Source organism: Aulostomus chinensis, chromosome 22, assembly GCF_037954235.1.
Source record: "Aulostomus chinensis isolate RoL2024-O1b breed Wild chromosome 22, RoL_Achi_v1.0, whole genome shotgun sequence".
Classification (NCBI taxonomy): Eukaryota; Metazoa; Chordata; class Actinopteri; order Syngnathiformes; family Aulostomidae; genus Aulostomus; species Aulostomus chinensis.
Genome location: NC_141341.1, coordinates 14916700 through 14979561, shown reverse-complemented (window position 1 = coordinate 14979561; position 62862 = coordinate 14916700). Strand labels below are relative to the sequence as shown.

The window sequence follows — 62862 nt, the reverse complement described above, 5'->3', positions numbered from 1 at the left end:
TATTGACAACTCACTTCACATTATACAGTAACTTGACTGGGTTATAACGGGAAATGATCCAATATAACATTGATTAAAATCAATCAACACCTCTGTCATACAGATTTGGTAAAAATAAATAAATAATCAAAATTTGAGAAAAAAAAACCATTTGTGCATCATAAAAAGGGGGCTTGTCTGTGAGTGTGAATGGTTGTTTGTCTGTATGTGTTGGCCCTGTGACGAATTGTCGATCTTTCAGGGCTGAACCCCGCCTCACGCCCGAAGTCAGCTGGGATAGGCTCCGGGCCCCCCCCCCCCCCCCCCCCCCCCCCGGATGGACGGATGGAAAAGAGAGTTTGTTACAGGGAGGTTTTAATATGGATCACTGCGCTATTTTTATCGGTACATATATTTGAGGTGTATCTTAACGTTTTCCAAATGGTGTCCAACTGCACATATGTCCTAGTCAAGTTCCTCCTTCAAATGCTTTGCTCGAGTTTCCGAGTTTACTAAGACCTCAAATGTGTCACGAAGGGTCTGGCGTCAGTTCGACGTCAGAAGAATCCGGGTCCATGATGACAGCTCACCATATGACGACAGTTCCAGAAAAGAACTGCACAGTATTAACCTGTGCATGTGAGTTGTTTAGAAACATGTATTGTGCCAAAGCCTTACTGTTAAACTTTAAGTAGCTTATCTAAGAAATAGCTTCAAGAGTTGTATACATTTCAGACAACAGGATAATCTACAGTCATATCAAATTGGGTTGATTTTTTGCGCCTTGCTGTTCATCAATCATTGTTATATTTTCTATGTGCCTGTGTTTGTGACAATTAAACGGATGCAACTGTCCCTGAAAAACATTAATGTACCTCCTCATTTGAAGTAGTTTAGGAACAAATGTATCCCTAACACACCACAACCTAATACAGTGAGAAAGAAAATAAAATCTAGCTGGGGGAGAAAAAAAAGTCTGGTATTGATTAACACACACACAAACACGAAAAAAAAAACACGTCTGAAATGTTCCTAAACGGATTTTTCGTTAATTTGAGTGAAAGTCTCCTAGGAGTTTATCTACTCAGCAAAGGCAGACGTTCCATGTTTTAATTTACTTTGATTTTTATGTCGACTCTTATAATGTAATCCGTGATGAATTAGAAATAAATGACAGGCACACTTTTATTATTCAACTGATCTCCACTATCAAGTAAAATCAATAACTGGTTGATCAGAGGAAGAATTTTATTCCAAGATTGACCTCGAATCCTGACTGTAATTATATATCTCCCTCTAGTGTTCAACCCTTGACTTGCAACAAGACTCTTAAATCCGACGTGCCACATTTACATTGCTATGGAGAAGTTATGCTACAAATGATTAAAAAAAATACCAGTAGACATTTTTAGAAGTGACCTAGCTTTCCTAATGTCTTGATTATATCCACACACACACATAGAGTGAAGCCTGACACACACATACAAGAAGGTTTTTATTGATGTGGTATCAATACAATCAAGTACTGTAGATTTTGTATAAGCAGACAAACATTTTCAATCAAACAGAGTGCATTTGTATACCCAAATTCTATTGCATAGAGTGCACGCAATAGCCTTGTATGACAAAAATCCTATAAGTAGATACATTGTACATAACACAAATAGAAAATAACACTCCACAAATAATCCTTCACAAACAACTCTAGAATACTAACTACATGTTGTAAATGCTCTTAACTCATCAATGCTGTTAAATACATTTTATACGTTCTAGGCTTCGGTGGTCGGTTTTGACATCCCCATTAAATTATCATAAATGTATAAATACATCTTCATTAATTTCATGTGCAAATGGGAATGGCCGTTTGTATTTATTGAGACTAAAACAAACAAATATCCCTTAAGAACCGAAGCAAGGCTTTTCAAAAAATCTTTTGTTGTTTTTAAAATGAAAAACAAAGAAAGAAACACAAAAAGCAAAAAAAAAAAAAAAAATTACTTCGAAAACAAGTTGAAGCAATTTATGATTGTAATGGATCTTACTGACACTTGTCAAACTCTACAAACAAGTGACATTGTCTATGAAAGCATACGGACAGAGAATAATAGCCACATGTCTCTCTACTTCATATGTCCAAAAATAGAAAGAGGGGGGAACAAAAGGCAACATACAGTACATAACGAGCCTTGGACTGTGTTGTAGACTCATGTTGGGATAATGATACATAGCAGTTGTAGGTGTGGTGATGTTGCAGAGACAAACAGGGCAGGAACAAATGTACTGTTTGCATTACAGAGATGTTAAATACTGATTAGGCCTGATCCGAGTACAGAGAAACTTGAAGAGTTACTGATACGGGTAGATGATTTTATTAAAAAAAAAAAAAAAAAAAACACTTGTAAATGAGTCAAAGAATACGTATTCATTCCAACTGCAGAGTTCAAAATTTTGGCACAGTCTTCCTGTACATCCTCCATCAAGCTGTAAGGCACAATTCAGTGTAATGATAATATTTGGGCAGCATTTAAATTACATTGGAATCCTTTCAGAGCATTTAAAGGCACAGAGAGGATAGCACCAGCTTTTCATCTTGAAATAACATCCAGCAATTGTTCTCCATTTTCTCTTCAATAACTGCAACCATTGATAATATAAGATTTTCACAGAACGCTTTTTTTTTTTCTTCTTCTTCTTTTGTTCACGACATAGAATTATTACATGCTCTTCTTTTTGGTGTTACCAGTACATGTCTTATCTGTTACGTCACGTAATTCATTTATTATATTCATCAATTCTATCTTTCATAAATTGTTCCCTTACTTTGCAAATGCACCACATTGTGAAGTAGGATTTTTCTTTCTCCGACTTCTCATGGAACATTGACAGAACTGTGAGTTTTTCCGGTTTTGTAACGTTTGTTGAGTTTATCATTATCTTTGATGAAGTTGTTCATGACCTGAACGCTGGCAGGACAATGTCACACACACACACACACACACACACACACACACACACACACACACACACACACACACACACACACACGGTCACACACATATTGACACAGTGACAGGCAGGAAGGTACACAAACACCCACCCACCCCCCACACAACTACCCACCCCCCACCCCACACAACCACACAGTAAGTATCTTTAATGCTTCGTCCAACAGAAATGACTCAATACGCAGCTCCCTCCCCTGGCCTACCACCTCTCCAAGAAATCTGGCATGGGCTTGTTAAATGTTACACAACCTGTATTTCACAACCTGTGGGGCTGAGTCCGTCCCTTTACTTATTCACAGAGTAAATGCAGATCGATTCTCATTTCCAGCTTTGACAACATGCGGTTCTGAAACTTCCTGTGATTGTAGCCAGAAATCTTAAGATTAACTATGTTTGACGCAGTGGTTTGGGGAATAATGGAAAGTCTTTGAAAACTACAAATGGTGCCGAACTGCTCTCATTTGGCTATCAAGTGACACCTCCTTGTTTCACAAAGTTTACAGCACCGTCACAGAGTTTGTGGTTCTTATAGTGTGGTGGTAGCACAGGTTGATTACTTTGTTAATGATGCGTAACAGTGATTAATTAATAGGTAGTATACCATTACAATAGTGTTGTCATGGTGAGAGTATGGGAAGATGACTGCAACATGGTGAGCAGATTTGAAGTGCAAATAGGAAAAATGGGAGGGGGGGGCATCAGATTGCCATTATCATTGTTTGAAGTATAGTTGTGACTATGGATGCACCAGTTTTTAAATTATGGGCCAATATAGATGTTAAAAAAATCATAATTCAGCCAACTGCTTGTATTTTATGTTTGTTAACTTTGTTTTTGTCTATCTTTATGGCCCATTCTTGTGCCAAGGAAATAAAAACAGAATTAATTTTAAAGTCTTTCAGTCCTTTAACACAATATCTTTGAATGAGGACCACTTCAGTCCCACACATGAAAAAATCACAACTTTTCATCAACAGATAAGCATTGGCCACTGCCATCTGTGAATAAATTCTTACTTTCCGATGGCTCAGTGGTCATCAACCAGGTAAATGTTGGTTGATACCAATATACAACCAATTAATCAGCGCATCCCTATTGGTGACCTTACTGTGCATCTGCTGTTGGTCTCAGTATCTACTCTATAACACGGACTAAATGCATACATGTCATCCTTGATCAATTTGGTCCCATTTAAAAGATGATGTTTATATGCTTTTAAAAAGCCAAATCCAAATATGATTAGTCTGATATTGTGAGGTCACTATAATTAAATTGAATCTCTTATTTGCTTTTTCTTGATATCTGAATAAATTACAGATAACATGAACACACGTCATTGTAAATGATCAGCTACTAAATTTAGACAAAGCAGACTAAATGTCATATATATATATATATATATATATATATATATATATATATATATATATATATACTCTAAAAATAAAAACTGATTCCCATTAATAGTGATGCAACTGTTTACTGTGTACCAAAATGGCCAAACAAGTGATAGTAAGGGTGTTCTAGCACCAAATGCCTTGTTTTGCATTGCTATCTTGTCTATTTTGTGTTGTTGCTAATTATGTCAGTATCGTCATTCATGGTTGAACTAAGAACATAAATGGGACTTGACACTGCAGCCAGAGGAACCAATCACCCCTCCCCCCCTCCCCCAGGGTCTTTTTGGTATTGCCCCTGTGATGTCAGAGCATGTGGGCAGGATGTGCAGTCACATGGGAAGGTCTGTTACTAAGGTCTGTTACTTGCACATTACAAAGGCACTCAATTGTCTGAATCCACTAAACCACAACAACAATGACAAAAAAGACCAAATAATAACAATAAAACTATTACAATAATTAAAATAATAAAGGCTTAAAAACATCAAATAAAACCCCAAAACACACATTTGAAGGACATTGGAACAACAAACACAGTATGAGATTCCTTCTCCTGCCATTTAAATCTTTTTAATATTTCATTCAAAATATATTTTTCTTTCACTGATGCTGCTGGGGTGAGAAAGATAAAGATGATGGAGACAATATTGATAATTTCATGGGTTTGGGGTATCTATGATGGCTGCAGGTATTTTAGTTTTGGGGCTGCTCTGAGGTGCCAATACAGGGATATGTTTGAAAGAATGGACAGGGTTATGTGGGACAGAGCAGAAATCCTGAGAAGGAAGAGTGAATGTACTCGGTGGAATAGAGGCCATTTGCCTGATCTGAGGGCATCTGGACCCATACCTGGTCACCTTCCTTCAGCTCTAGGACAGCACTACCAGAAGCCTGGTCCATGTAGCCTTTCTTGTATTCATCATAGGTGTAAGTGGCTGGTACATTGTTCTTGTACAGTGCCACCCACAGGCTAGTTCCCTTTACATGCATGTGGTAAGCAAAGTAGTAGACACCAGATAATGGAGCAGTGAACATGCCAGTAGCAGTGCTGTAGGCATTTTGCCCATTGTACAGGGTCCTGTCAAATTTGATTGGCATGCCAGAGGGAGGGAAAGGTGTGATGAGGATGGCTGTGAATGCTGGTGCTACAGAGGCAGAGAGTGGAACTTGACTGTATGCTGGTCCCTTCCTGTCCCTTGGTATTTCATCCCCTTCCAACTCTGAATCTGTTGGACCTGCAACAACTGTTTGGCCATTTCCTGGAGGACCTGGGGGCCCTGGAGGCCCAGGAGGGCCAGGGTTACCATTAAGCCCAGCAGGGCCTGGTTTCCCTGGAGGACCTTGAGGACCTATAGTTCCCTTCTCTCCCAACTTACCCAGCCCTGGAGGCCCTGGAAGTCCAGGTTCACCCTTTGGGCCTGGCCCCCCCTGTGGGCCCATGGGACCCATGGGCCCCTGAAGACCAGGAATTCCTGATTGGCCCCTGGGGCCTGGTGTACCCATAAATCCTGGCTCACCTTTAGGCCCTGGACCACCTGTCAGCCCAGGATTACCAGGTAGGCCAATATGCCCTGCTTCACCTTTGGGTCCAGGTTTTCCAATAGGACCATTAGGCCCAGGGATGCCCTTTTCCCCAGCAATACCAGGTTTACCAGGGACCCCATTTGGGCCTTGGTCACCTCTGAGGCCAGGCAGCCCTGGGGGTCCCTGGGGTCCTAGCTCTCCCTTTTGTCCTGGCATACCATGTTTTCCTGGGAGTCCCATAGGCCCTTGAAGTCCTGGTGCTCCTGGTTGTCCATCAAGGCCTTGCTCACCAATTGGGCCTACGTTTCCTTGGTCTCCTTTGTCCCCTGGGAGACCAGGCAACCCACTATGGCCTTTTTCTCCTTTTGGCCCACTTAGACCAGGTTTTCCATAGCCTGGAGAGCCAGGAAATCCTGGATTACCCTTGGGCCCTGGCTCACCTTTTTGACCTAGCGGACCTGGTGCCCCCGGCACTCCATCTATCCCAGGCTTCCCTAACCCAGGTGGTCCTGGCAGTCCTTGAAGACCTGGAGCCCCACCCTCTCCTGGTTCACCTCGATCCCCTGGGAGTCCTTGATCACCTTTAAGACCAGGCAGTCCTGGCAAGCCTTTTGGTCCTGGTTTCCCTATTCCTAGAATACCAGGTTGTCCTGTACTGCCTTTCTGTCCAGGAGGACCTCTTATACCAGGAGGCCCTGGCTTTCCATTTCCATTCTCACCCTTAAATCCACGCTCACCTGGAGCGCCTGCAAGTCCTTTTAGTCCTGGTTCTCCTCGAATTCCAGGAGGGCCTCTGTTACCTGGAAGCCCAGGTTTCCCATTTAGAGACAGACCAGCTGGGCCAGGGAGGCCAGGCTGCCCTGGAGGCCCTCTAGGACCTGGTTCACCACGAGGACCAAGCTCTCCATTAACCCCTGGCATCCCCTTTGGCCCAATCTTTCCTGGTAGACCTGGAAGTCCAGGCTTACCAATTCCTGGAAAGCCAGAAGGCCCCTGTGGGCCTGGTTGGCCATTGAGGCCTGGTTTCCCCAGTCCAGGTTTTCCTGGAGGTCCTCCTGGCCCAGGGGGACCTCTTGGTCCAGGTTTCCCTGGGGGACCTGGCTCTCCCTTCACTTCCATAAGTGGTGGCATGTCTAAATAAAAAAAAAAAAAGACATAATGTCATTTGTGTCAGAAAGATATAATGTTGTTAGAATCATAATGTTGGCTTTTAAAATGTTCTGTAGATGTTCTGTATTTTGAAGATAAAAGATTATTCCTTACTCATGTTCACACATAGCAACATTTAGGATACATTCAGAAAAAAAACCCACCCATTTCTACTTAGAAGGTCAGAGAGCCACTGCAATCAACTATGAAATTAAAGATGGTTGAATGCTGGTCACTAAACTTTAATGACACAGCCAGGTTTTAAAATCACCAATTCAAAAGGAGGGGGACTGAAATGTTCCTTGATTGCAAACATTTTTGTAGAAGTCATGAGTGCATATGATACAATGAAACTTCCTTGGCTCCCTGCTAGCAGTATGGTGTCATAGCTGCTGATTCAGACTTCTCATAATCAGATTTATACACATTTCAATTTCAAGATGAATAATTGTACGTAGAAGTTATGTATGTAATTTCCAGCTTTATTTTGACCAACATTTTACCTTGTGGTGTACCTTATATTTTCTTGCCGCCCGTTACTTGTCACGAGCCACCAATCTGCATTACCCAAGGGCACTGATCATCCCAAAGTCAGTGGTGCAACACCAGGTATTTGGCAACTTGATGACATTCTGCACAGCTGTAATGATTCAGGCCATTCATCTTTATGGACCTACGCGTGTTTTTGCTGATGCTACATAAACATCCTCCTTGCTGCTTGCAGTGCCACCAACATTACCTTCCTGCTCCATTTGTATTTAGTAGCCTACTGGTTGTATTTGAGGCTTTATTGTGTCATTTTCTGACCCGCACTTTCCCTCCGTTACAATCTGGATTATGAATCTGTGTAAAGGACTGTGTCTTGGTCAACCAATTTATCAGCTCCTAAAATTCCATTACTTGGTGCTCGTCTCAGCAATTTTGTTAGCATCGCTTACTATAAAATTAAGAATCTCTATCCTTCTATCTTTCTGAGTCCACTTATCCCAGTGCCGGGTGGCCAAATCCTTATGACATTGCGAATGGCTACAGAGAATTATTACACACAGAGAGGGATGTGTGATTTTATCAGTCAGTAATTTTATATAAACACAAATCGGCCTGCCATTTTCTTTTCCTGGTTTAAAAAATCAGCTCCACTCTGCCATCATATCCCACATTGCGGTTGAAGGTGGAAGTGATTTGCATCAACACAATGTCGACATGTTATCCACAGTGGTTACAAATCAATATCACGTTCAAGTAGCAATCACAATGCTACAGAATGCTTTTGGTCATCCACCAACACATCATGGATATGACAGAAGCTCGGGTTGACGTCACGTCTAAGTACATACATGTTTTTAAAAAGGAACATTTAAATAAGTCACACATTGATACAGACGGACAGTTTCTTCATGTCTTATTACTCCTTCTGTTCCATGTCACATCCTCAAGTATTTGTTTTTTGGATGTCCTTACTCAATGCTTGTAATTCTTTGAACAATTTGCTGCGCTAACATTTTCTTTGGACGCAATAAAACATGCTAGCTCTTCCATTACAAAAACATTCATAGGTTAAAACTGGTGAGACAAAGGCTTCAAAGAACCCTAGAGCTTCCTACAATGACTCACATTCCAGTGCGTGACTCTTACTGTATACTGCTTATTTGCATTTTTGCTAAAGTCTACTAATATAGGTCTGTGGTCTGTAAGGTAACAACAAGCACATTTCCTCAACCCTGCATTAAACTGTGACGCACATAATCCCAGGTATGGACTATGACATTGCTTGAAATTTGGGATTAACCATTTGAGTACTGGAAGAAAACTTTCAGCGCATACCTCCACCAAGGAAATATGACATCATTTGGCCTGGATGCAATGTTGGATCGACTCCAAAATCAGTAGATCGTTCCTCTACTCAAGTTCTATAATTCTGTCATTACATAATCAAAGCCCATCCTTAACTTTGAGCTAGCAGACAGACAGACTGATCAGTGATCACATTGCCTCCTTGGCAGAGGTAATAAAAAGAGATATTTAGGGTCCAAAGGTAGAAGTAAAATAATAATTATAATAAAAGTAAAATGAATAAATATATCTTTTGATGTCAACAGCACGGTGGTGCAGTGGTCAGCACTGTCACCTCACAGCAAGAAGGTTTGAGTCTTTGAGTCCTGGCTCCATCACGGGATCTTTCTGTGTGGAGTCTCCATGTTCTCCTGTTCCTGTGTGGGTTCTCTCTGGTACTCCAGCTTCCTCCCACAGTCCAAAGACATCAAGAGGGGACGAGGCTGATTGATACTCTAAATTGACTGTAAGTGTGACTATGAGTGTGAATGGTTGTCTGTCTCTATGTGTTGGTCCTGCGATGGACTGGTGACCTGTCCAGGGTGAACCCCGCCTCTCACCTGAAGGCTGCTGGGATAGGCTCCACCCCCTCCCCCCCCACAACCCTTAACATGATAAGTGGAAGAAAATGGATGGGTTGATGGATGGATGGATGGATGGATGGATCTTTTGGTGTCTGAGTACATGTACGCTATAAATTTAAAACCCCTATGATGGACAGGAGAAATGTGAAGACATAGATTTACGTCATGATTTATTTTAGTAAAGATTATGAAACATTTTGTATGACAATTACATCGTCCAAAAATTAACATTCAAACTATTGCATAAAACAAAACTAGAACATGTGTTCGCATTTGAAAACACAACATCAGCAGAGACTGAGCGAGATGGAAATCAAAAACGGAAGTAGAAAAGGGACATTGTGAATCTTCTCATGCAGTACTGAGGTAGTATCTGCAGTACTGCAGTAATGGTCTTTTCCAGACTCAGGTGAATTCACTTCTCAGCAATATCTTTCCAAGACCTGATGAACTTTCCTGTAACAGTCCTATGGTGTCTTTTCTTCCTTCATCCATCGATCTGTCTGTCTCTTAGTCTGCTCAAGGCAACGTGGAGCTAAAGCTTTCCTCAGCATGTACCGAGAGAAAAGCAGTGTACATTGGGCACAGGTCACCATCCATATATGATCCTGAGTAGAGTGGTCGTTACATAACAGTAGAATTGGACAGGCGTTACTTTTTCTGTCGTCCAACTTACTGACTAAGGAGTCTAACTGAGTTTGAAACTTTAACATGCAAACGTTTTGATTTTGGAACAAAGAGAAAGCAGCCTGAAGACGCCACGTGTCCTAAACTCCTTCACTATTCATTCCTTAAACACTGCAGCAGAGCACAACCATGCCAAAAGGAGCAGAGACACAAGCTCGAACTGCAGTACACTACAATCATAACTTGCTTGATTCGTTGGCTAACAGTAGTAGTAGAGAGTAGTAGAGACACAGCCTTTTTCTCTTCATAGCTGGTCCAATGCATGCTTGCTGTGTGTATTGCTTGTAAAAAAGAACAGAAATGTCAGTTTTCCATATATCAAAGAGCGTAGCACCTGTTTGGATCCCTTTTAAGGAAAATATAGTTTATTATTGAACAATTACTACTTAAACTGGCGTTTCCTAAAGAGTTTAATTTGGAGGTAATTTAATCAGGTTTATTCTGTCGGTTTTGCTGATAACTCCAAACGTAATTCAAATAAATCACATAAAGTGTAATGTGAAAGTGTCTTATGAGAATCTTCACAGGAATAAATGTGGAAACTCTCGTCCTCAACAATCCTCTGAGGAAGTGCAGGCTACAGGAATGATCCTTGACATTGAGAAGGCAACCAGCTCCCCCTACTGGCACTTAAGGAGACATGCAGCTTTTTCAAAGTCATTTCAATTAATCCTTTTTGAAAAGATCCAAGAAATATAATTTTCTTTGAAATGCCGAACCTCTGAATGGTTTCAAATATGGTTAATGTTCATGTGAACTGGAGGTTCCAGGATTCTCCACCATACGAGTACACGATAATTGTACACAATGACTCAGAGTGAGTGTTACCAAACACATTTGGATATGTGTGTGGCATCAAAGGGGCCTTAATGATGCAAAACCACAACTCCCTGGTGGCACTTTATAGAATTAATATCATGAACACATTCCACATTTTGAAATATGGAATGATATTGTGGATTTTGCCAAATTCATTATATGTGCATAAAAACCCTAATACCACTGGAGTGCTTTTTCCATTCAAGTACGGGTGTAACCCTCGAGGTAAACCCTATTATTTTTTTGGTAGCGCAATTTAATCCGAGAGTAGCAAGCTGTTTATTTAATGGTGCACAGTTTCAGAGGTGTAATCCTGTCTCCTGACCTTTCAATATCACCCAGAGACGAGTAAAAAAAAAAAAATATATATATATAAATCTTCTCAAAGAGTTGAGCAGGCTCCTTGTTTGCTGTTGTAATAACACAGAGGATTAAAATATTCCCAACCACTTCCATTCACTTTCTAGATTTCTGAAAACGATAATTAACTCCTTTGAAAAAGCTGAACAGGAATAGCATGAAGATTCATGCAAGAATATGGTTCTTTCAAATCTGGTTATACTAAAGGTTGGACTAAGGAGGTGAGCTGCTGTTGCTAAAAAAAAAAAAAAAAAGCTATATGCTGCTATACGATGCAATGTGAACATGTAGCCACTGAGCGGCAGTAACAGCACGCTGCTATAGGGAGCCTCAAGCAGCAGTTCTAGCTTCCAAATCTTGTTTCTGTCATCCTTCGATTGTGTACATTTCCCGTACAAATCTTTGATATATCTGTGAGTGATTTCAATAATACACTTTAACCATTCATTTCCGCTGTATCCAACTTCTGCAGTCCTTCTTTGTCAAACATAATTTTATGGTACTGAAATGAAAATGTGCACCTAATTTGCTTTGAAGAAGGGGCCTCTGATAATAAAAGGCAGATTCCATATTTCCAGAGCTTGTAGTTGGAGTCAAATTTGATAATGATGCCAACGAGAGCATGCCCAATTTCTCTGGGTGATTATCACACCCTCCAAATGCCTGAGCCTGTATTTCCTCTATTTTTATTTCTTTCACACTCTCTCCTCCATCCCACAACTGAGGAAGAAGTGGTAAACAGAGGGGTAACAGCATCCAGATGGTGAGAGGAACAACTACCCCAGTAGAGCTCTGTAAACAGTGAGCAATCAGGCCTCCATTAGGCCCCAACTGAGGACCTGCCAAATGCCAAATTTCACAGGGCAAAGAGACACTCTCCACTCCAGTGAGTCCTTAACTCCAGTGACTGCTGAAAGACAACCATCAGTCTGCTTAACAATGACACACTGGACGGGGAAGTTAGGATCATTACTTTCTGACCATATTGTTTTTCTATGTATGTCTCCCTCCTTTACAGTATTTGTGTTTCCATTTGTCGAGCAAACTGTGGAAGTGTCACGAAACGTAGACGCAAATTAGACGCATTTTAATCAACTCTCTCTGCCAGAGGATGGTGGGATAGGCAGTGCCATAACAAACAGTAGAAGAAGAAAAGGTCATCTTGGCCATCAGCAGCCAAAATTATTTTCAGATGGGCAAGTTTTAATTGTTTTCGTACATCATCTTGTATCAGCCATGTTGCATGCTGCCTGGAGACAGAGACACATTTTTGGTAATATCTGGAGGTTCACTACTTAAGTAATTCCAAAACCCCATTTGGTGCATTTAATCCCTTTTGAGGAGACAAAAAAAAAAAACCTAGCATAAAAATGTGTTTTTCACGATAGTTTTTACTGCATTTTGCCATTTCATCGACCTCATACTTCAGAATGTGTGTCAAATTACACATACGGTGTAATTTTGGACTCAGTTTGATTATGATCCTTGTTGTAATAACTACCTGATTCACATGTTTGGAGTAAGAGCCCTTAATATCCCTATTGCAAAAAACTTGATGCAATCCTCAAGAAATAACCGTTTTGGTGAGTAGGAATTGACTTAAAAGCTTGCAGAGATGATTGACACCTTAGCAGAGCAACATGAGATTTGAGGTGACACACATGCCTGACGCCCACACACACATTACTCACCAACATAATGTCCCTTGCCCTCCCGAAACGGCGGCCCAATAGGCCCTTTCATCATTGGCTGCATGTACTTCATGTGAGGTATGGGGGGATAGCCTCCAGCGAGAGCACGCCCCCCCAGCATCAGTAGCACACAGACAGGGGCCAACAGCATGGTCAACGGCATCCCAGGCATCAGATGTCACACACAGAACTGGAGGAGTAAACAGAAGAAGGTGATTGGTTGAGGAAGACGCACGATGAGCTGTTTGGATCGAGTTTTCTGCAATCAGTGATAAGCGGCACGAGTTTAGTGAGACAAAAGAGATGTTTTATTATTCCATCTCATAATGATGTTAAGTTACAGAGCCATACTGAAATTGCACTTCATCCAAAAAACACTCTGTACCCTTCATCTGAGGGGAAACGCTTCAATCCGGAGACTTTCATGGAATGTGAAAAATGCTTTTACTGTTTATTTGCAAAATTTATTAAATCACTCTACAAGCATTTTGAACAGCTGCACTGATAATAAATCCATTATTCTATGATGGAAATTTGACTTTGTATTGTCTCTCCCTTCTACAAGACATAGTATTTCCTATCCAAACCAGCCACAGAATGGCCAAAGGAAACCAAGGAAGCCAAGGAGACATGTTTCTTGCATGAAAGCATGGAAAGCAGAAGATATTCACGTCCACATATAAGTGGACGAAAGATTGGCTGACATCTATTTAAGCATGCATTACGTCCAGCTATGCACACAATCTGTAGACCTCACGAAGGATAAGCAGAACGGTTCCCTGAAGTTTGTGCAAACCTGAGGTGCAAACACGTACAAGCATAACTTGGAAGCACATATGCATGTCGCTGCCATCTGCTGCTGTACAGATATTGCATGTGGTAAGTACTTGGCAAGGTTAATGTTTGGCCTAGGTGGCCCTGAAGCAGGCAGATGTGTTGACTTTAATTTACTTCAGGAAGAAATGACCACATCGTCCACTGCTAAATATTTTCACAACTGTGGTCAGGTGCGAACAGGAAAACCACCAGAGGATAGTTAGTATGAGTGTGCAACCGTAGGTGTCCAGGACCGGCTTTAACTTGTGAAATGATGTGTGAAAATGGCGTCAATTTCCACTTCGGCATTCCACTGAACTGTTTTCGTCAGCCTTTTGGACTGATAATGTGCAGTCTCAGCTTGCTGCCCTCTCAGCGCCAACAATGTCACGCTTCTATTGAGCTTGAAATTGTGCAAGGACCAAAGAAAAGGGTTCATTGCTGTAAAAGAAATGTATTCTGTACATTCATCTCCAACATAAGTACTGAGATACAGAACTGTGCGTGGAATATGAAGCACTCTGTGAGACCATAAAGTTAAGAAGAGAGATTATAAAGTAGGCAAACCATATGAGCCACCAGAGATACCCCCACTTTGACCTCACGCTTATTGCGGGCCATTAATAACGAGCGGCAGTGAGTCTTTCAATCAAGCTGCAAATGGAGAAGAGGACGCTCAAGAAATGTGGTTCTACTTCAGACATACCACTATGGGTTTCTAGATCCAGGGACGAGATTCACAAAACTATCTGAAAAAAAAAGCCAATCTTTTAGGGAATATGCATATTTGCTATCATACATTACATGCATACATGCATTAAGGGAGCTGGGACCCACAGATATCTGCTCGCTTCTGGTTAGCCTAGCACAATGAATGGTAGTGGATAGCCCATGTAGCATGATAGAAATAAAGCATATTTCCCCAAAAGTGTTCCTTCAAAAGCGTTACTTCACTCAAAATGTTTAACTTAGCTTTCAAGTGAGTGAGTCCTTGGTGACTCCACAATGCAGCAAACACCAGCCTTATATATATTTAGCTTGAAGCTAAAGGAGACTGGCTGCTATCAACATTAAAAGTGTCCAAACATTTATTTATTTTTATTAATTATGCCCCTGAAATGTATCTGTATTCCATGTCTGCTCACCAGAAAGGCTTGTTAGCATTTTTCTCCTGCTACAGCCATGTTGTGAGTGACAGGCTTTTAGAGATGGACGATGTTCAAGGGTTATCATGAGGTTCAGGAGCTTGACAACATGATTCTAATGAGTGAATTGTATCAATGTACGCACTCAATAACAAGTTCCATACAGCTGCATAAATCATCTGTTGCTACACTGATGTGACTCATTTGTAGCATGGTATCATATCTGCTGCTCCCTCCACCTCCATATACAGATTTTTCTTAACTTGTGGTTAAAATTACTACGGCCGAGAGATGGCGTCAGTCACTTGTACAGGTTTATAGGTCATTTTCACCACTTGTATCTTCAAACTATCTGCTCTTCTTCTGGGGGGCAGACTGTTCACATTGTAATTAATTGGAAGTGTGTGTGCGTGCATAGGTGTGTGCGTGTTTATATTGCCACTAACTGTGCTGAGATCAGGTCTGTCTTAAAGCTTTACATTTACCGTCGTTTGTGATTACAAGCGACCACAATGCTAGGCAGTCAAATTCTTGATTTACAGCCTTTCACCATAGTGTTTGTCTAAGTTCCTGAACAACTCTTTTAGTCATAAGAGGGTGTCTGTGGTTTCTTCTTGCCAACAAGAATCGTTTCGAAAATGTTCACACTATATCGAAACCAAAAACTTATTCTATGAAAAATGAGGACGATTTTAAGAGAAATAAACAGGAGAAACAGAGAAAGCTGCACTGGTGAGGCAGTGTTTGGTGGTTGGCCGACTTGCTGGCTGGCTGGCAGCGAAGCTTGTCTGGTATGGGGGTCTGTGGTTTTGGTGCAGATGTAATTTAACAGGCAACAACTCTGGGTGCCCACTATTCTGCAGGCTTCTTCGAAGAACCACAGCGGCGCACAACATAGAAGCTGCACATGAATAAGTATCAGATGGACGGCTCACAGACCTCATTGAATGTCTTCGGTGAAAAAGCTTTACGCTGTTCAAAATGTCACAAAATCCTTTTTGGCTGGCCACCATGAGCTACTCCTGGACTCATGCATGCTGTCACACACAAAACACACACGCATGTCATAAAATATTCAGATGTCTTCGCCCCCAGCCATTTTCACCAAACTTTAGCGCACTCAAAAGGAATAATATCTGAGTGAGGGAGGAGCTAATAGTGAGTCAGGCATTCAGTTTAAACGATACACAAATTTACACTGAAAAAGCCTCGTCTGGCAATTTGAGCAACATTTTAAACACATCATATCATTTATTACATAACAGATCTAAAACTACAAAAAGAATCAGCAGAGCAGTTTTAACAGAAAGGATGCAGTGATTGGGCTCGAAAACGGCACCGTCAACACCATCGTGTCGTTCTTATGTTCACAAATTTGCTCTTTCTACTTCCAGACAGCTGTCAAATCTTATGAAATTTAACACAAAGACAGACGTTGGCACACACAGTAACGAACGTCCCACTTTCTCACACACCTGACAGATCTGCCTCCAAACCACCTGGTAATCTGAGGTGGAAAAAAAATACGTAAAATTTGCAGTCTTTCTCAAACGTGTTGGACGCCTTTTTAACAGAGTCAAAACACAAAATCTGTGCAGACTTCAGGGCAACCGAAGTCGACTTCCCGTGTCTCCAAACCAAGAGTCAGCAGCATCTCATGTGGCCTGCTGCTGTCTACCCACTAATGAAATCAGCAGCACCAGGGAGGTGAGGCTGAAGGTACACTGAGCCATGCATGTGTGGATCCAGACTACCAGGCATTTCCTAAACCGCATGCCACAGAGAGATTACATGTATACCAAGTGTGAGGATTCAATGTCATGGAGGGGGAAGAGGTGGTTGTTTTTGTGGTGAACATTTGAGCAGCTCCTTGACTAGAGGGGTCGTCACCTGACCTGAAAAATCGTGTGCCGTGTGGTGCCAGTGCTTCGGCATTTTCCAAAAACACCAAATGTTTCATGAAGGTCTGTGCTTGTAGTGTTTGGTACGACCACAGTCCTTGTACTTAAAACTTGACCACACATTTTAGCTGAATCATCCAATTCTGACAAACCATAGCTTAACCATTCCCAAATGAACCCAGATGGCACGGTTTAGCTGTAATTCAGCCATCCACCCTTCACCAAACTCTTGTATACTCAGCATGCAAATGTTGGAAGCTTCCATTTTACAAGAAGAATGAAGTTCCAGCACTCGAGAGGAAGAAAGGTGCACTTAAAATAATTTGGTTTATTACTCAATCCGTAGTCTAGACATGTGCATATTAATGGCTTTCACAGATTTTTGTTAGGGAAAAGAATTGTGCCTGCAAACCCCTTAAGAAAACATACAGAAACGTGCACAAACACGACGAAGGTATCAATACCAGACAACACAGAGCTTCCTCTGACTTCTTCTTTTCACGCTGTGTAAAACAGCGAGTGGGAGAAAAGGAGAAGTTCTACAACAAGCTCTGAGGGGTGTACATCTGTGTGAGAGACGCACAGAAGGGGCATTTTAACCTAAGAATCTTCTGAATGAGGAAATCTGTCCTTCAGCCTGAGTGGCACTTGGGACCATTAAGGTTTTCCGGAGTTGTCAGTTCACTGAGCTCATTAGAGTACCAGTCACAATTTTTTGGTGGCTTTGAACGAATCCTGTGTTATTAAATAAGCACAGTGGGAAACCGTGTATGACGTCCCCTTGTGGGTACAAATGTGACCACAAAATGAACGCATATATGATGAGACATTAACATCTGTTTCTTCGATGAGCACCAGCTGGAACGTGTATTGGAGATGTTGTTTGGTTGCTTCTGAGGAAAAAGTTGTCCTTTCATATGGACTTTCACGCTGATGTTTACAATTCTGCTGCCATGCACCAAATTTACCAGCATTTATTTGATCTTAAACATTTTCTTCACAGAGCTTAAAGTACAGAGAAACAACCTCGAGGTAAATGCCAGGGTGAATGCTGGTAAATACAAAGCCAAAACTCAGCCTCGTCCAGCGTCTTTACGATCAACTGAAAAGCCCGCAGCATGACATGTCAGTGCTCATTGCTCAACACAGCATCTATTCAGTACCCTGCTGGAGGATGTGGCTGAATACGGTAACAATGAAAAGTTACACGCGTTTAAATATATTGAAAAGAAAAGGTTGAGAAAACAAATGTGAGTCATAGGTCCATCCATCCATCTTTAACCGTGGTGTTGTGAGTAGAAGCGCAAAAGGCAACTTTTCATAACACACACACACACACACACACGTGTGTGCTGCTTGTGTGATCAGGGACAGGTGTGTGCCATCTTGTCATGTTTTACTTTCTTTAAACACAACAACAGCCTTTAATTTTTCTAAAATGAAAAACAAAATTGGAGCCGAAATGTGATCAAAGAGAATAAGAGAGACGATAGAACAGAGGAAAGGAAGAAAAGGTACTTGCAGGGCTGCAGTTTCCTCACATCCCTGATGGTGACTGAATGTTTAAAGAGGGATCTAAAAGGAAATAGAGGGTGTAGGTAGAGGAAAGTGTGAGGAGTGAGACAGGTTAAATGGGTGTGAAGGAAAAAACACGAAGGGAGCAGAGTGATGGGGTCAGGTAGAGGGTTTTCACTTGATGACTTCATTCAGAGGATCCAGTTTAACACCCCTGGGTAGGCTACTCATCTAAGTGCAAAAGCAGACATGCTAATCATAAAGTGGAGGCTGATACATTGGGCATATTCGAGTGGTGTGTGTGTGTATGTATGTGTGTGTCACAATTTTTATGGAAATCAAAAGCTAGTCAACAGCCAGTTGCAAAATTTTGATTGCAGGAGGTGATAAAAGGCTAAATGTGTGTCATTTTAAATGCATTTTAATAAAACAGCTTTGCTTGGTACAGAACGACGCTGTTACCATTTCAGTATGGTTCTCAGTTAAACTGTGAATAATGACAAAAGAATGATTCCCTCCAATATTCTGAATCATTTTGCAAATGAATACATTCGTAGGAGGTTGTTATTGGTGAGGACTTCCTCGTACCGTATTATACTTGTGTCGCCGTACACAGCGTCACGATATCCTGATATATCGCAATATTGTACATAATTAAAAATTATAATTTTACATAAAATTGTACATAAAATTAAAAACAGCTGAAAGTAGACGTTTCTGAGTTTATGTACATCGGATGTGAAACATAGCAGCGCAACGTAGTAGCTGTACTGCGAAATCTGCCGGAGCAGAGGCGTGGAGGCCAGATTGTATTTGAACTATTGAATTATGAATGAATGATTTTTTTTTTTAATGGAAAAAAAACAATATTAAGAGCTTGAAAATCAATATTGTACTAGAAATAACTCGAAATATTGGTCAAATCAAAATCATTGTTCGATATTTTTGCCAAGTCCCTCTGGTCTTATCACTATCCTATAAAACCTAACACATTTAATTTCAAATGTTGTGAATGAACACACCAACTTTTCAGGAAATTTACGTCTTTGCCATCCTCGTCAGAGTCAGACAAGAGGATAGATACCCTCCTCTCCTCTCTGCACGCATGAAAGAGCGATCTTACGCAAGTCAGCATCCTCATCCTCTCACATAATGGAAGAATGCTAACACTTCCCACCGACTAGCATTCATCGCAAAGCTAACTAGCAGCATAGAGCTGGTCCTTGTGGGTCTCAGATCCAAAATGCATGAACAGAGGAGAGAGGGCTATCTGTCTTCTTGCCTTGATCTGAGGAAGATGGCAAATAAGCCTATTTCTTTTTCTTTTTTTTTTAATGGCGTGCTCCTTTAAAGTGACCTCCTCATCCCCACACAGGAGACATTCAGGCCAATTGAAAGGCAATACGTTAGCTGGACTGGAGCCCTGCTACTTAACCTTTTCATGCTCTATCACCTCATCATCTCTTCTGTGAAATGTTTATTATTAGGCTGAGACTGAGGGAGGTAGATTGAAAGTCTGTGAAACATTTAAGCTAATGTAACCCCTGACCTGCCGAGAAACCAGTTACTGTATGAGAACGTGAGAATATGAGAGTCTTTGGGCAAACAGACCAAACTATACCTTCCTCCCACACCCAAGGGTGCCCCTAAATTCAATTCATGTCTGATTAGGGTAATTGAGAGCTGAGTAAAAAGACCTTAAAGGTACAAAAGGCCAACCTGCTTCTACCTTTCCAGAGCAAAGAATGTTTAGTGCCAATGCAGCCAGACTGAAAACAAACCTTCACGTAAAACCTGACATCACAGGCTTTAAATTTTGTAATCACAAGGTAAAAGTAAGAAATAAGACTGAAGAACTGGAAAACATACCTGTGGGTTGAGTGAGAGGGCACGAGCAGCATGACCTCACCTCAAAGGGAAAACTTTGAGGACTCCCGGTAATTTAATCCCTTGTAAATCAGAATGATCACCGTGTCTCTCCCAGTCTAACCCAAACCCTTGGCCCCAGCTGGCAACATCAGCTCCCTTCCCTCCACCCCCCCTCCACCCATTTCTCTTTTCTCTTATCCTCAACTTCCAGCTTTCTACGCCAACCATTGCTGGTGTGAATACTTTTATTGTATCCTGCCAGGATCTGAACAACCAAGGCGTTTCTTTCGCTTCCCTGCAAGTCCACCTTTACTGACAGACCTTCACATCACTCATGACTAATTCAACCTAACGGCAATGGTCCGTGGTGGGGTAGTGCTGAGACGTTTGGTTGGGCCATTGCTCAAATCTGGGGGAAAAAGGGCATACATTATGGGATGTTAACATATTCAAGATTTTGCAAATTAGAGTACTTGTAATTTTAATATTTTTCCTTTTATGTAAATAGTTTCACTATCAAAGTGTAATCGTATTTTTGTTTGAGAGGCAAGAATTAAAGTGTGGATTATGTAATTTGGATTTTTATCAGGGGTTGAGCCATATCAGTCTTTGATTTCCCACAAAAAATGAACTTCAAGCAACCTTTTAATTGCTAGCTATTATATATGTAGTTATTCGTATTATCGTATTATACATTATTACATATGAAGGACAGTGCCAGATCTCCAGCTGACTTGTGTTAAAAAGACAAAAAGACAAACTCTGTAAATTGTTCTAAATATGCATGCCTGCTACATTCATGATACACATGAGCAAGCTGAAACTTATATAGATAGATAGATAGATAGATAGATAGATAGATAGATAGATAGATAGATGATAGATAGATAGATAGATAGATAGATAGATAGATAGATAGATAGATAGATGATAGATAGATAGATAGATAGATAGATAGATAGATAGATAGATAGATAGATAGATAGATGATAGATAGATAGATAGATGATAGATAGATAGATAGATAGATAGATAGATAGATAGATAGATAGATGATAGATAGACAGATAGATAGATAGATAGATAAATAGATAGATAGATAGATGATTGATAGATAGATAGATAGGTAGATAGATAGATAGATAGATAGATAGATGGATGATAGATAGACAGATAGATAGATAGATAGATGATAGATAGATAGATAGATGGATAGATAGATAGACAGATAGATAGATAGATAGATAGATGATAGATAGATAGATAGATGATAGATAGATAGATAGATGATAGATAGATAGATAGATGATAGATAGATAGATAGACAGATAGATAGATAGATAGACAGATAGATAGATAGATAGATAGATAGATAGATGATAGATAGATAGATAGATGATAGATAGATAGATAGATAGATAGATAGATAGATAGATAGATGATAGATAGACAGATAGATAGATAGATAGATAGATAGATAGATAGATAGATAGATGATTGATAGATAGATAGATAGGTAGATAGATAGATAGATGGATGATAGATAGACAGATAGATAGATAGATAGATGATAGATAGATAGATAGATGGATAGATAGATAGACAGATAGATAGATAGATAGATAGATGATAGATAGATAGATAGATGATAGATAGATAGATAGATGATAGATAGATAGATAGATAGATGATAGATAGATAGATAGACAGATAGATAGATAGATAGACAGATAGATAGATAGATAGATAGATAGACATAGATAGATAGATAGACATAGATAGATAGATAGATAGATAGATAGATAGATAGATGATAGATTGATGATAGATAGACAGATAGATAGATAGATAGATGATAGATAGATAGATAGACATAGATAGATAGATAGATGATAGATAGATAGATAGATAGATAGATAGATAGATAGATAGATAGATAGATAGATGATAGATAGATAGATAGATAGATAGATAGATAGATAGATAGATAGATGATAGATAGATAGATGATAGATAGATAGATAGATAGATAGATAGATAGATAGATAGATAGATGATAGATAGATAGATAGATAGATAGATAGATAGATGATAGATAGATAGATAGATAGATAGATAGATAGATGATAGATAGATAGATAGATAGATAGATAGATAGATAGATGATAGATAGATAGATAGATAGATAGATAGATAGATAGATAGATAGATAGATAACCAAAAGAAGTGGACATATCCAAAGTCACATCAGCTATCAAAGCATATCACCAGTCTGTCAAACATACTGGACAATTTGGTTTGCTTGGAATAGACCTGGTCCGTATTGTTTTGATTTCGCTCTCTTCTGCTTTTAATTTTGACTAGGCTCAGAAAAAGCATTGCTGCATTCTACACCGCTCTTTCTCTTGTTAAAGGTCGGTCCATCTCTCTCTCTCTCTCTCTCTCCCTTCCTCTCTCTCTCACTTGCTCGCTCTCTCTATCTGCAATAAATGTAAACAAATAATTCAGCAAGAGCATCCAAACAGAAATCAATTCCTTTCTATCCTGTGGTCTTGTTCCAGCAGCTCTAAAAGCTGCCAGAGTCGAGTTCTTGCTGAAGAAACCTTCTCTTGTCATGACTGCTATCCAAAACTACAGACCTGTGTCTATATTCTGTCCAAAATCCTTGAGTGAACTGTCTCCAACCAGATTTATCTCTATGTCACCCAGAATAACCTCCTGGGCTCTCTTCAATCAGATTCCAAGGCTTCTCTCTCTACTGAGACAGTTTTCCTTACTGTCACATTGACCTGGCTTAATTGTCCTTGACTTGTCTGCTGCTTTGGATATAGATGAACACCAAATCCTTCTCTTCACTCTCTCTGAACTGGGAACCATTGGATCTGCATAATCCTAAAGTCTTAACATTTTAAGTTCTTTTACCAAGTCTCTCGGAGGGAATCCCTCCACAGACTCTGTGCACTTGTCACTGATGTCCCCCAGGGCTCAGTCCTCAGCCCAATACTTATTTCTCTCAATCTTAAACCCCTCAGCCGTGCGAGCTCCTATCGTGGTTTCTCGTATGGCTCACTTATCCTCCCAGGCACACAGATTGAGGAGCACATTTCTACTGTAACTGCTGGACATGTGTAACTTCTTGCCATCTGGACTTCCTCTCTCTGCCATCGGAAACTCACAACTTATTCAGAATGTTGCAGTCTGTCTGGTCATCAGTCAGCCTACGTTCTTCATGTCACTCCCCTCTCAGTCATTTCAATGCTGATATAAGTCACAAAACACAAAAAGCAATTGGGAAATGATGTAATGCAAAGTAATGTAATATGGGAACACACCTTGGCTTGACACACCTGCAGTGCCTTAATATGATTGCTAACCTATGACTGCTTTGCCATGTCCCTCTGTAGCTGTTACCTTCAGCCCCTAGGCGTATTGGTACCTTTCCTCCTGTCAAAATGAGCCATCTGAGAGTAGAAATAAAAAGTCGAAATGAAACTTATGATTTTCAATAACACGTTTTGCAATACGGATTCAATATTTCCTGACTATGTGTCAAGATATTCATGTTGGCAGTTCATCCAAAGGCAACTCTGGATATGGCAAGGAGTCAAACTCATGCATACCGGGGGAGTGCATGCAGGGCCTATTTAAGAATCAGTACTCTGAAGGTGAGAACTTTTCTGTGGCTTTGAATAACAGAGGCTAAACCCAGAACAATCACGCAGCATCAGTTGTTCCATTCTTTGTTTGCCAGAACTGGAAAAAGACCGAAGCTGCACGTAGCTGAGGATAACTTCCAGTAGGGAAAAGCCCAGGAAAAATCTGTCGTCTACTTCTATCAAAGGATTCCACAATTTGATTCTGCATGAAAACACTAAGCTCAAACAAATCTCATTGTCAAAACCTGATAAAGAGAGAAAGAAACTTGTGACAGGCAAAGGGGAGAGGAGGAAGAGACAGAGAGAAAAGCACCTTATGGGTGTAAACAAGATTTGAGCTACAGGAGGGGAGGAGAGGAGTTAGCAAGTCAGAAGCCAGAGAGTAGACATGAAGTCAGCGGCAGAAAGGAAAATGGGGCAAAGGAGGAGAAAAATGAAAGTAAAGTAAAAAAAAAAGTAAAGGGTCCTGATCTCCCTCCATTTCAGATGTGTGCTCCGCCAATCATCTCACTCCTCTCTGTTGGCGGCGGAAACCGCTTCACACATACATGCATGCGCACACACACAAACTTACACATCAATTGGCAGTAAAGCAGAGAGGGGGGCCTGTTTTTCTGTCTGAAATGGAGAGAAGGGGAGAAAAAGAGAGGCAGAAGGGCGATTACAATTTAATAAGGGGCAGGAAATCTTGGTTCAAATCCCACTGAAGGAGCTGAAACTCCTGCTTGCTGCAGGCTACGGGACTACAGACTGACTGGGCTCCATCTGAATGGGCTTCTCTGGCACAGGCAGCTGGACAGACAACCAAAATCAGACAATGGACCAGGAAAAAAGAAATCCCAGTTTGGCATTGTGTTCCTTTTTGAAATATCACACCAACAATCCTTAAATCCCCAGTATCACCTACATTTGCAACTGTATTCCTAATCGGCATAAAATAGCTGTAATGTGAGACACGGAAAGGATCCCAGGATAGTCCTCAGTTGGTTGCGTGAGAAATCACAATGAGGTGATCTGAATTTGGGAACCGGAAACAACAACAAGGCACGTGGGTGTTACTTGTCTGACAAAACCATTTAGACGTCTATCTAGTTAGACCCTTGTGACCATCGTGTAGCACAAATTGAGAAAATCCCTGGAGTCAATAAGCTGTCGTAGTTTCTGAAACCAACATATCTTAAGTTTGTTAACATAAATCACCATAAGCCGCTAGTCATACAGACTTAACCTCCTTTTCACCAAACCAAAAAACCCACAAACACCTGCTAACATCTGGCTTTTGTCTGCAGTCTGCGATTAGTTTGGAGTGAAATATATAACCATGTCACTGCCCTCCATGATGCTTTCTACTGTTTGTTTCCATGTTTTCTGCTGCATTTATGATGTTGAATGTGACCCAGGAGGAGAAAAGTAAAGGCAACTCATCTACTCGCAAAGGGAAAGGCACCAAAAGGTCTTTTTTTAACGGGTTTTCCCCCCAAAAAAATCTGCATGTGTGCAGGTATGTGCCGTGGAAAAAGGCTACAAGAAAAGCTGCAGCCGAAACTCCCCTGAGTGGACTAAACTGAACATCACACTACTTAAAATCCCTTCAAAAGTCTCACTTTGAAAACCGAGCAAAACAATGTATCCCAGAAGAATATCTCTCCTTGTATGTCAGCGAATATCACAGTAAAACCTGTAAAACCTTCACGGATGCCAATCTCTCTGCAGGCCAAAGTGAAGCTTGAAGTTTATACCGAGATGACACAGCTCATCGTGACAGTATACAATAAAAGGGATTGACTAAATGCATCGTGGGCTTTTTTAAAAGCTGCTACTGGGAAATGAGATTGTTGCTGGAGGACTCACACAAGGTCATCGAAGAATGAGGAGGTGGGATGACGAAACGCGATGTGCTGGGAGCTCTTGCACAACTTCTTTGATTCTAATAGTGCGTTTGCACTTGGAGGACTCTAACAATTATACTTGAAGTGCCTTCAGAGCTGAAGAATAGCTAACCTTTTGAAAAGCAGTCCTTACCCAGTCTGTCACCATCCTCCTTTCCTCTCTCTCTCTCCTCCCTTCTTCCTGCTCTTGACGGCTGAACAGAACTTGCTGAAACCTCCTGAAATCACTTGTTCTCTCTCCTGAAGGTCTATGTTTTAAATGGAAATTCATTTAATGGTTTGAATCCCAGTTGACGACCATTAACTGCTCATTGGACGCCGCTTGATTGATCACTCACTTAAAATGCTGCTGACCCCAGTTGGATATTTCAGCCTGCAAGCCTTGCCAACAGAAAAAACCCACAAAGCCCTTCACACACACACACACACACACACGCACACTCACACACATACGTACATATTAGACCACCAGCATACAATGTGTAGTCCCCTCTGACTGTGGTCCTTGCTGAAGCCCACCCCACCCATCAGGATCAATGCATGTCTTTATTAGCTGCTGGCTAAGAGTCCTGGCTGTGTAAGAAGACCCTGCCAGTTCTGGCCTCACACCTCCCAAAATCCTCCACTGGACTGCATAAACATGGCTCTGTGCATGTGTGTGTGGGTGTGTATGATTCTGTCTTTAAAGGATGGAATGAATGTGTAAGATCCAGAGGAACAAATGGACGGAAATTAAACCCAAGAAACAGTCAAATAGGAGTCGTGGTATCAGCTGGAGAATGGATAGAATGGTGTAAATATAAATATACAGCCACAGACAAATAATTCACATTCAAAATTCTGACAGGATTGTTGAAACAAAAGCGCAATGTCAGCGGAGCAATCAGGTGATAAGTGGAACTTTTACTGCTACATCTGTGCGGCCATAACCAGTAAGCTGTTTGGTATGAAACACAAAAGTTATTTGGCTGCTGACAGCCTGACAGTGCACCCATGGGTCCATGCTTAAACTGTGAAAAAGACCAAGTGCTCTGTCCAGTTGGAGAAGTGTACTGTAGGATCACATCAGGCTTTACGAAGGCTAAAAGAGCCACCAGAGAGCAGCACAGGTCAGATCAGACAATAGGAGCTCTGGGATGTGTCAGACACCCTGGACGGAACGAGTCGGGGGCTCCCAGCCATCTCACACTCACTCAGATCTGCTTTAGTTTTCTAACTACACACAGAGATACAGTCTCTAGTGTAGAGACAACAACACATGTAATATACTATTCAATTAATGAAGAGTGTAGAAATTATTCACTGCAATGATCCATCAGTGAGTTCTGTCAGTCCTGCCGCACTGACCAGCTCGGCTATTCTGGTCATATCAGTGATGATTAGTAACTTAAGTGATGCAGTGGTTTTTATTTTTTTGGTGTGATAGGCAGCCTATTAACACACAAACAGACTATTTCATTGGACTGATATCCTAATATTAATGAGCCTGGGAAGATTCGACTCAGTGATGGAAGTATGTCCACCTCCAAAACTGTAGGTGGCGGTATGCCCCCTTTACAGCTGGTGGCAGACTTTCTCCTGGTTCACATTTTGTGTCACATGCCAAACAAGTTGGACAGCGGTGCCCCTGTGGAACAGGAGACTTAAACTCAAAGATTATTAAGGAAAAAATCTGTAGGCTGAGACAGCATAAAGTTTATCTCCACATCTGTTCTGGAATGGGCAGTTTTCACCCAAGCACCCGCCATGATGACACCTCAACTGGTCGACTTCCGTGTTAAATACCACAGCGGAACATACGGAACGTGACTGAAGCGTATATGCCTGAGTAAAATGATCCCCAGCACATCATCTGGGTATGGTCGTCCAACTTTGAAAAGAACAATTTCAGTCAGGTTGAAGTGTTAGCATGCATCTTACCAGTTAGTCAAACCCTATACAATAAATGGCCTTTTTCTTACTTTGTGAACATACTGGTTTCCTCTGGGAGCAAATGTTCCAGGGGGCTCAGTCTTACTTATGCTATGATTAACTAATCACCCATCCAAAGACCTTTTCCTGATATCATGTTACATACGTCTAATACATTCTGAACAATATAGAATTATATATCCAACTTCAAATCTTTATAAAGGTACAGCCTAAAATACCTGGCGTCCATTAAAATAGGGCTAAGACTCCAAACCAAGAAACCGTCTTGGAAGTCCTCAACCATTAGATTTTGGACAATATGGAGGGAAAGATGTCTCTTGAAAGCTTGTAGTATTCACCCTTTAAAAGAAAAATAACAGAAAACCCCCTGATTAACTTTTCCTGTGAAATAAATAAAACATTTCAATGTCCCTTAAGTCTAACAACTCACTTGATATCCTTCTGGGGGGATAAGTACAGGTTTACACTGGGTGTGAAGCCTTTGAGGAATACGATTTGGAAATTTGAGGGTATTGAAAAACGAAGATATAATCAGTCCTCGGAAAAGTATAATTACAGGATAAAGACTTCTTAAATGACATGTCAGTCAGAGCTCTTGCTATCTATGACTATTGGTTGTAAGACAGCCATAAGGCCTTCACGCACTAAGTTTGTTGTTTTAGGATGCGTATTTTAAACTATTATATTTGAAATATTGCAGGAAACTGTTTTGCACTGAAATGTGCGCATCAGGTGTGAGAATAGGAGAACCTAATTTTCTGATTAATTTGTCCAAGAGTCCAAGATAGCATCCTGACAGGTTTTGTAGTTCTGAAGTGTGAACTCGACCCAGGCCCACGCTTCATTGTGAAACCTTTGTCCTAATCTGGCCCGCCGGTTGTTTACTGACGTCTTTGGGTTTGTGTCAGATATACACACTCTCCTGCAGATGTCTGCTATATCAGCAACAGAGGTAATTAACATATTTCCTTGAAGAAGTACATCATGTTCTCCTGGCTACTCCGTCAGAAAAAGACCTCCCAGTAAACTTGGCACTATCATCACAACGAAATTTCAAAAAGACGATATGAATGCTCGGATTCGCAGAACCAGCAACCACAAACATATTCGATATTATTTCTGAAATTAAATTTTGATTACTTGTAGTCATTAGCAAATGGAAGACTAATAGTGATCCAGTTTGCTTGTACAGATGTCTGCGATCGAGCCGGCATGCAAATGCGTATGCTCATTTTTACCCGACATGTCTCAGAGCATTGCTCCCTATGTTCAAGCCCGTGGATAAAGGAAGGGGGACAGAGTACAAAGTACAGGAGGTGAGACAATGGAAGAGGGGAGGAGAGGGGGGGAGGTATCTGTCCAAGATAGAGAGGAAGAGAAGGGATGAATCAGTCCACACTCGGAGCAGGACAGCTTCAGGGTTTGGGGTTAACTCAAAATTTCCTCCTTGAAAACTTATGATGCACCTGGGAGGAAGGACGTCCATTTTCATGTTGTCTCTCCGTCTCCCCGTTTCTCCCTCTGACCTTCCCTCTCCTGCCGTCAACATCCCTCCACTCTCTTGACACTAATGGCGATCTGGGTGACAGTTCCCCTTCAATGATTGATTTCATCAGGGCTCCCTCTTAAATTAAAACCAGATCTCCCGCCTCTCTTATCTCAAACGTCCAGTCATCAGGAGGTGATCAGAGACACAATGGAATGTTTCAGTTGCTACGAAACATAATGTTGAAGATCAAAGATAGTGAAAGTAGAACTGTCAATCTGGGACAGTTTAGAGGGACTAAATTGCAAATTTATATCTGGATATGACTTTTTAGTCCAAAAGAATTATTTGCACATCTGTTACTGCTGTAAACATTAAGAAAAAAATCCGGACAAACTGGTTGTAAAAGTGTCTGGTTTGCTCCCCGGAGTGCAGTTCATCAGGAAAGAGGGAAAAAAAATGAAATTGCATTTAATGACAACAAACATTCGGATAATTGTGCAGTGTTGAATGGATTCCATTTCCTTGTTCACCTGCCTCATGGAATTCTTGCAGTCCTGCCAAGAACCAATAAAATAGCACATTCAGCCTCTGTGAGGCAAGACGGAATAATAACCTGCTCATTATGCATCATGTAGCAAATGGTTGACATTAAGTGTGTGTGTGGGGGGGGGGGGGGTGAGGCATATTTCTTTGTTTTTAATGGGATCTGTGGTCAATGCTTATAATGAGATCTTATCTAGAATGATGGAGCGGGAGGTTATGATAAGACCGAACGGGGCTACATCAGGCCTCATGCATGTAATGCTTCATTAAGGACTCATTCTCAAAAATCAGATATGCATTTATCTCCAACCTGGCAGCCACAGGATGGGGACATTCTTGAGAGTCTGGAGTTAGTTTAGATTTATGGGCCGTCGCTTAGATAATCACCAGACCAAAGGAAGGCTGAAGCAGCGTCTTTGTCTCCGCTTGGCAGCTGGAAAGGTCGGGAGGATTGGTGGGAGGAATCTGAGATTTAGAGAAGAATTAAACTTACACCACATACATGAGAAGGAGACACATCCTTGGACACTAGCGGAGCAGTAGGGGAGGACGGTGTGGAGCTGAATGGTGGCGGAGGCGCAATCCAGAGTGACTAAATCAAAACAGACTCCGAGTCTGGTCCTGCTGTCTTTACTGGCAGCACGAGGTGCACGTGTTGGTGAAAAAAAAAAAAAAAGAAGGTTGGAAATATTCACAAATCTTGGTGATGCAGCTGTTGTTTTCTCTGACGTTTTTAAAGCTTTAAAGTGGCCGAGCTATATCGCTGTATTATTAATGGATCACGTGACGAGTTGAACGTGAAAGGTTCATAGCTCATAGTTATGGACTGACAGATTATTGTGACATAACTCTGCAGTTCCACTCAGCTTTATGGAGTCTTCATAGCCTCTTTTAGAACCTTGTTTTGGTTTCTGCCCTGCAACGCTCTCAGAGAAGCAATTTTGGCTCCGTGAGGCTGTGAAACGGATTAAAAAAACTGATCGTACTTACCTACGTTAGCGGCGAGTTTCAGAATATAACAGTTAGGGTTATGGTTACTTTTGCTAAGAATTAAAACGTTTGACAAGTAGAGTGACTATTGGAGCTGCCCACGATCAGACATATCTCTCTAATAAACGGCGTCTGTCTTTCCCTCAATCATGTCAACAACTGTTCAACCGTTCGTCTTTCGCCATCAAACTTTGCGCGTGCTTTGCTGGCGCTTCACTGCAATGCCGTGTGGGGTTTGAAGATGTTTGGGGGGACTCATTTTTCAGCTGTTTTTACCTTTAGGTCACATTCTGACAGATAGTCGTCTGAGTCGGTGTGTTGATCTGTGAGTTTTGGCGCTCAACGTTAGATTTTGATGCCAAAATTAGGTGTTTTATTAGGACCTGTAATAAATAATTCTGTAATAAGTAAAGTTCTGAATTATACGGTCTGATCCTGACTATCAGGATATCAAACTGAGATGGAGGACTGGATAGCTTTAAAGCCTAGTGACATCATCACATAACCATCACGGCCCAGCTACTCAAACAACAGCTACTCCTCCAGTGACTCCAAATGAATATTACATTTTTTCCTTGTATAAATTGGCAGGTGCCTGCTATCAAGTTGGCTTTATCAACTTAATACATTGTTTCTGCTGCCTCCAGCCGACAAAAACATGAGTCATTAAAGGTTTAAGAACTCTACGAAAGCTTAGTTCCAGCACATTTATTCTTCAGCACAAAAAGCCTACTGTGCAGTGGAACACATAAATATTTTAAGATGGAGTATTAATAAAGATGACAGAGTGAAAGGTATACCTTCATGAAGTCAGAATCAGTCCTTCCAGTGAACTAAAGCGCTCCAAGGGCGGGAGTCTGCGCGGTGTTATTACTCCAAACAAACCTAAATGACTGACCCGCCAAAATAAGGAATGACAGGGATCAAGAGGGGACTGGAGGGAGAAGTGGGTGTTGAACAGCCCTTTCACTGAGTTTGTTTAGACGCTGGCAAATAAGTGTAAAGTGGAGCGACGGGACGCCAGGTCAAGTGCGGCCTCAGAAACACGGGAAGACTTCTGATCTTCTCTCTGCCCGGGCAGATGCCTCCAATTGACGCACGCATGTGTGTGAGAGTGAGATCATAGATGAGAAAATGTGTCATTTCCTCTGGGATACACCCTTGTTAATGATCTGTCAACTTTTACACACAGCAGACTTTATGTTCTGTTAAACACCTGATGCTTCAACAGCTACAGAAACTGACTATTGTTTGCCGATTCACTGGACGCAGACTTCTTCTCAAGATGTTCTTATTAATTCTTTATTGTTACCGAAGAAAAATGAATGCACTAGAATTTGGTTTTTACCAAAGTGAGGGTTGGACACATTTACAGCCAAAAGGGAAAAAAGACACGGAATGCTTTCAGCGAGAAGTCAGGACATTTGCAGACACGGTTCTGAAGACGAAACCTGGCGTTTTTTTTGTTTTTTTTCACGTGATGACAGGACATTTGCAGCTGTTTTTCTGACATCAAAATTGGGTGTTTTTGTGGAACATCGAGACATTTGCAGTCATTTTTTAGGAGACAAAACCAGTTGTTTAGCAAGACTTTGGGACATTGCGGACTTGGTTCTGGCGACAAAAACGGATATTTTTAGCAAGACATCAGGACGTTTGCAGCCATCTATCCGGAGACAAAGACCAAGTGTTTTTTAGTGTGGAAGTGGGACATTTGTAGTTGATGTCATGGGAAAAACAACAGGTGTTTTTAGCAAGATGTCAGAACCTTCTGAGCTGTTGTCCTGACAACAAAACCAGGTGTTTTTAGTAAGACTTTGACAATTGCATTACAATGTACTGGCAACAAAACTGGGTGTTTTCAGCAAGATGCTGGGCCCTTTGTGACAAAACCAAGTTCTTGGCAAGACATCCGGACATATGCAGTCATTGCAAAATTTCTCAAAGTCAAGAGGTTTTGTTCCTAAACCAGTTAAGCATGAAAAAATGCTCATAACTTTTTGTCCGAATATTTCAACTTCCTTCATGCGACCTTTCTATTTTTCATCTGCTTCTGAAATAAAAGGCAGCGGGCAGGCAGGTTAAAGAGTGAACCATTACAGATATCATCGGCTCTCCCTGATTAAGAGACTCAAAGGTCTTCTGCTGAACCCAACATCATCCTGACTGACTTCCAACAAACTGACACAGCAGCTTAATGGCAAGAACTTGAGGGACGATGGAGAGAGTATGAGAGAGGATAGAGACAGAGCTGTAGACAGAGAGAAAGAGAGAGAGGGAGAGAGAGAACTGCTGGAGCTCCTGGGATGACACAGAACGTGCCGCTGCCAGAAGCCTCAGCTCCTTCATTCACTGTGGTCTGAGAACAATAAAGAACACCACATCGTTTGATCTCCACACATGAATACGTCTCTCAGCTTCATTAGAAAAAAAGAACTGTTATTTCTTCCTCTCTTTCTACCTCCCAACCTCCTTCCTTCCAGTCCGCCCACATTCTCATATCAAAGTGAGATGAAGATTAAAGTCCGGGAGAGGAGAGGAGCTGCCTGCCCCTAAAGATGGCTCACCGACACAGTCATTGTAGAACACAAGCTGCCAGCCTTGCGCTATTTTTTTTCCCCACAAAAGCTCAATGCAAGACTCCATTATCAATTCACATCTTTTGCTCTAACATCTCAGGAAGGATTTAGAAGTGGGAGGAATGTGACCCTGTAGCAATATGAAAGCAAGCAATGTCATAAGCCGCCCTTTGAACCTGTTGCTCGCTCTCCATTTTTTCCTGTCAAGCACCATCTGCCCACCAGCTAAGCACCCGTCAGTCAAAAGTAACCCAACCATCAAGCGGAGCATGCACTGTGACCCATCATGACATAGGAAATGTCACAAATTACAGAGCAGTCGAAGGGGTCAAAGGGTCAGCCTTCGCGTCACTCACTGTGAACGGATCGTGTTCTCGTTTACCGTCTTCAGTGGTCAATACACTTTATAGATACAGACAGAAGGGGATTTTATTACATTCTCCATCTTTCTCTTAGCTACACAATACTCAGTATAGTTAAAGTGGAGAGCATCCATCAAATTGTGAAATGTCTGTCAGTCAGAAAGGGAACATGGATAGCATTCCGATCTCCATCTAAGGCCTGTTTTCAGTGGCTTTACCCTCAATTGGGGACAGGAATTTAAAAAGCATACTCATAAACATAACACCACTCCTTAAAAACAGACAGCCAAGAAATACATAACACGCCTTGATGATTGTCCATTACAGTTGAAAAAAAAAAGTTAATGTCTTGTTTCTTCAAGCAGAGATCATTTCCTCGCTTTTTTTTAAACATATGCAAATTTTCCACAGTGCCAGAGCAGGAGGACGCAAAGCTGGTTACACAAAACCCATTTTCACCCATATTCATACACTAATAATATGCAGTTCCTTGAAGTAAAACAAATCCACTTTGGAAAAAAGCCTCAAATTGGGGGTAAAAAGCCAATACCAGCAGCACAAAGAGTGTGTGCTTTGGCACGAAGTCCCTTAATGTCAACGCTCACAATGACATTATTATGATACCGATGGTAATCGGGTGTAATCCTTTCACCCCCGTAGTTTAGTATGTCAATTAAAATACACCTTCCAAGAAACAAATTTGATAAAGAATAGCTTTTAATCCGTCACATTTGATGCCGAGACATGTTTAAAGTGTCAGATCATTTTAAACCATGATGGTTTATCTTCTGGGCACCAAATATATCAGTTCCACATCTGTTCCACATTTCATGGCAATCCATCCACAAGTTGTGGCAAATTCTCATGTAACATTTGGCGAATATACATTTACAAAAAGCTCCTACACAAAAACCCTACAGTGAAATACTTGCACGTGTATCGTATTTTCATAAAGCTCAACATCTCTTATATTCAAGTTCTCGTCCAACAAGTTCACGCAGCGCTCATTGAGCTCTTCTCCTCCGGTTAAATCTCCCAGCATTTCACTGTGCATGGAGTTTGTGTCTTTGGCAACATTGCTGTTTGGTTAGTAACTAGTTCTGGTTTGATTGTGGATAAGTCATTTAATCGTGCAACTTTTAGACTTTCCAAAGGTTATTGGGGATCAAATTCTGATAGTGAAATGAATCATTTAGGGATTTCCACCACTGTGTGGTTGAACTGGTAACAAAGAGGGAGGCTAACAGCGGAGCCAAAGGCGTAATGCTCCGTGCTTTAGCTTTAAGATAACATTATTGACCATATTGTGGTCAGGTTTAAGCACAAGAAACACTTGGTTAGGGCAGTGGAAAATCATGGTTTGGGTAAGAATTAAATATAAAAAAACAGACATACCAAATCACCCAGCAACGTTGCCAGTTCTGGTGCTGTAACACTCGTGTGCATTAAAAGGTAATTTAATATCATTGGCTCCAACAGAATAATCAAGGAAACTTCTCACCCACAAAATAACCAATAAGTAGAGGTCAAATTCATGTTTTGATCCATTAAAAGACCTATTCCGGGACTTAGCCCCTGAAACTCACTCCCCACTCGTAAAAGCCAATAGGGAACATCACTTTTGTGATAACTATTGCAGCCAAAGAAAGATAGACTTCAAAGAAACATGGAGGGAGCAACAAGAGCAGTATTTGCATCAGGGGAAAGCCTCGGCCAACATTCTAATGCTGGCAGGACCATTTCCATACCACATTCTGGCTTCCTATCCATGGCCTCATGGAACCTTTTTGAGTGATATCCCTGTTGTGGGGTGAAACTAAAAAGATGAGCTTCTAACTTCAAAGCCATGTATTTTTGAAGTAACTTCTTTGGTTAATAATAATAATAATAAAAAAGTTTCACAAGCCCAGAGCACACATGTTGCTGAAGGCATGAAAGATCTTCTTCAATTTCAGCTAAAATAATTAGAATATAAAAGCTTTTGTCATCCATCAGAGACGTCGGACTTCATAGCTCGAGGGGTTTTCCAAAATCAAACCACATATAGAGTGAGAACAACATTTCACCATTCGCTATTTGTAATCAATCGGAACATTTTGAAATAGCAACAGTGTTTTGTGAGAGTTTCAGCAGCGTGTCTGTGAGAAACAGCGGGCTGAGGAGACGGGGGTTTAGTGCTGGAGACTCTGCTAGAGCAATTATCTTGTTCCTCAAACCTACCGTTTAATGGAAATCCTCAGCCTTAGCCAAACTACACGCCTGTCTTTAGGTATGAACCTCCCAACTCATCCACGCCCCCTTTTTCTCCCCCCTCTCTCATTCCACCAAATATTTTCATAGGACATCTGACTTCAGTGGCTCGCTATTAGTTCCACAGGTGTGGAGAGACAAACGCCACTAAAACACTCGAGCACATTCCAAGGCTGCACTTGCCATGAGGTCAGTACGTGTCATACTTTATCTCCCTCGGTCTCATCTGACAATTTTAATGTCTTTACAGTACCTGACCATTCCGATATTCTCCTGAACCAGTCACCAGATTTTAAAATTAGCCTCTATTGATTTAGTAGAAACACAGGGAACATGTGTCTGTGTGTGAGAACCATGTGTTTATTGCTGCAGTAGCTGGAAATATGTAACCAGCCTCCTCAGCTGTGAGCTGTTGTTGTTTTAAGCCCCTCAGAGGTCTCTGTATCACTCGCACTCAAACTGGCATGGGATACAAACTGCAACCAGATGGAGGACTTCTGCCATTGTTTTGCTTTTGAGCATTGCCATTGTCAACACTGTCCGAAAAATGTGCTTTGAGAAAGTGCAACACGCTGTGGTATGTTTTGTCTCTTCACTCTGCCCTTCCCTCCTCTCTTGTGTCACAGTAGAAAAGCATGGAGAAGTGTGTGAGTGAAGCCTATCAACCAGGGACAGGATGGTGTGTCCGGAGCCAGGGGAATGGCTGCCTGCAGCCCGCAATCGACCCCGATATGACTCAAAATCCTGTGTATGTAAATTGCCCACAAAACCTCTCTTTCCTTTCAAATCACTCATCCACTGCTGAGAAAGCATAACCCTGGACCCGTCTGACGCGTCTCTTTAGTGGGACTGTGTATGGTTTGGAAGCCAACATGTTTACTTAGGTTTGGAGAAGTAGGAGTGAAAACCCCACCACTCCATGCACGTGTGTGTGTGTTTTTATTTCCCAAAAAGCAAAACAAAATGGGCACATGCTCATATCACTAGTAGAGGACATGTTCTGGAGGTGGCGGTGGTGTGTGTAACGTTTGTGGTACCTACCACACATAATGAGTGTTCTGTAAATCAGTGGTAATGACTTTCAAATGGTCTGTAAAAGTCTTGTGGAGTGAGCGTGGGTGTGCACATGACCATGCGGGCATGCGTGTGCACACGCTGCACAGACCAGTGTCAGTGAGAGTGAAATCCATCTATTTAGCTATAGGGAGCAGAATCCCTCTCACGAGGTGTAAAGACCTGCCGGGTGTCCATTATAATTCTATGGCAACAAGAGTTAGTTTCTTTCAAATATTTATTTGGATTTTAATATCCCCAACTTTGGAGATATCTCTCTCCCCATTCAAAGAGGGTAAAGTGAATTTACTGTGTTGCTCACAGAATTGAAAATTACTAATATAAACGAATTCACTTGGGGAGCACAGACCTCATTCAAGGCCAAAAACCCACCCTATTATATGCAAATTTAGCAACTGAAACCAGCAAACATGTCTGGAAGTATTTTCAAAAGTATTTGAAATACAGCTGATTTTTTTTTTTTTCATGAAGACCCATGTCATATATCCTGAGGAATGTTCATGAGTACTTCCTCTCTCTCCTTCTCTCTGATCACAGTATTTTAATACTAATATAGCCAAGATGAATCCATCCTATGGTACATATTACTATTTATGCTGTTTAACAATAATATGGGGCTGAGCTGCAGCCCGTACACACTATGTAGTAACACTTCCAAGCTGCAGCTCTGCACTGCTATACGTCATCTGACAAAATCACCAAACACATGTGGAATTGACGACAGAAGCGCTTCAATTTTAGTTCCGTTTACACGTAAAAATGATCTCTGCAAGAGAAAGTTAAAAGTACCAGCAGTCCATTCATGTCTGTCAGCAGCCATGAAGACCGAATGTTCTGCTCTGCCTCATAGAACGCAGTCGATTCGCTCACTGAGGTTTGACAAGCTCATTCTGAAGAATTGGAGGCACCGTGAGAGTAAGTCTCTGTGGGGCAACCTACTCAGGACCAGAGCTTTTACATAATCCTGTTGACTGATGGAGACTTGAAATTTTTTTCTACGTTAAAGAAACATGGCAGCTTTTCAGGAATTGAACTTATTGCCCATCCTCTCCAGACCCAGGCAAGAGGAAAGATACCCTTCTCTCCCCTGCTGCATTAGGGAGCTAAGACCTGCAGAGATAAGCTGTGCGCTAGTTAGCTTGGCAAAGTGAGTAGTAGTGGGTGGGAAGTGTCAGCATACCACTGTCAATATTTATCCAAATCAGTCTTTGCTTGCTTTAAAAGAACAATTGCTGTTTTAACTTCTGGTATGAAATTACAATTTAAAATTATAAGGCATTTTACAATCAGACACATAGCCAGAACTACTTTCCTGAAAAGATCAAGGGGCTCAGTGATTTGACACAGCAACTCAAAAGCCCAAATGAAACTTTGATGACAACTAGAAGAGCGACTGATACGACTAATCATGGGCCAGTTATGAAAGAGAGGAGTGTTAATTCTATATAAACCAAGATTAGGAACACTGTCTAGAGGTGTTGACACTTCCCATTCAATACCATTCACTGTGCTAAGCTAACTCGCAAAAAAAGAGGAGAGAAGAAGTATCTTCTTGTCTGGCTCTAGGGAGGAAGGCAAAATGAGTATGACCCAAAAAGTTGGCATGCTCTTTTGAACAGATCTGCCCCGAAATGTAATGGGTTCTTCTTTGGCTCATACCGTAAACCTCCACAACAACAGCTTTATGTAATCCTGCAAAATCCTACAAGCAAAAACAAAATTTCTTTATAGGAGATCAAATCCACCATCAAAATTTCATACAGGATCATGATTATTGTGACGCTGGATAATCCACAGACCTCAATATGAACCACATTCATTTGGTTCCTTAATAAATGGTAAATTCCTTCATACGCTACGTGTATCACCCTCTCTTCCTTCACGCATGTGTCTCATTCTCACACACACACACACACACACACACACACACACATTCATACCCTGATGGCGGAAGCTGACATGCAAGGTGCCAACCAGCTCATCGGGAGCACTTAGGGATTCAGTGTCTTTCTCAAGGACAATTCGACATGCTCCCTGGGGAGCAGGGCATGGAGCCAGTAGCCTACCTGCTGCCCCAGAGTTGTATCACTGAAGATATAGTCCCTGAAAACTCCTGATGTTGTTTGCTGGTTTCCCCAAGTATGAGGGAGTGATGAAACAGTGTTTTGGATTTTGCTTAGTCTTGGTGATAGACTCAAGACCAACAAGTCCCACTTTCTCATAACATCATTTTTAATCAGTGACCTTTGGGGAAGATGTTAAGTAATTTTAAATTAAAAGGCTTAAATCATTCGTGTGATGTCGAGTTGCCTGTACTTTTTGATTTTATCTAGTAAAATCTTAAGACTTCAGCGTCCACACCTAGAGTTCCATGGACATCATTTCTGGGGAAACAAAATGTTGCGTTTAAATAATTTGAAAATCCTGAAATCTCAGAGAGGGATATCTCAAAACCTTGACAAGATAAAAAAAAAAATATATTGCATAGTTAGATACCACTCGAGTTAAATGAAAAAATATTTTTCATATGAGGTTTTGCATGCTTCAGGGGCTGACTCAAAGGGTGGATAAAGTGAAGAGTTGGAAGAAAAATGATGAAGAATTTACAAAAAAAAGCAGTGGTTATCCGACATGTTCATCGCCCTGCTCCATATTTGCACTCACCCGGCTATGCTAACACAGGCCAAGACTGCGTGGTATGAGAGAACTGTGTTTAGACGGCTTTTCACAGCCCCTCAGCTGAGAGCAGTGCAAATAGACATAATGCCGAAATAACAGTCGTCGGAATGCAACGCCGCATAAGCAGTTGTTGGATTTGGATGGAGATTTAAGATCATGAGGCAGACAGATAAACTCCCCCCACTTTCCTTTTACGTGCTGGTCTGGGCTGTCATGTTTTCTGAGGAGGTTGCTGTCTGAGGGTGGTGTGGAGGTGGAGTCTGCTGCAGGGGCAAAAAGTTGTGAGGTGATGGGTGATACTCAAGGGTAAACAAACACTGTAGGTATTAGCAAAAGGTGGCAAAGGGCATCATAGGAAACTCCCGCAGAGACATTGCCCACCTTCGGCTGGAATCAAAGCAATGTGGACTAGACCAAGTCCACTTGCTGATGTAATGTTACAAAACCTCAACTAAAACTGGACTTTTAAGATACAAGTACATGTGTTCCGTCTGGCTGAAATCATACTTGCCAAAGTATGCCTCAATTGGTCCCAAACTGTAGATGCATTCTGCATGTGTTCCAGAGGTCAGGGGGTAGTGTTTAACAAATACAACAACTGTACTAATCCTGTGCCAGGAACTATCTGGTTTAAACTTGGTATTGTCCCTTTCGCTTGGTTATACCATCCATAACACAGAAGAAATAGGATGTAACCAAAGCTAGCAGTTGCTAACTCTATGTGTGCTTGAAGGCCACTTCTGCCGCGACCACGATAAAGGAGACGACAGGAAAATGTGACGACAACGTCTTCACCGGAATGTCTGCTTTGTTCACAATGGGAATCTTCATCAGAATCTGCTATTTGTCAGTGTGAAGGCTGCTACATGCTTGCTAGATCAGACTACTTAAAACCTAGCGAGGAGTGCAAAAAAGCAGAAGTCTTGTCAAATTTGAAAGGAAATAGTCACCCAGTAAAAATGTTATTCCTTGTTCTGGTAAACTAGACGACATGTTTAGCTATGTGAAGAGATTAAATGATCCCTGATAGGAGCGGCAGCAATATAAACCCTTTGCACCTTCCTTCCATCACTGAATAGTTTCCCCAGACGAGAGACCTTGTCTCTCTCGCTCACACAGAGAGAAACGGGGAGAAAAGACATGTAAAAGATTAAAAGTTCAGACATAAAAACAAACATCGTCTGACTTACTTGTCATGCTTTTCTTGTCGACTACACCACTGGCCTGCCCATGCCATAACTTTCTCTCCCTCTGTCTCCGAAACGAACAAACTATAATGGCTGAGGTTTCTATCGGGATTACTTTAAAGGCCCTTATAATGCTCTTTGAATGATGGGTGCTGGTGTCTGTCCTTTGCTTGTGCGCACATTCGCCCATGTGTATGTGTTCATGCACGAGTGTGTGCCGGCTCCAGACCGCATTTCCATCGGCCATGCCAAATTTCTTTCACCCACCCACCCGGCCCTCCACCGCCATCCCCACTTCTTGATGTTCACCACATCTCCCACAGCGGTCACACTCATTTTTGCTGGTGTGTTCTCTCCCCCTCTGTCTCAGCTTCTTCGGCCACATTATGGGAAAAACACAATTGCCCTCTCGCACTCAAAAGATAATGGCCACAATTTGCTTATCGTGCAAACACAGATGTGTAAATAAATCAGGTCTAGACTGATAGCAGAGACAAGACCCAACCATCTGGATTTAAAAGTGGGTTTCCCAAAGAATCATAATACAACAGAACAAAGACTTTTTCATTCTGAGACATTTAGAACAAAAAAAAACCAACAAAAAAAACAGAGAAAACGATCCCTCAATGTGTCTTAGCCAATCTTGATTTCAGTGCTGATTTCTATTTCTGTAGATCATATGATTTTCTCAGCTAACAAATATAACCTTCCATTACTTTGTCTGCCCGCCTGCGCTGTCTGCATGCGCACACACCTCCACCCACCGTAGACACTTCTGTGTTACTGTCTGAGTTGTGGTCACAGCTCTTACAGAAAATGCACTGGAAGTGATTAAAGACTCATTCCAAACTCCCTCCGTGGAGTGAATCAGACGTTCAGAAAAATGGACCGAGATGATGATTCAAGCGCATAGGAAGTGCATCCGAGGGTGCAGACAAGGCAAGGAGTGTAGACTGCAAGGGGTTATGGGATATAAAGAAACTCTGCATTCGAAATGTGTTTGGCAGATGATGGGTAAAGGGAGCTGTCGTGCCGCTTCTTGACAATGGACAGACAAGACATGCAGGAGGCCTCTCAGTAAAATTATTAAAGAACACGACAGAAGACAGAATCATGAAGCAGACTGAAAAATAAATCCCAGACTGTGAATGTGCTGTTGTGTCTGGCAAGGCTGGGAACTATTTGGACAATTTTGGACTCTGTCAGCATTTTAATGACTAAGGATGTCAAATCAACATTTTCAAGGGATTCTGGGCTTTATCTTCCTTAAAAAAAAAAAAAAAAAGATTTCTTTTTTCAAGCATTTCTTGATCTTTATTTGAGCAATACAGCAAAGGGCCTTGTTCTGGACTAGAGCCACGTCTGGTACATCCCAGTCGCATTGCAACAATCCCATGACTTTGTAGCCAGAAGATGGTTGTGCGAGTATATCACAGTATTTCAGGACTGTACCCCAGGCCAAGGTATTTTCCCCAACATTTACCAAATCAGGGCAGCGCGGTGGTGCAGTGGTCAGCACTGTGGCCTCACAGCAAGAAGGTTCCGGGTTCAAGTCCCGGCTCGGGGGCGGGATCTTTCTGTGTGGAGTCTCCATGTTCTCCCTGTTCCTGTGTGGGTTCTCTCTGGTACTCCAGCTTCCTCCCACAGTCCAAAGACATCAAGAGGGGACGAGGCTGATTGATACTCTAAATTGACTGTGGGTGTGAACGGTTGTCTGTCTCTATGTGTTGGCCCTGTGATGGACTGGTGCTGGGATAGGCTCCACCCTTCGGCGAACTTTAACAGGATAAGCAGTAGAAAATGGATGTACTGAATGTTTTTGGTGTTCTTACGGCACCGCATGTCAACTTTAACTCAAACTACAATGTTTTCCTGCATTTTCATGCCCTGAGCCTATCAGACCTTTACTGTATTGACACATCATAAAATATTATTTTCCCTCAGTGAAGAGAAGAAGCTATTGTCGGTTAATAACAAATAAATAATTGAATATTTTTTGAAACTACAAAATATTTTGGTGCCCACCTCGGAACCCTCTCTCTATTTTGACGCTGTCATCATTCAAAGATGGCAATGTGTGCTATGGCCTTTTCCAAATTGCTTTAAAGCAGCGGTTCCCAAACTTTTTTGGCCGCACACCCCCTTCTGTATCCAACTGGGTTGACGCACCCCCAGTTCCCCACACCTTCAGGGGAAAACAATGCAATATTACCATAAACAGTGAGTAGGAGATTACATCTTCTACACTTCATCTTAAGATGAGGTGCATTTTCAATAGCCTGCATTTATGTATTAATCAATATATCAGCTTTTGATTTTAAACTTTTATAAAGGAAAAGTTTATTTACACATCTTTATAATGTGGGAAAATCCCATTAAAAAAAAACAAAAAAACTCCAAACCACCATCACATTTTTATTCCGCGCACCCCCTAGTGGCAGCTCGCGCACCCCTACTTTGGGAATCCCTGCTTTAAAGGTAAACAACTTAAAGGAGATACTGCATATATATTCCTTTTCTTCTACACTGAATTATATACAGCGTCTTACAGTTTTCAATATGCACCACTTCCTTTTGTTTTTTCAAAACCAGTGCAGTAGAGGGAATTTAGGTTTACATTAATGATTTATGGGTCTTTCAGAATCATAAATACATGGCATGCCTACATAACTATAACCATTTGAGTGGTGAAAACTAACAGTGTCAAAATAACTGATTGTCTCGCTTTCTACCAGGAGCAGTTGGACCACAAACATTATGCTGTACAACAGGAGGATTATTTGCCTTTGGGAAGACCTCTGTGTTACGACTATCTGCCTGTCATCACTGGCTGCTAACTGGGAGAAGCCTTTTGACAAGAAGAACTCCAGAGGAAACAGCAAAACTTTAGGGAGCAGAAGAATTATGCCTGGGAACACTGAGAAACACAAGGCAGAGAGAAATGTCAGCGAACCTGGTTTTCAGATCACACACACATATACAGCCCTTTAGGGAAGGACCCTCAATTCATGAGGGCACCGTTAATGTGTAATTTAGAGAGTGTCTGCGCACATTCCCCTGCAAAGTGTTGCAGCGGTCTGCATTTCTCATTGTCTCCACGTGAGAGTGGATGTGCATTTCCCTGCTTCATTATGTCTTCAGGGACGCTACCTCCACCATCCCTCAAGACAAGATGTCCTGGCTGATCCTCTCAGCTTTTAGTGGCTTGGGTCAAGTTGCTGAAAGATTGAATCCAGCACATCATAACGCATTTCCTCTTGAGACACTTACTGCCTGGTGAGTGCACAAATGTTTCTGTTAAAAATATCAATGTTTTTATTTCACTGTCTACGAGGCACAGAAGACACCGCACAACTGCCCGCGCGACGTGGGCAGACGCTTCACACAAAAATGTACTGTATGTATTTTATGGCTTTGTATGTGAAAGAAATGAACACACACACACACACACACACACTGACAAACATGGAAGAGATAACAACTTTGGAGCACTAGAATTATTATGTGAGGACTTTAAAAATAGCAAAAGTATGTTCCTCATTCATTTTTATTTTCTTGGATGTTAAATGTCAAACAATACGCTGTACCAGCACCATTTTTTCTTCAAGAAAATTAGCTTTAAACCTACATAAACATTACAAACGGGCTATGTTATGAAGATATGATTTGAACACTTCCATGTGAAATTTGTATTATTTTTCATGTTGTATTGATGGGCTAACTTCCCTCTGGTCAGTTGTGTCCTACGGGAATGGTGGTGTTGTCCAGTAGTGACGAGGATGTAAGAATCATTCATGTGATCTCGAGGAAGAGAACGATTCGGGAACATTCAGTGGAACGAAGGCGACAACAGGAAGAGTTTCATAATAATAACTTCCAGCTATGAGTCGAACTATTCCTTGTGACTTTTATCATATAAGACAAGAGCTGGGATTGGGAAATAAAAATAATGTCATGTTGCTAGTGCCAGTGACTGGAAATGAGAAAATATTCTTGTAGATCCAATTTCGTTGGTCCAATAATAATTACATTTATGCATGCACAACAAAATAAAACTCGTTCTTCATGGGTAGTGATTACACACACACACACACACACACACACACAAAGTTTTTAATCAACCCAAACGCTGAGTCTGTTGGGTCGTTTTTCTGGGTTATTTCCAGGATGTTGTGTGAAACATGGCTTCCAGGTTGAGAGCTTCCACTTATCTAAACACAGTCAACTGGTCCATAACCTACAATACTAAAGCCCTGATGTTCCTGACCACAGTAGAGTAGGTGACGGTATGCCCATATTAATGTTTGTTGCAATCTGCACATAACACCAGAGGGTATTTTTTTTGGTCTGCTGTGGGTTTGGCCTGGATTCTCCTTCTCAAACATAAGAATATTAAGCTGAAAGAAAATATTTGTTTTCTTTGGCACCTACTTTATGATGTATGAACAAAAACTATGATGGCAGTGAAACTTTAGTAATGGTACCGTATTCACCTACTATCGTCTAGGCTGTGTAACATTAGCTGATAGCTGACATCAGTGATTCTGGCCCTCTTGCCACTGAGTCCCACCTGTCAAAGATTCCCACCTGTAGATATTTGTAAAAGAGGAAAAAAGGAAGTGGACGTGTAACATGAGCTATCTCAGATAAGTGACTCCTCTATTTAGCCTGGGGTTAAGATGCTGATTTTGTTCATTTTAACTAATGTGTAGCCTGTTAGCTCATGCATAGCATGTTAACATTCACAGTCTATCATAAATCCATGACAACACACCCAAAAACACACATGTTTACTGCTCTACATAATCTTTTGGCTCAGTGTGCAAAGGGGGTAAAAAAAAAAACCAACAACAACAACAGGCCAAATCACAGAGTAAAAATATCTGTTCGCCACGAAGAGTGACACAAAATTATTTAACCCAAGATTAAGTAAACAAGGGATTATCAAACAAGCCTTCTCATGCTACTAAAACCTCCCCATCTGACATTTTTTTGCAGCGTGGCCACAATCCCCTAACTACATTGTGTCTTCACTGTCTTTCCCCATCCAACATGAGGTTTGAATCAGCTGACTGTCACATGCCAGGGACACATTCTCTCACTGTAAAGATCAGGCAGACATGTCTGCATCCTTGTCTTGCTCCTCTGCCTCATTGTTATTCCCTCCTCCTTCTTCCTTCCAGTCCACATGGGATATAGAACATGCCTCATCCCTACCATGGAAGACAGTGACTGTATAGAATGAATGAATCCCCTGTGAGCTGAGCTACAGTATATGAATGCAGCAGCGTCTGATTAAAACCTTCAAAACTACCCAGGTTTCTGTTTACCTCTAGAGATTAACAGCAAGTTTAGCTGATTGCTGGAATTCTGAGGTATTTCTGAGCTTGTTTATCAGCTTCAGGAACAGGCCTGGTTTTCTTGATCGGGTAAACAAACACTGGAGTAGTAAAGAGATTGTGGCAAACTGCAGCGCAGTAATTCATGGAGGAATGATCTGTGTCTGGGAGCAAACAGACGGCCCCTGCATGTTTCTGTTGACACTGATTCAAATCTTCGGCCAGATCAAAGATGCCACATGGTTTCTACAAACCGAGTGCTCCCAAAACCGAGCGTGTTTTTTCCTTTTCGGCTCCTTCTACCTTTTTTCCCTGTACTTTCACCCCTTCACCTCTTTCTCACAATTACCTTCCACTTTCCCCATACCCCCATTTTCATCATGTTCTACTTCAGTCTTTCTCATCCAAATAGATCCCCGTTTCCTAACCTCTCCTGGTGTTTCCAATATCCCCATCACACTTTCACCACATGTAAGGAAAACTTGGGTTTGTGTGGTTTCTGCCCAGCTTTTGGGGGAAGTCCAGCTCAGGCTCCTTTGGGCTGGTTCAGCTTGTGGAGCAGACCAGGGCCCGCAGTTCGGAAATGACCGCTTCTCTGGTTCAAATTAGTAATGAGGCAACGCAACAGGACTGTTTGCTGGCGGCTCAAAGAGGAAAGAGCAGGAGAAGTAGGGGGAGAGAGTGCATAGCCATCTGCAAACCACATGAAAGCCGGTGGTAATTGATTCAAAGCCCTCCCTAATTAAGTATTATGTTGGTTGTCCAAAGAACATCCTCCCAGAAGTGCTTGTACATCTGTAGCGTTCGCCATCGAAGCAATCGTGGATTTGCATGGTTAACATCAAGAAAACTATCTTTTGTTTCTGTTCTCTTATTCTGCAATTCATCATTTACAAAACATGCAGGTTTTGACTCAAGGTCATGTAAATCTCTGACCTTCCTTGGGTTTTCAATAAGACAGTTCACTTCTGCGGTGCTTAATGCGACTACAGCCGTGGTCTCGCTGCCAGAAACAGTTTCGTCATCTGTCTCGCCCCTTGTAAATGGAACAGTAACAATATTGCACCCACATGACTTGAATATCACATTCAATCTATAGAAATGTACTTTTTCTTCCATTACTGGTTAGTGTTCAGTGTGATCAGGCGCCACTCACTGAAATGCCAGCTTTCATGAGGAAAATCTTTCCGAACGTTCTCGCATGCTTTCTTATGTTACCCTCTTGTGTTCATATTGCCAGACAAAACTGAGCAAACGCATGATGGAGAGGCAAAGACCGGGGCTGCCGTCCAATTAGTTTTATGTTTGTTTATCCTAGTCCTCGCTGCACAGCATCTCAAATGTTCCCTGCGAAACACAACCCCCTCCTCCTGCTATCCCGCTTAGATCGTTAGGCAGAGCAATAACCCTTCCTGTCTCGTGAGCATGAAGCAAAAATAATTCATCTTCAACAGCTTCTTTAAACACTTCGGAATGCTGCCAAACTGCATTGCCTCTCCCGTCTAACTCCAGGAAGCATTACATATATTATAAGGATAAACAGAAACAAGAGAGCTCGCTTTTGAGACTACACACACACACACACACATACACAGGAAAGCAATGCTCGCACAGCATTCGTCTCAAATGAGCTGGAATGAGCGCTAAGTTGCTGTTTTATTTTATTGTTTCACTACTTTGCTGCTGATTACAGGAAATGATTAGGACACAAGCTGTAAAGGATTGGTTGTGTTGTACGTTTTGCCTAATGCCTCTGAGCGTTGCATTATGAAACACATGTTGCTCAACGGGCTCAAAGTCTGTACAGAAAGGGTTTAGTCTGTAAGCCAAGACCTTTTAAACACAGAGTCTAGGAGAAGCAACACCCTGCCTCCAACAATCATGGGATACTGCAGTGGCTCAAGCATAACGTCTGTTTTGTCAAATTGTTGTGTGTTTTTTTTCAAAGCTGTTTTTATTGGATCCACTGTTAATATATGTCAGTATATACTGAGATTGTACTGACGACTTAATGTGTGCCTTTTTTTTTTTCCCTCTAAATTTTCAAACCCGAAAGCCAGGGGTGGTTCGCTGTAGAGGATAAATTGACTTGAATTCATTCCTTTTGAGGAGAAATGTGAGCCAGGCAAAATTTCAGATGTTTATCTGGGCAGAAAATGGCAACCTCTGCCAGGTTGTTTAAAGCTAGAAGAAAGAGGGATTGCAGATGTTTGTGGCCATGTGGCGGGCACCTGCAGTTACCTGCTAGAGACCGCAGTAATTCATGTGGATGGACGTCAGAATCATTTACAGTTTAATGTGCTTTAATTTCATATCGTGCTTAGCGGCAAACTAATCTGATCAGTTCAAATGTTGAAATGCTAATATTTTAATGGGGAAACAGCAGGGCTTCAAAACTATTGTTAACGTTTCAAGTACATTTCAACGACTGCAGTGCAGCTGAAACAGACACTCATCCACGTTTTTATGTAGACATTCATGATTCGCAGAGCTAAAGGCAACTGTCACTTTCAACTCCCCTCAGTTTCTCAGTCTTAGCGTGTTTGCTGTATGTGAGAAAGCAACCGTTAACGTGCTGTTCATCAACGGCGCTGTGCAAGCTACATGGGAATGTTCGTGAGCAAAGCTACATGTTACATTCAGTGAAAGTTCACCAAACCCACACTACACCCCAGTGAAATGTTGCAAGCAAAGCTACATTTCACTACGACTGAGTGTCAAAACTTCATGACATCAAACCAAACTGATTCCGAGTCGATGTTCACTTGTTCATCAGAAAAACTTCTGTCGGCTGCACACTCAGGTCTGCGCAGGAGTCCTGACCTTTTTATTTCAGACCGCGGGAACTTCTTTTCTCTTGTTGAGCTTTGCTTTGCTGAGAGTTCAAAACGCTCAGGGAATTATAGCTTGTGTTGCCGCTACACTAAGTCACTGGAAGAGCTTCGCAAACGAAAAGCTCTTTAATTCAGAAAACTGTGACATGGCCGACATGCTACTAAGATAGCTACTTCAGCGAGACGGATAAATCAGTGAACGCTAATGTTGCTGTGTATGTACCACACGAGGCAGGACGTTTTGGGATACAACAACATCACAAGATCATAGAAACCATTTTGTTAGCGCCTAAAGTTTTTGCCTGAACAACTGTGCTTCAATCAATCAGCGTCCTTGAAAGATAGGCTAAGAACTGCGTTTAAGGTTGTTTTTCTTCGGTGGAAAAGCTGTTTTTGCTGCCCCCAAGTGGTTAAAACACAAACAACAGCTGCCCTAAATACTTAAAATACCAAAATTTTAAAAAGATCTATCAACAGTCTTACCCCTTGTCCATTTGATTTCCTGTTTCTATATTCACGTAAACGTCACGTATCTCACCAGGTGAAAATTATTAAATAATATTAAGAAAAGAATTATTATCAGAGGGCTTGAAAAGTTACTGAGTGATTCTGGGAAATGTCAAGATATACCCCAAATTTTTTTCACCCAAACTTGGCTCCACCCCTCCAGCCAGGTAGATTTTACATACCGCTGCAACAAACAGCACCAAAAGCAACCTCCAAGATGGATGGCAGATATCGGTTCGAGCAAAATTGATTGACAAATGGAACAAGATGAATGCCTGCTACAAATTAAAAAAATATATATATAACGTGTGAGCATACACGTGTCACTTGGTAATCATCAATTCCCTGTGCGAGAAAATCTGCCAAAATAAAAGGCTTTTTTATTTTTCTAACATCACAATAACCTTTTCTCTTTTTATAAACTGCTATGCTCACATCTAAAACAGGCTCAGACTGAACAATAACAAAGTCTGGAGAGGTTCAAACGGTCTCAAAAGAGCTGTTTCCAACCCCTTACTCAATATTGACCCATCGGAGAGAGAGATATATCCTGCCTGCATCTGACGCGAAATAATAAAAATAAACAGTTGGCTCAGGAAGTAAGTGTGTAGCAAGATGAAAAGAGGGATAATGTGAGTTTTATAGTGAGGTGCTGACCCCTGTTAAGAGTTGGCTTGACGTTCTACTTTTGGAAGCTTCAAACAAAATTCTTGCCAGACGGTGAAGTGAAGGGCAATGAAGGAAAGGTAGCGAGACAGAAATCAAAGCCAAATAAACCTACACTGTTACTGTATACACGCTCATTTGCACAGTTACTTAGAAATACAAACGCTGATTCACCCCCCCCCCCCCAACAATTGCCGCTCGCCACTTCACGTTGCCTTGGTTAACAACAAACGCCAACCTAACATCAAACCACTTTGTTTTAGATTCCCCCGTTTTCCACAACTGAGACTGGAGAGCAGGGAGATCTTCACACACGACCTCGGGAGGGAAGCGGAAACTCTCTTCGCCTCACATCCAGAAAACGTCTGTAGAAGAACACAAGATGTCACATCTCATTAACCAGGAACAACACTGTTGCTGGGTTAGCGCTGAGGATCCCTTTCTTGTTTGTTCCTGTTGGATTCTCTTAGCCCCCCCTCTACACACACACCCCCTTTCAAAAAATTTCAAACACACCATAGGAAAAATATAGATTTGAGTCCAGGAAGCATTGCTCAATCCATGTTTTGTCCACGGCGCTCTGTTCAGGCCTCACTGACTGAAAGCAATGTCTGGCATGAAAGAACAAGGTTTCTTAACCACATGGGTTTTAGCTTTAACCCAGTAAAGAGAAGGGATTCGATTCAAGATTTGATCGCTCGTACTGTACAAAAACAAAAAGAAGCGGAGAAGGAGGGAAGGAGACCTGAACTGAAGTCAAGAAGAAAGGCAACCATGAAAGGCCCTCCACCTCTTCCTGCTTCTGTCTACTAAGTGTGCCGCTGATAAGCTCCCAGTGATAGCTGTTGCAGAGGCCATGTTGTCCAGCCTCTCTGAGCACCGAGACCCTGTTGAGACAGAGCGACTGCTGACAGAGTCAATGGGAGACGGAGGAAAAATAACAACGGTCGTCTGCCAAGCTTCCCTACAGCTTACTCTCGCTGTCTCTTTCTCTGTCCCCCTTTTCTTGCTGCCAGCCCAATGGAAAAACTTCCTTTTGTCCAGATGAGAGAATGAAAGTGGAAGAGAGAAACAGATAAACAATGATAAAGCGTGAAATGAATCCGTGTGACACACAGACAGAAAAAGAAGCTGCCAAAATTTCAATAGACATGAAACAGAAATAGAATAATGAAAAGCACTACTGTTTTTTGTTTTCGTCTGCACTGTTTTGCGAGACCCAAAACATTGTGTCTGATTAATAACATGCTGCTCCGTCTACTCCAGAGGGTCGTATGTTTGCGCAGATTCACTTTCCGCCATAAAGCTAGCAGTACATTTATTAGCCATGTGATCCGGCCAAGATGGCTACCGGTGATGTGCAAAGAAGCTTGGAGCATATAAACACATGAGAGGAAAAAAGGAAGTCGTAAGACAAGATGCAAATTTTCCTCTAGCATGCAGAAATATGTTTCTGTCTTTCTCTTCTCCTCCTTTTAGCTGAAAAACAAATCCAGACTATTAATTTTGAATGTTATGGTCCAAGCTTTGATTAAGACCAGGGCCTGTATTCTGTTTCCACCATCCTCCAGTGTAATTCTTCATTCAGTATATCAGTGGCACCAGTTAGCATAATTGCGTTTTGTGCAGAGGAATGTCTGCACGCACAGTAGCGTGTGTGTGTGTGTGTGTGCGTGCGTGTGGTGTGTGTGTGTGCATGTGTGTGTGTGTGTGGTCTGAAGTTACGCTTATTCAGTTGCGATGCTAGGGAATGCTTTATGTCAGTGACAGCCCCCATGAATACAGTAATATGTGTGTGTGTGTGTGTGTGTGTGTGTGTGTGTGTGTGTGTGTGTGTGTGTGTGTGTGTGTGTGTGTGTGTGCAGGTTCCAGGAGAGTAAAGAAGTGAGTGGGCGTCTACTTTTCATTGAGAATGAGCGGCATTCTCCTTCATTTCCTGCTCTCGAGGCATATGACTCAAAGTAATAGAGACACTCTCCCTCTCATACACACATTCATGCAAAAGTAAACACACAAACATGCACTAAAATACACAATGAGAGTGAAATATAGGAAGGAACACATGAGTAAACACCAGCGTGCAGAAAAAAACAAGACTAAGATATTTCAGCTGCTGGGTTGAGATGTGCTTGTGGAAAACAAACAGATCATAAAAGGATTAAAGAGAATCCAACCTTACACATTGATGGTAGTGTGAGAGGATTCTTTTCTAGAAGTTCATCTGTCAGATACAAGAAACTCTTTTCTCTCCTGTAATACTCAGTATATTGCCCCCTGGTGGCGACTAATTGTAAACTACACTTCAAGTGTAAGAGAAAACGTCAAGGCAGTAACAGAATATGCAGCGTCTAAGAAAATCTCTTTAGTTTATGCTTTTTATTACACCTTGAGAAACATTGAAAAGATGCATCTACAGCAAAGCTGACCAAAGAAGGATCCCAGGGATCAAATCTGGGAAATCAGATGAAAAAAAAAAAAATATATATATATATATATATATATATATATATGATTAATTAATTGATAATAACAACAGGCCTGGTAATAAAAATTAATTATCTTTAAAGTTATACTGCAAATCTGTTTTTATCTTTTCCTTTTTTGAGGTAAAATCATCTTAAAATGTCTAAATTCCTCATGATTATTGATTATTTTTTCATATTATAATCAGGCTGTTTGTAAAGGCTTGTAGAGGCATTTTGTTCTGTACCTTTGACTACGCTAAGAAAGACGCTTAAAAAACTGTGCTCACTCACCCTCACATTACAATGCACCAGTTACTCTCAAAGATGTCAGAAATTCTAGAACTGATGTTGAGTTTGGAGTCTTAAAGTCCCAACTTCAACATGTTCTAGTCAATTAAGTATCTTTGGTGGGGCGTGAGGGGCTCAGCATTGTATGAGAACGCTGTCAGGCGCATGTTTGTTGACGAGCACACGCGCATGTGTGTGTGTGTGTGTGTGTGTGTGTGTGTGCGTGCGTGTGTGTGTGTGTTTGTGTGTGTAAGGAGCATTAAAATCTTGTAGGTGTTTGTTTTGCACAGGGAATTAAGTATGCTGTCGTTGCCACGGTCCATTCAGTGTGACGAATGTTGGTGTAAGCTTGGTCATGCTTGGTGTTTTGGGTGGGAAAGCATCAACAGGCGATTGGTTGGGGGCTGTTAATATTGTGTTAATAATTTATTCTAAAACGTGTGTGTGTGTGTGTGTGTGTGTGTGTGCACGTGCGCGCCAGTGCCAGTTGTTCATCTTTCTTTTGTCAGTGAACGTGTCATTAAGAAACGTCATGTTAAAAAAGCACAAGAGAGCCGGGTCGCTGAACCGTTGCTTCAGGCTGACGCTACAACATGCGTGAAGTTACATGTTGGTGAGACGCTGGGAGGGGGGAGGCTGCACAATGTTAGTGGTACCAGTAAGCATTGTTGCTGCCAGGACTGCACTCCAAGCATAACACCAGCAGCAAGAATCAAGTAGGCCTCATAAACATTTGGTTTGCTACATTATTATTCTCTCTACACCTGCTACACTGCAGCCAGGGTTGACTTCCACATACTGACGTGCAGAAAATACCGGTGTTGGTGTCCTGTTGAGGCAGATGTGCTTATATCGCTGGGTATCGATCTTTGATTCTTTTGGGGCAATGTCTTGATTGCTTCAATTCTATAACGCGTTGATTTGCAAACTGAGGTATGTTACATTGTGATATGACAAAAAATCTGTCACACTGTATCAAAATCCACCATTCACCACATTCTACTAGATCCAACCCTGCTCATCCTCTGATTGGCTCTGACCCTCATCCACCTTACGTCACAGGCCTAAAGGCATTGAGTACGAACCAAGTGGATGCAGAGGTAGGGCTGTGGGTGGGTCTTTGGAGATGCACCCCACCTAGACCATATCCATTCCCATCTGGACAATATCCATTTCGGGTTGGAAAAAATAAGGCATTGTAGCATCCAATAGATTTGCTTAACAGGCTCAAATATGGACAAACCCATACCCCACACCCATGGGAGCAACAGAAACTGTCAGTACCACAGCTGAAGGTGAGTCCTGCAACACCTGTGAAGGGGTACACAGCAAGAGGCTGTATTTTTCATGATTTGGAGTCCTCTACAAAGTTTAGGACCTAGTGATCCAGAGTATCACAAGATGACTTTTCATTCAGTAACAGATGTTAATGCTTGATGTGTAAATCTCACAGTCGTAATTCATTTTTTTCATGCTGCAAAACTGATTTGAGTGGAAACATCGCAAAATGACGAGACATCAAACTGAAGAGTTGAAACAGTAAAATGAAGTTACTAAACTACATTTTTTAGTTTAGTAACTTTAGTGCTCTATAGTTTTGTGCTATTAAACTGTTTTGAGTGTGTGAAAACGCCAGAAACAAGTACAGAAGTCAAGGTACATCAGTAAATTCAGGTATTGAAAGATTTGAAACGACAACTGTCTTGAATGACACTAGCGGAGAAAGCACTCATCTGCACCACGGTAAAAATACTCCGTTATAAGTAAAGCTCCTGCTCTAAAAGTATTCCTCAAGTAAAATCATTTAAAATTAAAATCGCTTGTACATAGTGTCTGGGAGCTAAAGCTAATCCCAGTTTGAGCAAGAGATGGGGTCCCGGTTCCCCAGTCCATCTACAACATATGATTGCACCTTAGAATATCAACACTCGTCCAGTTTATGTTGTGAACTGTTCGCTTGTTCCTAAAATAGATGTATTCGTCACACAGTAGTCCAGAGCATCCACCCGTTTTGCCTTTAATTGGTGGTATTAATGACTGGTGTGTTTGTGTGTGTGTTGATGAGGTGCGGGTGGAGGTGGCGGCGTATCCATGATGTGGTCTGGATCAAAGAGTCATAGCCCAGTTTTTTGGTGCGCTACTTTGTGACTAACCACCCCTCACAAACTGAGTGCCCAGTTGCCACCCATTAAAGAACACAGAATTCAAGTCAAAAGCATGGAGTTACCAAGGTTACATCTCAATGTTGCCATCCCCTTTGTGCCAGTCATGGAAATACAATCGGTGTGTTTCCAAGAAAAAGGTCCAAGATGCTGGCAGATGCAGAGACGCCAAAATCTACTGACCTATACTTTAAAAGAAACAAAGAGTGAGGGAGAATCCAACTGGAAAACCACAAAATTTATACCAGAGGCCCTGAACATTATAAGCGAATATGACTTTGGACAGTAAGACAGACGGTTCTACGCACCAGCGGCTCTGCAGACCTGCAGAATTCCTGAAAACAGTTCTACCTCATTGCCTGAGGGAGAATTCACAGTTTAGTATATATCCATTTACCCACTCATCGTGACGATTGTGTAACACACTTTGATATTCACATAGACTCCAAGAAGCATGTGTGGCTGCGCGCGCGCACACACACACACACACACACACACACACACACAGGTACATATGCAGTTGACTACTCTTGTTGTAAGCCAGCGAAATAGAGGGATGCTGCCAATTGTTTTTGGATCTCAGAACTCCAGCCCACCATCTTTTCCAGACACTCTCCTCCTCCTCGCTCTCTTACACTCATTCTAAACCTCTCTTGCTCTCTCTCTCTCTCTCCCTCACTCGCTCTCTTTTCTTTCTCTTTCTGCCACTAGTGCACTGAAATACATGTGGCCGAAAAATGTATCTTCTCTGCAAAGCGTGCATTTTGGAATCCTTCCTTTATTTTTGATTTTTTTTTTCACTTCTATAAGTGTCACTAATGTCTTCCTCTCATTCCTTTTTGCTCGTCTCTCTCCCTCTCTCTGTCTCTTAAGCTCTGTTGGTTTGTCACGGAAGGCACCTGAGGAGTCACAGCTATGCCTCCTGTCTCTGCGATAGACGGATGTCGTTACACTGGAATGCAGCAACGCTTGCCAGAGGCGTCACAGTGGATGGACAGAATAGAGGAAGAGGAGAGGAGAGGAGAGGAGAGGAGAGGAGAGGAGAGGAGAGGAAAACAAATATGACCATGTGTGATTCTCAGTCCACTTACAACAACGCAAATTACTTTCAAACCAACCATCTATCAAAATAATGAGCCAAGAGAAATTTCCTTCCGTCTAAGCTGGGAAAGCACATTATGATCTGTTCTCATACAAGAATTTTAAGATGTTAATGTCTGCATGTCTGTGTCTGGGCCACTCTACATACTGTGGCACCCCAATGCACGTTCAGATAACACCGTTCAGATGACACACCACGCCCACTACAACATCATCAGTAAGAGTCTGGTATGTGGGTATGAATGCCTCTTAACGCCACACCTGAAATTCAAATGCAAAAAATTCTGGAGGTGGTTCGAGAAGAGAGACAGAGAATTTCTACTATCCATGCAGACAAAGTCCCAACACTCATAGCAGATTAATAAAAGTTGCACAGCAGCAAATTAAATAATATAATTAATGTCCATACTGTGTCTGAGCTGGTGAAAAAACTGCACAGATTCGTTTTAATCTGCAAGCCATTACACTGCGCACTGGCTTAGGACTGTGGAGAATTATGCAGGTCCCATGACTAAGATATTGCAACGTCTGTTTTTTATTTTTATTTTTTCCCTCTTTCCTGTTCTCTCCTTCTGTTTCTTTTGGCCTGGGCCAGTGCAGCCACATGTGATGAAGTGAAAAGTCAAGAGATGACAGGACGCAGGGATGCTAACAGAAAACGTGAGAGCAGGTATGGCTTACCTTTCTCTCCTCAGAGGATTGAGGGGCAGGGGGGTGCACTGGAAGGGCAGCGGTAGGTGTGAGCTTCAGGTGGGTATCTCTTCTACCTCCCTCCTTGCCTCAGCCACGTGTGTCTCCCATGGGATGCGATGGCATCAGATATTCAATGAAGCCAAAAAGAGAGGAGTGGTGTCCTCTTGGCAAGGAGCTGACAGCTTGAATGGGTCCAGTGCTGCTCACAAGTGCAGGAGAAACCACCAAAAACAAACCTTTTGGCCAAAGAAAAATGGAATTTTTTCAACTGCAGGTGGAGCAAACTGCCTGTTTAAATTTTATTCTTCTGCCTTCAGCAAAAACAAAAAAGTCCATCCATGTGCTTTTGGGCAGAGATGGTGAATGAGAGGGAATGAAATAAAAAAGAAGAAGGGAAAAATCCTCCCTGTGCTTTCTTCAAGCTGTCCACGAGCAGGTCTGAGGAGCACCTTCCCAATCTGTGCACTCTCACACTCCAGGGTGGAAAGTAGGAGGGTAGGATCGAAGGAGCAGGACAGAGAGGGAGAGAGAGTGAGGAATAGTGGAGTGAGACTCAGTCAATCAGGCACTCAGTCAGGCAGGCAGGCAGGCAGAAGGCAGTGTACAGTGAGCTAAAGGCTGAGGGTCCGAGCAGGCTGCGCTCCCACTCTCAGGACTTATAACCAGGGGCTGTGCACCTCGCTGCTCCAATCTCCCTGGCTTACTCGCCGATCCCTCTCCCACTGGCTTATTTTGGGAAAGACAGACAGGATTGTTCATCGGGTTAACCCCCTTCATACAAAAAAGCAAGTGTGTGTGTGTGTGTGTGTGTGTGGCTGTACTGAGGAAGAAGGGGAGTGTGCAGGATGGGGTGGGGTAGTTGCGTATAGAGGCGTGGGGTAGGATGAAGAGGAGGGAAGAGAAGGAAAAGAGAAGGGGAATGCAGAGGCGTCTTATGCCCTGCCTCTCTCCACTTTTACCAAGCTCTTCTCTCTCTCACTCACCTCCCAAGAACCCTGCACTAGTCTGTTGCTACTCAAGGACCTTCGCAAACACACAAATCAAATCACCAAATCAGGTCCAATTTGTACATATTGGCACAAAAACAACCACAAAATTGTAATCCTAAAATATCCCACTAAACTCACTTTTCTGCTTGTGCATATGGATAATTAATAATCTCTATGCATGACAAATCACCAGAGCCTGAAATACACAGAAGGGCTTTGTGTTGTCCCTAAAACCTGCTGCACTTAGTGTGTAATTGTTACATGATAGTACTCTCTTGGGGTTAATCACCGAAGCGTAGTGGTAAATGACATCGGTTCACATTTCCGCACTACAGCCCGGCTATTCATTGCTCCAAGATGTAGTACAAGTATCAGATAGACCTTACGTTAAAGACGTGCCAAGCATTTGATGGGAAAATTCATAAATTCCCATCAACACAGGTAATTGTTGATTACTGCATTCATTGCTTATCGGTAATTTCTAACAGACCAGAGATTTACTGGGACCCCAGTGCTTAGTACAGGCTTAGCATTCAGCGTTTAATTGGCGGAGTGTTAGCTGGCCCTGTGCTATCGTAGTGGACCTTGAAGAGAAAGCTGCTCTGTGCTTGTTGTTGGACGATCTGGAGGGACGCTGGAGAGTCTGAGTAGGAGAGCTCAGATAGAGACGATAATTCCAAGTAAATATTGAACCTCTAAAGAGAGAAGTACGAAAAAATTAAGCAAAAACTCAGACTAACATTGACCACATTTCTTTATGGTTTTATTTATCAAGCTCCATGGAGCTGCATCCACAGGTTCACTGGATAGTCACTGGTTCTTGTTCTGTAAAACTCGTTGCGTGTTTCGCTCAACAAGTGCAAATTTGGAAAATTCTATTTAATTGCCCTACTTTTCACAAGTATCATAATATTATAATTAACAAAACAATTTTTTAAGGGTTTAGGGTTTTTTTGCTGTCTTTTGGCCAAGGATGGGCAACTTCCAAACAATATCACAGTCATTTCAAAGTGTTACCTTGATTAATGAACAATTATAGGTTCATCCATTATCTCAGACAGTCAGGACTGTCAACTATTAACCCAACAATGAACTATTTATGGTTGTGTATCGATTATTTCAGTTGAAATCAAAGCACTTGTTGCGTGAAATGAAAATATCTTGCAAAAGCTAAAAGCCCACATTCATGGTTTAGAGTAAAAAAATAAGTTCCCCTGAAAAATATCTGACATTAGCAAGATAAAGTGATGGTTTGTATACATTTTCTGTTAACTGTGAGGATAATTTTGGTTTATATTGATTGCAGGGTGAGCGAACGTTGAATTTATTTTTATTAACAGAGATGTCTCGAGGTGGAAGGCCACAAATTGTTGACTTTTCTAAAAGAAAAAGGATTTCTATCGTGAGTGGTGTTGCATACTTAGAGTAATCTTACAAAAATAAGTAACAGGCGTTACGTCTGTGAAAGAGCAATGGTGCAGTCAAGTTGCACTGAATGGCTCTCTGAACATGGAAAAGGGTGGAGTGACCAGATGCCCAGCGATGATGTCATCAATAGGAGCCCTGTGTGGTTTTCAGGCCTGCCATTCATTCATCCACAGGTGTGTGTGTGTATGTTTCTGCGTGACCAAGCATATAGTCGATCACACCCTACTGCAAAATAATAATAATGATGGCTTTCTGTAGGCCAGTGAGGCAACATTCGGTTGGTGGGGACTCACACAAACCCGAGTCAGTGGCCATAAGATGTTGGCCTTAAAAGACACAAATTTAATACACAATTCATGCACTCATACTCTTTAGTCAGCACACACCCCTTGACAGAATCCCCAAACTATTCACTTCAGCACAGTACACAAATCCCCTCCCCATCCGCTTACTTTTACAAGGTGAAACATTCCCGAAAAGAGGGAAAAAACACCTGGTCGTCATGACTTTCTTTCTCCTTTTTTTCCACTCCACTTTTCCCCTTCGCTCCATTCCATTAGTAAGAGTGAAAACAAACATCAGCCGTTTACTGACTGGAAAACCATTGCATTGCATCACACAGACTTTGATGTTCGTCAAGGCCCAAAAATAAGCCGTGAAAGGCAGGTTGGCGTCACTGATACACTCCACCCTTTTCGCCGCACCCAACGCCACTAAACATAGACCTACTATGTGTTCACGTAGGGGGGTCTGTTCTAGTCAAAGGTGGGGTGTGTATCCAGGGTGGAGTGAGCTTGTCTGGGGGTGTACTTTGAGTAGACTGTGTGAATGGTTGGTTGTGTTTGTGAGCTTGATTGGAATTAGCTTTTGGGGCTGTTTATTTGCGTGGCTCTGAGTAAAGGATTGTATGATGCTGAAGGCTTGAGTTCATAGGATTATGACAGCATTTAATCTAATCACTGCGATGCAAAAAGTAAAACCTTTAAAAGCATCTCAATTTCCAGTAATGAAGGTTTTTACTAACACTGTGATTCAGTTGCAGTTACAATGTCAAGAAAAGGTCAGAGTTGAAGGTTCACTTGAGGACAGGTGGTTCTCTCTTTTCTTCACTGTCAGGCACTTTTCTTGGGCGTCAATTCAAAAGAGGCGTTTTCTCTCAGGTGATGTGGTCCACCTTTGTCTGCTCTAACCTTACAAAGGAATGCCCGGCATTCGCCCGGCTGTGCCAACACAGGGCTGTTTAGTCGAGTGGAGAAAGGTGGCGGGGAAGGAAGGGAAAGAGAAGGGAAAGAAGGTAAAAGAAAGAGTGTAAAAGAGGGAGGGTGTGGAGAGGACGGTCAGATGGAGACAGAGGGGATGCATGGGGAGAGGGAGGAGTGGTAAATGAATGGTAAAGGAAAAGGGAAGTTTTGGGTTTTTGTTTTTTGCTAGCTGTAGATGAATGTTGAGCCAATGAAAGTGATATAAAATTTCAACCGGGACATTCCTCTGCCTTGGGGTTAGGGTTGTGCTACTCAGCTGTTGCAGGAGTGGAGCATAAATGGTGGAGGACAGATGGAGGTAGAGGGAAAGGCGACATTGTTGGCCGGTCGTGCTCTGGCTCACCTGACGCATTCTGTTGCAGAGCTCACTTTCTGCTGGAGTAATCATCAGACAGTCAGAAAAGGGCGAAGGGGGTAAAGCAGAAAGAAAAATGATGGCTACACAAAGAGATGAGGAAAAAGAGATGGCAAGAAAAGTTTGGTGAAAACCAGAAAAGGTATCCATCCATCCATTTTCTACCGCTTATCCTTTTAAGGGCTGTGGGGGGTGGAGCCTATCCCAGCGGCTACAGGCGAGAGGTGGGGTTCACCCTGAACAGGTCACCAGTCCATCGCAGGGCCAACACATAGAGACAGACAACCATTCACACTCACAGTCACACCTACAGTCAATTTAGAGTATCAATCAGCCTCGTCCTCTCTTGATGTCTTTGGACTGTGGGAGGAAGCTGGAGTACCAGAGAGAACCCACGCAGGAACAGGGAGAACATGGAGACTCCACACAGAAAGATCCCATGCCCGAGCCAGGGCTCAAACCTGGAACCTTCTCGCTGAGAGGTAACAGTGCTGACCACTGCACCACCGTGCCACCCAGAAAAGGGATCCTAATCAGAAATGGCACCAGACTGCATCATCCTACTTCCTACATCCTACTACATCCTACTTCCGTAATAAAAAAACCTCTGCATGCATATTATATTTCTTACATAATAACACTGACATGAGCAATATGAAGTCAACGAACGGTTCTAAATGTTGGTTTTTAATACATTTTTGGTTAACTGTCCAGCCCTACATCCTGAAAAATAAATGTCAGGCCCTGCTTCATGCGTAAATAGAAGAAGACAGCAGGAAGGGTGAGAAATCCTTGTGTCTACCTTTCTACCTCCTGCACATACACACCTTTTTGTGCACGCACACATGCAAAATGCTGAGTGCGTGTGTAAATAGAAAAGTGGCGACTGAATGGTATTTTACTGCTTCTGTATTTATGGCAGGTTATTCTGACCCTGGGTGGTCCCTGCTGAAAGACTTTGAGGGTCATTAATCATCAGTCGGGAATAAGATGTCAGGTGTGTGTGTTTGCATGAGAAACAGAAGATGTTGGTGATTAACCACTACTGCCTACCAGTACTGTATGGTAGTAAGTGTCCAAGTATGTGTATGTGTGTTTGAGGTTGCACTGGGTACCAGTGGATCTCCTAATCAGCTATAATGTGAAGTTTATAGCCTGTTATTTGCATTTACAGTGCAAAAGTGCTGCACTGTGTCAAACTTTCATAGCAGTGTCCTCAGTACGCCTATGTACACTATAGTGACCATGCAGGAGAGGAGCGGCCGGTGGGAACCTATAAAAGTAGCATCCATGCACTGAATTAAAACCAAAGTGTCAAATTTTGGAGTGTATTTAGAGTGAAAATCCTATAAATCCATCCCAGAATTTTCTGCATTCTTCATTTAATAATCTCAAAGGTGAATACAAACACACTATGTTATTTCCTAACCTAAATGACATCCCGCCAACACACACCTAAAACTAACAAGTTTGCTCCCAAATTGCAAAAACAACACACGAATGACCCTGTCAGTCCTTGCCAAATAAGTCCTCACAATGCTGATTAATTCTGATGAATCTTGCTTTATTTCATATCTTGAGATTATCAATTGGCTGTCTAGGCAGCGAAACGCCCCCCCCCCCCCCCCCCCCCCCCACACACACACACACACACACACTCAAGCACAAACAGGGATATGGTTGAATGTCAACCTACATGATTGGTCTCCCAGAGATTGGCATGGTAGGCTGCAGCCTCTAGCAGTGTGACTGAAAAATCTCAGAAGAGTCCAAGAAAGGTTTCTGGAGTCGATGTTTCATCCAAAAAAACAGTACCTCAGTGTTCAGAGGAAGGATTATGGTGAAAAAAGAAAGCAAATGGAT

At 41.8% G+C, this 62862-nt stretch overlaps 1 protein-coding gene across 1 annotated transcript; it reads right to left on the bottom strand.

Annotated features, from left to right (window-relative positions):
• Window positions 1-4627: 4627 nt before the first annotated feature.
• col8a2 (collagen, type VIII, alpha 2) lies at window positions 4628-57774 on the bottom strand. Its single transcript, XM_086193953.1, has 3 exons — window positions 56954-57774; window positions 13035-13224; window positions 4628-7044 (listed from the first exon to the last, which is right to left on the bottom strand). Exons 2-3 carry the CDS (start codon window positions 13204-13206, stop codon window positions 5141-5143), a joined length of 2076 nt encoding a protein of 691 aa, XP_086050079.1. The 5' UTR covers window positions 13207-13224; window positions 56954-57774; the 3' UTR covers window positions 4628-5140.
• Between the last annotated feature and the right edge of the window lie 5088 nt (window positions 57775-62862).

Excerpts from the sequence above, each read along its gene's own strand:
- col8a2 (XM_086193953.1), bottom strand. The coding sequence starts at position 13,206 with ATGCCTGGGATGCCGTTGACCATGCTGTTGGCCCCTGTCTGTGTGCTA. Across the intron at positions 7,045-13,034 it reads GGGCAAGGGACATTATGTTG|ACATGCCACCACTTATGGAA; the intron begins GTGAGTAATGTG and ends TTTTTTATTTAG.